The sequence below is a fragment of the Juglans regia genome, chromosome 10 (genome assembly GCF_001411555.2).
Source record: "Juglans regia cultivar Chandler chromosome 10, Walnut 2.0, whole genome shotgun sequence".
Taxonomy (NCBI): Eukaryota; Viridiplantae; Streptophyta; class Magnoliopsida; order Fagales; family Juglandaceae; genus Juglans; species Juglans regia.
In genome coordinates, this window is record NC_049910.1 from 22,461,737 (window position 1) to 22,533,825 (window position 72,089).

Genomic DNA, 72,089 nt, shown 5'->3' on the forward strand with positions numbered 1-72,089 from the left:
CATAACGCATTCTGACACTTCTAGCTATCTCAAATAAATAAAACTCATATTTCTAGCACCACAGTGAGTGATAACATTGACTATGTTGACAGACTAAAACCTGTGCGATTGGTGGATTCGTAAAAACTTATGGGGTTTTCACGAGATTCCTAAAGTTAATAGAAATTTTACAAATGAATTTCTAGCGGGCTGTTATACTAGCCTTTGGGGTCGTGGCAAAATTTATTTTCATGGCAATGATTTGAAAAAAATATATTTCATGACATATGCAAAGTAAGCTTTCATGTGAAAATGACATTTATGGATACAATATGCTAAAATGGTGAAAATATCACATGTCATATAAGTATGCACTCAATGAATCATATATAACATGATATTTTATGCTCAAAATGACAATTAAAACATGAATGTGACAATTATCAATAAGTCATAAATAACTTATGAAGGTGTAAGTTAGATACCAACTTACAAACTTTCTGAGTTTGAAAAGTCATGGTGTCTGAAATCAAATTCATACTAAGTTAGGATTTATACCACTACGGATGAGGTTCATAATCAAAGGCTTCAAAAATGATTATTTACAAAACTACCCCTAAACTTTTCAAAATTGACATTAGGGCCCTAAATTTTTACTATTTGCAAACAAACCTCAAATTTAACCAAACTTCATGAACCTTATATTTTTTATATTCTAAAACCATATGTATCATTATAATTGTAAAAATTAAAGTGGAACTAGCTCAAACAATCCCAACCTGTGGCATGCACTCTAGTTGATGCTTTAGTGTGTTTTTCAACTAGTGATACCTATGAATGCATGCTTATGCCATCTTCTTTAGTCACAAATAATCACTATAGTCCTTAATGATATGATAAGGGCCAATTCTTTGATAAGCAAGTTCATCCCAACACTAAATCAAGGCTAAAAACCTTAATCTTCATTAATCCTCCATTAATCAAGCTTGATGTTCCTAGTGTAAATCACAAAGTCATGCTTTCAAAATTCACCTAAACATGAATTTTCATTCTTATCCCAATCATAAGGTTTTCTAAATGCTTAATCATCATGCCTAGGTGGAATAATTACTTCATGCCTTAATCACAACTTAGTTAAAATACATGCATGTTTTGATGATCAAAATAAGATAGAATTTGAAACCTATCGTGACATGCTTCTAATAAAAAAAAACCTTCCATGATTATTCTAAGACATTAATAAATCATATCAAAATATGCTAAGACATGCCATAACTAAAATTTCCACTTGAAACAATTTAAACACTTAAAACATTCTTAATGAACCCAGTTTTGAATCAATCATGGAAACCTTTTTTAAATTCATCCAAAAATACTCCAGCACTTAAAATCACAACTTTAGATGGAAACTAAGATCTAGGGCAAGAAAACTTACAAATTTCGTAGCCCACTCAAGCTCCTAGCACAAGAACTCCAAGAACACTCAAGCTCACACACCTTTCGGTTTCTCTCAAAACTAAGGGGGAAGATGGCTCTCAATGCTCAAGACGAAGCTGGAGATGAGGTGTGGAGGAAATGAGGGGGTGGAGGGGCCTTTCATAGGTGGCCAAAGGGGTGGAGACGTTGGCCTAAGTCCATGGTGATTGGATGACATGGGCGGTAGTGTAAGGGGCTGATTTTTTAGCTTGCACTTCATCACCTTGTGTCACTTGTGCAAAGTAAATAGTCTCCTAAAACCACCATGATTTCATTACTACAGGTGCTACAATGAACCTAAAGGTGCTAGTCAAGTCATGGTGTAGAAGAAATAGAAGAAAAACTAACATAATCCAACCATGGGGCTGATGGGTTCAAAGTGGTTTCTTTGGGCAGATTTGATCATAGCCTTGACTCATCTTCTTGACTCATCTTCAAGGCTGCTTTGAGCAGGTCAATAGTCACTTCTTGAAGGTTTTTTCAAGTGTTATAAGGTGGAGCTTTGGCTATCATGTGATCATGAAGGTGCAGCGCAAAGAAGATGATGCAATGGAGGGTGGTTGCTCAAATGGAGTTGTGCACAAAAGCCATTCGCTTTTGGGTGCCTTCTTTGGGTGGAAAAATTGGTCAAAGCTCATGATGACCATGAAGGCCTCTTGTGGATTGGGTGGTGTTGGAGGTAGCGTGGGGTGGTGGCTCAGCCATGGGCAGAAGGGTGGTTGAAACTCAACCAATTCAATTCCCATCCAACTAGTCCTTTGGGTGCAATCTTGGTTTAGTTTTTGAAATCAAATTTTGTCCAAGGCTTTGTCTGGGTTTAAAGGGGTCTGAGATGTTTAAGGACCATAGTTCCCTTGAGAAAAAGGCACAAAAGGATTGGGCTTAAGGGCAAAATAGTCCATTGCACACAAAGGGCACACATGTGTGCCCTTTGGTGTAGTTTGGGGTTTGATATGTCATTTCTTCTAATGACATGTGTAGAGGTTTATCTTGGATGTTAATATGATCTAAGAATGATGTAATTGAATAATGAAACACACAAATTTCAGATAAAAAAGGCTAAAAATATTAAGAAAGAAAATTAAGCTCTAAAATATGGTTTAAAGATCACTAATCATAGGTAAGTTGATTAATGGTCTTAACCCAATTTCAAAACTTAATTTGGGTACTTAAGGTATGATATGGGCTTGAGAAAACTCATGGTATGGTGTATTGAGCTTTCAAATTGAAGAGTGAAATAGAGCAAAACAAGGCTTTGGGCCTTGTGGGCTTAAAAGGGCATGAGTGTGGGTTAATGGTCTAAGGACTTTTGGGTTTGAGTGAATGGGGGCATTGTTTTCAGATTTTGAAGGATTAAAAGAGACCTCAAGATCCATAAAGATGAGGCTTGAAAGGCTTACTTTGACATAGTTGGGTCATGGGTCAAACTTATACCATGCTTGACCCAAAATGCCTTATGCTTACTAAGTTGGGCCTAATACCTTGGGTCTAAATAATTAGGCCCATAGTCTTGTGTCCAATAAGTGAGGCCTAAGTTCTTCTGTCTTTCAAGTTGGGCCTAAGGCCTTCACTCTTACTATATTAGGCCTAATGGTCATATGTAACACCCCACTCATTCTCTCTGACGTAAGCAAATTTGACTGCGAGTCTTGTTATGCATGCCGAATCTCGATGGCGTGTTTTTAAAGATATTATGTGATTTCTAAAGTAAGCCCAGTTTTTTAAAGCCCTCGAATATTTTAAATGCCCTGAAAATATTTATATGGAGTATTTCCAGTGTTATTAAACCAAGCCTGGTTTTAAATAAGGCAATTATAATATTTTTGGAACTATATTTTTGAAGAGTTCCAAAAATATTATAAATGTAGGAAATCATTTTATTAAAATGATTTTAGTTATTTAAAATATTATGGGATTAAAATTATGTTGAAAACTCTAATTAATTAGATGGTTTTATTCTCTTAAAAATATTAAACACGACTTCATCATTTTATTAATGATGAAAGAATATTATTTTATAAACTAAAAGTTCAGTTTAAATAATGTTCTATCTTAATTCCTCTTAGTCTTTTTAAGTTAAATCGGTGTTTAATCTCTTACCATTAGATCTTTTTAAAGATCCCAAGATGAAAGGGCCTGGATTAAATACCCAAGCCCTCTCTCTCTCTCCCTCACTTTCCCTTTCCCCTCTCTCTCCTCACTCTCCCTTCAACTTAAGCTGCATGCTCCCTCTCCCTCAGTCGAATCTCCTTAATCCTAGCCCGGTGCCACTGTGCGGCACCTAGCCTCACCGCCACCACTGGCGACTCTCTCTCATGCCGATGAGCTCCCACCATCAAACCTTGCCTCCATCTCGTAGCCACCCTCTCCCATGCACGCCTGCATCTCCTCACGCACGGGTTCACCGTGCGTAGCTCCTAGTGCCGCCATACGTGGCCACCGAGCACCACCACGAGCACCCCTGACCTCCCCCTTCCTCCTCCCCTTGACTCGAAGCCTGTAACCCCTCCCTCACACACGGGTCCCTCCACCTCAACTGCAGTACATTGCCACCCACGACGTTTAGCCACTGTCTCAAGCCTCCTCTAGCCACAATGGGCCTACCCCAGCCACCCAAAGCCCCAATCTACCCCTCGCGCACGCCCTCTCTCTCACGGACTCTCCCTCACGCATGACTTAGATCTATCGTTGTAGAGCCATCGTACCACCTTATCGACTCCACCACCACCTCGCCAAGGTCCTCCCAAGCCCTTCCATGCTTAGCCCCATCTAGACCCGCACCTCTAGCCATCTCTAGTGGCCAAAATAGCCACTACACGAGGCTGACCGCCACCGTACACTGTGCTACCCGCTACCCTTGAACTCCCACCATGTCAGCCATCCTCGCATAGCCTCGGTCCACCCACTAGAATCATAGATCCAGTCCCTGAAATAGTCCTTTCGAAGGGTCATGGTAGTGACCACTACCACCCAAGCTAGTGGCTTCCGACGCCACTCGCCATGCCAGACAACGTGAAACGCACAGGTTATCGCATCGATGGTATAACTCTCTTTCCCTTACCTTCATTATTATGTTATATGTTGGTTGGTTACGTTGTGGACTGTGCTATTAGTAATTGTGGAGTTCGTTGTGTAGTGTGATGATGTGATGTGTATGTGAAGTGTTGGGCGTATCTGTGTAGTGTGCTTTGAAGTGTTGTGGATTGTGCTGTGAAGTGTGGGTGTGAAGTGTGTGCTGTAATAGTGATGTGGCGTAGTGTGTGAAAGGAGTACATGTGGTAGAGTAATGCACCATATGGCGTGTATGCCGTAGTGGTGATGTAGCATAGCGTGTGTGAAGGGAGTACACGTGGAGTGTACTCCATGAGGTGATGCGATACACCGTGTGGCGTATCGTGAAGATAAGGATGGTTGCGTAGAGCTGATGAGTAGTGTAGGGAACTGTGGAACAGTGTCCCAAAGTAGTTGCAATGTGGCCTGTAGTCTGAGGTGACATGTGTCACTGTGTAGTTGACTTATAGCTGGCACAACAGAAGCATGATGGGAGAATGTCACGAAGTGACATGGTTAAGCAAGAAGTCGTACTTGTGATGACTGAGGAGTTAGCGTAAGAGTGATGTAGAGGGATGTCAGGTGACGTGACAAGGTCACGATGTAGCTTAGGAGTAGTCTCGACTTATGACATGACGTAAGGTGTAGTTATGAATGGAGTCTTGTCGTGTCAAGTGGTGGGATGAACTATCAAGAGGGACGGGTAGCATGAAGAGTCATGCTAGCTGGGTTAAGAGAAGGTTGGTATCGGAGTGTGGCGCTTGTCCATACGAGCCTGTGATCAATGGGTTATATGTTGGTCTTAGGTGATAAAGGGGTAAGGTACGTGTGTAATCTGGTTAGACACATGTGCCGGACGGATTCGGCATATGTAATGGGCAATCTGTCCTAAGCATGGTTACACAATACAAGCCTCAAAGTTGGCTTAGAGCCGTGTGATATGTATGGACGAGAATGAGGATTTAGTGTGGGCTAAGATGCATGAAGGTAGTGACGGGTGTATTGTCTAGGATTGGGATGCGTGAGTTAGTCGGTCTAAGTCATGCGTCATAATGTGGTCAATAGGAAGAGTAAGATGAAGGTCTTAGTGTCTTAATCCTAAGGTGAATCATGGGTTCACTTTAGTGGATGAGCACTCGAGATAATACCTTGAGTTTGGAAGAAGTAGTGATCGTAAGTCAATCCTGAAGGTTTAGCATAGTAAAGGACATGTAAGAGCACGAGATATAAGGAGAGTGTTTCAAGTGAAGTGTAGTTCTATTTTAAGTTTAGTTGCTTATGCACTAGATAGAGAATGACGCTAAGGCTAAGTGTATGCATGTAGGTTGCCATCTGACAAGCACATGAATGGACTACAGGAAATGAGTATGGCATGGAGTACAGGTAAGTATTATGTTCATACTTTTCTAGAGTTTTCTAAATGATATGAAATGAGAATGAAATGTTTTTCCTTTACGATGCCTTACAAAACAAAATGAAATGATGTTTTATGAAAAGCATGCTCAGTGTTCAAAGGTATACGTATGTACGACCCTTCTTGGGAGCCCCTTTTTATGCAACCAAAGTATTAATTGTATGCATGTGAATGGATGAATATACGCAGTATCTATTGTATGTATTTTCTACGAAAAGAAATGTTGAGGCTTGAGCCTTGTGCTTTAAGCGATGCTTTAGATGATGCCATGAAAGGTGATTTTTAAGCCCATGCTTTTAAAATGACATTTTTCCATGAATGAACTGATAAATGAAAATGACTGAAAAGGAAAGGACTGAAAGGATTGAACTGAAAGAAAGAACTGGACGTTTAATGTATGAAAATACATAACGGCCATATGAATGAATGAAAAGGGTACCAAGGACTGGGCAGATTGCAATGTCGGTAAGTAGTCCTAGTAGTGCACCCAGTGCTGTCCCCTGACTGTAAAGGGATTCACAATCTGTGGCCACGGGCGGAGTCCAAGTCCAAAGGAAGATCGCTAACCCCAACACACGGGGAGTAACAGTGTGTACCGGCCAAAGAAAATGATAAGAAAGAATGTATGAATGCATGAACTCTTGAAGAAATGAAGGCACTAATGAGAGATTCGTTTTACGAAAAGAAAATGCTTTTTAAGGAAAAACCCCTCCTAGTGATGTTTTCAAAGGAATGCATGTATGCATGTACGTATAGTATGTATGGAATGATGAATGCATGAATGAAAACCTATGTTATTATATTTTAACGGTATGAAGTAATACTTACTGAGTATTCAACTCATTTTAGTTTTTAGGTGTGCCCCTTCCCCCACAGGAACTAAATGAGCAGTACACGTCAAGACGGACACGGCCCAAGGGAAAGAGCACGAAAGTCTAGGTATGAGAGTTTTAAATGTATGAGAGGCCTTTTCATTTTAAGATCAATGTTTTCAGGTATAAACCTCTTTTATTCTCAAAGCACATTTTATTTTATAGCGTAAAGTCTTGCACCCTAGGTATGTAAGTAACAAATTTTAAAACGAATAGTAATTCCCGTCGTCTTTTCTAAAATCATTTTATAAAAAGTCACACAAGGACGGGCGTTATACCTTATGTCCTTTTAAACATCATAACCTTAGACCATCACATCTTTAGTGCATTAGGGCCTTAAAGTCTTATCGCCTTAAAGATGTAAACCACTCTTTGGACCTTCTTCAATTCCATCAAATATTTAACCCAAATTGTTTAGCCCATTAATGTGGCAACCATCCAATATGTCATGTGTCATTTCCTTATGGGCCTCTTGGCTTCTTATCCCCAAAATTAATTAAGAACTAAAAACTCTCCAAAATAATATTACTAACCAATCAAACTCCAAAAATGTTCTTTTTCCTCAAAATCAATATTGCACTAGAATCTTCTAATAATTCTACTAAACCCAAAGTATACGATCCTCTTGCCAACTCAAAAATCTAAAATTGTTCTTATTCTCAAATAGCTCAACTCCTAATTAACTAGGATTAAGGTTATTAAAGTCAAGGCCTAAGGAGCTTTTAAGGCAGGGTGTTACACTAGGGCTAGGATTTCATCAATTGAATTCATTCAATGAGTTTAAACACGGTTGCTTGCATTAATTTTTTGCTAATTAAAATGACCAATTTTTTTTTTTTTTATGTACGTCCTCTTTCAAGATATAACACCTATACCTATATTAATCCTATGTCTACTATCGTGATCACATAAAATAATATAAATTATTTATGCTCTGTGGAATTCTTGAATGTAGGTCACAAGGGTGTGTATTTATTTCTAAACTAAACTGCCAAGGTTTGATTAATTCACGAACTAATATTGAACTTCAACTTTCGTTACTTCATTCAACATCTTAAGCTTGCAATTCATGGCCAGTAAATTGCAAGAATGAAAATCAAAATCATCCAATTGCTATTAACAAAAGATGTTCAATACAAACCATACTCAAATCATATCCAAAATTCAATGACTACATCCTAGCCCTATAATAAGAAAACTAACAAATCATAACTAATGAAAAAATCTAATTATTTCCCAAACATAAATTCAAATTCAACGCCCTTAATAACAATTCAGCAACTAAAAATTAGAGAAAGAAAAAAGAACTTTGTAATTACAGAAATCGTGAGTTTCGTTCTTCCTCTCCGAATTAGCTCCTCCTTCAATCCCTCTTTTTTTTCATTAATTTCTCTCGTTTTTAACGTCAACTTCAACTTTTTTTTCAATTTCAGCATCTTATCTTTGACCAGTAATAATTGCAGGCCATCCAATCAATTCAAAACCGATTCTCCTTTCAAGTTTTAAAAAACTTTCCCCTATATCTGCTGCTGAAATCTAGAATTCTTGGCTGATTTTATTACCCGCCGTTCAGCTGAATATAGAGTATCAAAACAACATTTTTGGAGTTGGGCCCTTCACAAAAGTTTTTGACATCGTTCTCAAATTTCCGACACACTTGGGCTTGCTTTATTCTGACTTCTAGATATAGGCTAAAAATTGAAACATGGTCTAGGCTGCAGTAAACTTCTGGACAGATTTGGAATTCTTCATTTCTACTAAGGTTTGAACTTCAAAATGGCAGAAATGGGTTTTGGACTCTTCATAAAAGTTTTAGATCTAAGTCTTAGCTTTCTAACAAGCAAAACAACACATGAAACTGTAGCTCCAATAGAACCCAAATATCAAACAGTGTTCTGTTTTGACTAGACTAGCCTAACTAGAATTTGCTCTCTAGGCCTAGCCAGTATTCTGCCTCTTCACATTGCCCAATTTCAACCTAATTCAATAATTAAACACCTGTAAAATACCTAGAATTCACAAAGAATTAAATAATTTAAAAGATAAATTCTAGACAAACGAGCTAAGAAACATACAAAACACTCTAAATCAAAACAAGTAGGATTAAAAAAATGTGTGAAATAAATTCCCACATTAGCTCCAAACTGCCACATGGAACCCATTCATAAGTGGGTGTAAGTAACTTTTAGGCTGCGTTTGGATCATAAAATACTCTCAACTCATCTTAACTCATCATTACAAATTTTTCAAATCCCAACACAAAATATAATAAACAATTCAACTTTTTCAAATCTCAAAATAATAATAATATTAAAAAATAATATTTTAACAATATTTTATCATCTCAACTCAACTCAACTCAACTCACTTCAACATCCAAACTCACCTTCTCAGGCTTGTAATTATGGGGAATTTCATAAATGGGTTTCTAGTGAAGGGAATCATGGAAAGAAACATGAAATGACAAGAGGAACTTGATATTGGTGAGATAGGTAGCTATTTGGCATCCATGCATCAGTTGTCCCTAGGATTTTTGGAATACAACAATGATGAGGAAGAGAGAAAGGAGCTTCAGACACTTAGCCTTCATGCACTAGGGTTTTGTTTTGACTCTTGGATTTTTGAAGCAACTCAAATGATGAGGAAGATGAGAGGGACTTGAGACACTTGGCAACCATGCACCACTACGGTTCGGTTGCCTTTGACATTTTGAAACAAGAAATCATGAGGAAAGAAAGAGAGATAACCAGTTGGGAGTATTTGTAGCCTTACATTAATGATTCTCAAGTACACAATCTAGAAAAGGGAAACCGAAAATTCATTTTCTGGTTTTCTCCCCTTCTCTTCATACCTCCTTTCATGCACACCTCCAGGAAAATTTCAGCCATTTTCCTTTACTTTAAACATCACCCACCCACAACCATACCCTTGCCACGAGTTGAAGGATTCAGGATATCTAAGGAGTTGAACTCAAGACGATTATAGCTCGGTGAGGAAGCACTAACCTACTCATTTCTTTTCTACTTTTGTGGCATGAAAATGCTAAGGTCTAGGTAGATCCAAAGATTCAGTTGTTATGTTAAAAGGTTTTTTTAGTGTGTTGTGTTATTGATCTAAGAATCAAGAAGGAAAAGTAAAGGAGTAATACCATGTGCTAAGTGAGTCTTGGCCTTGGGATTGTTAACATTGTTTGGATCGGGTTCATGTGTATGTTATTATTAATCATATGTTTTAAGGGTTTTTGAATAAGGGTTCTAGGAGGAAAATGATCAAGGAAACAATCTTGGTTGAGCATGTTGTTGTCGGCCCACTATTAGGATTTTCGTTTGTATGCACCTTGAGTAACCCGAGTGTATATTCTTTGTGACCTAGAAGCTTGTGTTGGAAGGTTGGTTGGTCATCATGGTTAAGTCTTTAAGAATTTAGGAAGTGTATTATAAAGACCCACTAAGTACACATATTAGTTATGTTAGTTTGAGGATTGTATGAAATGGTTCTAAAACTCAGAAATATTCTCCAGCTCCCTCGTTCACTCGGCATTCTAAACAGGAAGTTTGTAAGTTAACCTATAACTTACTCTTGGATAATGTACTCATGTTTTCTTATAATATTGCATATGTTCTAATGATTTTTATGTATGTGCGTTCTGGTTTTGTCATACTATGTCGAGCCATATGTTTTTGTTACTTAAATCATGCCTAAGTGATATGTTTTGATTGTTGCAAATCATGCTTATGTCGTATGTCCGTAATATTGCAAATCATGTTCATATCATATGTTCTAATTATTACAAGTTGTCCATATGTTTCCATGTACCATGTTGCATGTCGTTCACGTGTCATGCTATGATCACATGTTATTATCTCATGTTCATGCAAGGTGTTATGGGTTATATATTAAAGTAAAGATTTTTTACATGACCCATTGCTAAGATGGACGAATATCCTAGTGGAACTCTCATATCCACTCTAGAGTGACTAAAGATACAATGGTAGTCCCTAGGTTGATGAAGTACAATCAACGGGTTTCTAGTGGGACCAAAAGGTTTCCGGAGCGAAGTCGTAGCGCCTAACGCTAGTAGGTGTGAAATGTTGTAAGTATATTGAAGCCTTTGTGATCTGCCATATTGATTGTGAACGTTTGGTGAAGGTGACTTGCTCTGCCAAAAGTTAAAGGGAACTCATGGTGAAGGCACATCGATATGCTTGAGTGTCTCTGTTAGGCCCCCACGTAGAGTTGCCTCTAAGGAAGCCACACATGCCCTAGCCATGATGGGGGAAGACACCTTGGCTAGCCCTCAACCATGCCTTGGCTCGTGGGAGACCACCCATGGGGCGCCCAGCATGCAGGCTAGCGAGGCTATTGGGCGATTGCCCAAGCGCGCAGCACAGCCCGCACATGCAAGCCAGCCTGTGCGCACAGCCATGCACGCAGCACAACACGCATGCGCAAGTCAGCCCGCACGCGCAGGTCAGTCCGCGCGCCCGCCCATGCGCCCAGCACAGACCATGCGCCTAGCATGGGGCACAGCAGCGCGCCGCGCGCCCACGTACATCCCAGTGCCCAGGCCCGTGCGCACGCTAGTGGGCCGCAAGGCCCTGCGCGCGCCCAAGTGCTGCAAGGCCATGCGCACACCCTTGTGCGGCATGGCCAGCCCAGCCAGGCCAGCCAGCGTGCACGCGCACGCACAGCCCACCTACATGCCGCACACCAGCACTAGTCTAGACCCATCACCTAGCCGCACGCCAGTGAGGTTAGTGGCATGCCCCCAGGCATCCAGCACACGGCTCCAGCTCGTGCCTTGTAGAGCAAGCCAGTAGCATGCCCACCGGGCATGCCATCCAACGCATGGCTCCAGCCCATGCCTTGCAGCCAATGCCTAGGCCACCAGCCTAGGCCATGCCGTGCACCACCATGGCTGACTTTCAGCCAACCACGCCGCACCATCAGACCATGGACCAGCCCGAGACCACCATGCACCACCTTAGCCCATCATGGGCCATGCATGCCACGGCTAGACTTGGTCCATGACCATTATCATTTTGCTTATTTATTTATTTTATTTTATTTAGTTATTTTACGGAAGGGACCTATTGGGGGTTTTCAAATTATTTTTCTTATAAATAGAACCTTATGCAATTGCTTTAGGATCTTTTGGCAAAACTCTTAGAGAGAGAATACTTGTTTGAGAGATCAACTTTCGGTGCATATGCACTTGGGCAATTTGGGTGCAATCCGTGAATCCCAAATTGATTTATCAATCTATGATGTTTAATCATTTCTTGTGCAATTCGTGAATCAAGATTTGATTGTTTGTTTGTTCTTTGTTTGAGTCTTGTTTATTCAAGAGCAATAGTGTTCTACACTTTGTTCTTGAAAGTTCATCATTGTTCTTGAAGTTCTTCACCATTGTTGCTCTGCCAGTCCATTTAACCCTAAATTTCGACCAACAAAGGTGTTAGTCAACTTTCCATAAGTTGATTTAATCCCTCTTGTTGCCCTAGTGTTGGCTACCAACACTTGCCATATTGGGACTTGCCTAGCCGACCACATTACTTTCCATTTACACCCCAAGCAATTAGGAAACTTTCCTAATTGCATCCACTCTCCATTTCGGAATACCCTAGCCGCCACACTCATTTCCCATTTTGGGCCAACCCTAGCCGCCAACCACACTATCCCTTTCAGGAAACCCTAAACCCACATTATTGCCGTGCACCCATACCATCTTCCTAGCCTTACACTTCCATCATCCAATACCAACATCCCACACTCTTACTAGCCGAAACACTTAACCTCACATTTGCATATTGGTCATCTTGACCATCTTTGGACGTGGACCAAACAAGAGAAGAACAAAGACTCGGTCACTTCAAGGCTACCATTGGATTGGCGAACCAAGTGTTTAGGGACTAGACTAGGGTCCCTAATAGTCTCTCCTATGACGTACTCACAGCTGCTTGAAAAGACTATAATGTGGTGTGGTAACTAGTAGCTGCACACGATTCTTAGGGGAAACCGTGAGGTATCCATAAGTATTTATATTCAAAAAGATTAGATGACATGAATGAACAAGAAAGTGAAAGTTATATTGTTACAAGTTCATATGTTTTTTTAAAAGGAATATAGATGGGAGAACAATATGGTTTATGAAAATGCGCGCATTCATGCTCATGCATTCATGTTCATGTTTACCTTATACATGCTTATATTATCTCTCTGTATGTTTGCAGCATAACTTACTGAGATTTCTTAAAATCTCACTTTGGTAGTTCTACTACCATTCTCCTTGGAATGGTAGAAGTTGTAACAGGTTTAGAAGAAAGTGAGCATAATGGACATCTGGTCTGATATGATTGAAGATGAATATACTCTTCAAGCCCATTTTGATATGATTGAATTTTATATGGAAATCATAATGTGACTATTAGAGGACCTTCAAGAGAACCTAGAGGAAGAAGATGAAGGATAATGTTTTTAATTATGTAGCACAATAAAGTATTTTGAGGTTATGAAGGGTCAGTGTTTTGAGACGCATTATTTTGTATGAGTGTTTAGAACATGATATTTTGGGATATAATAGAAATATGATTTGGTACAGTGTTTATTGCTCAACCCCTTGTTTATTTTTCCATTGTGATTTATTCATACTGCTAGAAATATAGTAAATGCATTGCATGTTAACTGTCATGAACGAGGAGGGGTATGCAACCTAGCGTTGCATGTCTCGACGCTTTAATCACTGTCAAATTGAAAGTAGAGGTTGGGGGCATCACACCCTATGCACGTATTAGAGTACGAGCCCTTCCAAATTCACAAAGACCCACCTACGAGGAGTTTCTAGTAGTGATTCTCGTGCAAAAGGCTCAGGTACTTCGAAATAAAACATTCCTATGGTCAAGGTGTTATGGAGCAATCACATGGAGAATAAGGCCACCTGGAAGCGAGAGGAAGACATGAGGACCTAGTACCCATACTTGTTTGATTGAGGTATGTTTCATCGCGAGGACAACATTTCCTTTAAAGGGAGAGATTTGTAACATACGATTTTTAAAGTGCGCGCCTCCCCGTATCCAAACTAAAATCCTACTTTTGCTTGCCACTCAAGTAGTAGGAAGAGCAAAGTATTTTCCACCCATGTTAGAATGGCACCTCCATCAAGCTCTACAAGCCTCGCATCTCCATCCCTAGTTCGGCCCATAAACGTCGTAGTGTCCATACCTCCACTACCATGGGTCTGAAGACCCGCTCCTACCAGGTAAGCGTTTATGCCCTCCTATTTCAAGTTCTCGTCCATAAATTAAAATGAACATTGTCAATAATATGTCTACGTGTTGTCTACCCTTGATGGATTATTTACTAGAGAATGGGTTCGTGATTATTGCAGTCTTGATTAGATTGTCTGTGGGTGTTGGTGCTCTATTTTAGATATGTTGTGTTTAAAAGGGCATGTATGTATTTGTTATTTTTCATGTATGTGTGTTGTGGCTGCTGGCTCAAACCCGTGGTATAATTTGGTGTAGTTGTTGGCTCAAGCCCGTGGTGTAGTTGGTGTGGCTGTTAGCTCAAACTCGTGCTTTACATTGTCTTGTCTTCGGTATTGGTGTTCTTTGTCTGTTTATATATGTTTTTGGTTCATATATATATATATATATATATATACACACACATGGATAATGCTACAGGTCCCGTTTTACTTTCCCACTTGATGTGGATACCCACTTGGCATGCTAACTTGATTTCTTTTTCTCACTTTTTGAAAGCCTGAAACAAAGCCCTCCCCGTTTTACCGATTTACCCATTCCCACCCTCGACTTCACAGGCAAACATCTCCCCTCTAGTCCGCATTGCCTTGCACTACCCATCCCACATAGGTGTCCATCTCCCCTGCCCCAACAACATCCCCTCCAGTTCGCATTATACCTGCCCCGCATTACCCCTCCCTTGTAGTTCTCCATCTCTGACAATGTCCATCTCCGACCTTCTCGATCTCATCTCCGAAGTCATCTCCCACACCCTCCATCTCCGATCGGCCTCATTCCCTGAGTTCTCCGACCTCATCTCCCCTGCATCGGCCCTCATTCAGGTAAATCGATTTTTTTATATGGTTAAAGATTTATTATTAATTGATAACATATATTATATATGGTCAATACTAATAAATTAGATAAAAACTACATCTTTACAGTGAATTTTCGTTACATTTAAAGCTACTGATAGACGGAAGGGGGAGATTGGCAAGTTTTGAAAGTAAGCGGGTTCATTTTGATGCAACTATTAGTTTCAGAGGCACATTATGAATTGAGTGAAAGTTCGAGGGGGCAAAGTGTAATTAACCCTTTAATCTTTTTGATTTACCGTAGCCATGGTCATAGGGAGACTGAAATCAACTCAAGTGATGTGTTTTTCCAGTAATTAGTTAGCATATTTTGCTTCCTCTTATTAACTTACCTTACCTTATCTTGTAGCATTACAATTTACGATCATCCTCTCGTGTAGCCCATCGGCAGGTATTTTGCCCTTTCTGTATGCATTAAATTTTTATTTTCATTAATCTATTGTCATGGAATCTACTCGCTAATATCTTGATGTTCTAGCTATTAAAGCCTTTTGCTAGTTAAACCTTGTAATGCTTTTATATTTTCTAGTTATTGGGTTCAATATATGTGTTGTTATTGGTTTGAAAATGTTGCCTTGTCATATTGAGCAATAATTAGCACCCTATGAATGATGCGAAAACCATCCCTGATCGGGACCGATGGAATGATGGGATGGAGGATATCCTCATCGAGATGTTGTTGTATGGGGAAAGCTCGAACGGTACATCGAGAGGAGGAAAGATCACAAGCCGAGACCATGTTCGATTGCTCAATAGCCATTTGAACTTGGCCCTAGGGTTTTCTATGCAGATCAAGTGAAAGGAAAAATCCAACGTCTTAAGGCAAGGCAATCCCTATCTACGGATCTAATGAATCAAACCGATATGGGGTGGGATGAGGAGACCAAGACCCTAGTTGGCAATGAGGAACACTAAATGAATGCATTGAAGGTACCCATATGCTGCTTGTTCAACATATTTTGTTGAAGTTTGTAAGTTCTACTTGGGCATTACTTACTATAAATATTGGAAGCAGATAGATATTTTCTGAAGAGTGAGTGCTAGGTCATGCGTTAGTTTTTGGATTGCGGTCTCACGATTTGATATTGTAATACATGGTTACCTTAAACTGAATACAATATTTCTTTATGATTTCAATGTTAGGCGAAACCTACATTCAAATAATTCTAGAACTCGAGATGCCCAGAGTACGAGACGCTCTGCAAAATTTTTGGGTCGTCAGTTGCCATTGGAACACTGCATCATGTGTCGACTCAAGGTCCCCCAACAAGTGACAACGAGCGGCTGCTTTAGGAGGAGTTGTGAAACTAGGGCCGAACGTTGGGCAATCAACAAAGATTGCCCATTGATGTCGATGATATGAACGTGCCCATGCAAACAAGGACACCATTATCTATCGCGTACGCTCACTGTTTTGTCGACTACAGAGGGGAGGGCCTTCCATGCAGATGCTGCTAAAATTTAGCTAGTGCCTTCAAGAAATTTCTCATAGTGCTACTACCAGGGCGAAGGCGTATGAGGATGGGAGATATGGGACAATGTCCAAGAAGCACAACAAAGGGTTGACCAACATTGAGTCTTATGCCACCTTTGATCGTCAGACTCAATGTATGAAGTTGCTGGAAGCAATTAGGCCTCCATTGCCCCCGAACAATTTATTAAGGCTTTCAAGCGATTACTTAATCAATCAGTGCAGAAATTCTTCCTTGGAATTTCTGATGCTTGCAGGAGTGAGCGAGCTTGGAATTTGAACTGAAGTCATGGATGAGGGTATCGCGGCATGAGTGTTCAGCTTGGTATTTTATGCTTATTAGTTTTAGGGATAAGCGTTTACCATTTTCATTTATGTCTACCTTTGACCAATGTTTATTGTTGAACAATATTTGAATTTCATTTTTTTAATATGTTTGGATGACTTTGCAGTTACTTTATTGAGCATATACTGAGTATGGCCATTCTGTTATTATCTAGTTGATTTGGCTTTTCTCTGTACCTAAGGATTTATGCCCCTATATCCCAAACAAAGGTATCATTGGTCTGATCGTAATAGGTGGCGTTCATTTCGAAGAAATAAAGATTATTTCAATTATCGTCATTCATCCCTAAGAAATATTATTGAACACGCATTCGGTGTATTGAAAAACCGGTTATAAATATTGACCTCAAGGCCTCGATACGAAGAAGTTAGGCAAGTCTAATCGTTATTGCATGTCGTGCACTACATAACTTTATTAGAATGATGACGCCCAATAATGAGTTGTTCCAAAGATGGAGCAATCCATAATATTGTCGAACTAGGTGTGTGGTTGATGAGGCGAGCGAATTCTCTCGTGTGCTAGACATGTCCAACGAATCAGCCCAAACTATGATTGCAATAAGAGATGTAATTGCACTACCTATGTGGGTGCTGAACTAGTATTTGTTATTCATAATTGATAATTATTGAGAATTATTTTATGGTTGCTGCTGAATATTCGAAGTAAATAAATTTAGGAAAAAGGAAAGTTTGGGCATTTCCAACCTATAATCGAATATTACAATGTTGTGCTTTTTATTTAGAATTGATTATTTTATTTATTTATCAAAATAAATAAAGTGGGAAAATAATTAAATTTGTAATTTGTAATCGATAATTAGAAGGACGTAATTTATTTTTTATTGAAAAGTGATATGATTTTATACACAAATAGAATTAAAATGGTGTATTTTTATTAATCGGTCATGATTTTATACACAAATACACACCTTTTGAACGTTACAAAGAGTTTCTTTTCCTTTAGAACTCGTAGAATTATTTTAAGATGAGTCTGGAAGCTGACTTTAGAATATCCACTTCTTTAATTTTGAATTTATTATGGAATGTCCAAATTAGGTTAGAAAAATTTTATTTGGACACTTGCTAAGATCTTAGCTACACTTGGCGAATGGTATCGGAAACTTGGCACCAAAAACAACTATGAGATGGAAAAGAGTGAAGAAAATCAAGTTTTGTGATCATGCCATCTAAACAAAACCCTATTTCATCCACGACAAAAGGATTTGTTTTTATTAAACTTTATATCATTCTTCCTTTTCATCAACTCCAGCCTTGTGCTACCCATCCAAAAAGAAAACCTCTATATCCTTCTTACACTTCAGAGTCCAGTCCAATTTCATCCCATCAGATTATAAGGTCTTGTTTGGTTACGCGGATAAGATAAGATAAAAATTAAAAATTAAATAAAATATTTTTTTTGAATATTTTTTTTTTAAATTTAAAAAAATTAAATTATTTATTATATTTTATACGATAATTTGAAAAAATTATAATAATTAGATGATCTCATCTCATCCACCAAACCAAACCAAACCAGCCCTAATAGCTCAGTCAATTTATACCGCTTTCGTAAAATAAGAGATGCACAAGCTAATTCGCCAATAGATTATTTGGCACGGATGGGAGTTGAGGGATGTAACTACACATGGAATAATTACAATGATATTTCACTATTTTTAAAAGATTAGCTTAAATCGGATAAGATGAATATTCCTCATTTAAGAGTGTCTTAAGTCATAGGTTAGGTTGGTTTGGGTTCCACTTGCAATTGTTGATTTTATTTTATTGATAATGTCCTTGTCACTACGATTTTCCTCCGCTATAAGTTAGGGCTTTAATAAACGCTAAAGGTTCCGTCCTCCTCCCCCACCCACCCCCCCAAAAAGGCGATGCACAAGCTCAATATATACACACACACACACACATACATATTCTGTCTTGGGGAACAGAATGGAACACTTTCTGGATAATCTTTTTAAGTGCCAAAGATTTACATTACAATCAATCGAGAGCATAATAAAAAAACATAAAACAGCAGTAGAAAACAAAGGCGATATAGGAAGCATACAAAGAGAAACACACCAAACTCTTGAAGGCTGGCTCTTGACGCATCCCATATAATAAGGGCACTCCAATGCCTTGTCTCTCTCATCTTTCTGAAGAAACGTTAAAATGCCAAATAAAAAATGAAACATGTTTACAAGTAGCTAAATTTACAAAACGGTGTTTATATGAAGCGCTTTAAGCAAAGAAGTAGCCATTTGTTTCACCAAAACTTGGCCCCCAGAGCGTTGTCCATCTCTACGCTCCTCTATCAAATTCTGAAGCTTCTGTGGCAAATCATTCTCCACAATCAGCTGCTTGGGCCGTGGGTGGTGCTCGTAAACAGCCTGCAATATGAACAATTTAAGTGAAGCCCCTTCATTGTAACACAGGAAACCCTATATGTGCTACTGTGGCACCCTTAACAGAACACACACAAAACACCAGCTGTCATGACCTTGGCAACATCACTGCAACTCCAGACAGCTAGTAAAGCCATGAACTTCTCAAAATAGACATTTTTAGATTCAAGGAACATAAATTAATCACATTTACATCACCACACGCACCATGTAGTTTTAAGCATAGTTTGTTTACTCAATAGAAAGATGTTCAAAATTCGAAAATTCTAAATGATTTCAAATGAGCAAGAACAAACATATCAAACCATGATTTTCGCATATCTGACTTTTGGACTCCTTTTAGCTACTGTCATATGGTATTCGTATCATCAAAAAGAGAAACTTTGAACCATGTGCAAACCCAAAAACATGACGTACATAATTCTTTGAAAAGTTTGTCAAAATCTCATTAAAGTTTAAAAATGGTTTTAATGTTAACAACCCTAGTGAATCCTAGAGGTCCAGTTTTCATCATGAAAGCACTATAAGCTCATTAACTTCGTAATGCGTAAAAGCAGTACTTATATTGTAGACTATATCATGAATATGATTTACAAATGACATGTTATTTTATTATGTTGTACACTGTATGAGGTAGTTACTGAGAACTCGACTCATGCAATTGTGTTTGTGTTAAAATGTCCAGGTAATAAAGGTGTGAGAATGAACAACGCTGCAGGATAAGATGTGACTCCAGGGGATGGAAATGAGGCCTAAAATGATGAAGAAGATTTTATCCCTTTATTGTCTTTATGAAGTCTTTTATGGAAATAATTTTTAGAAGGCAAAAGACACTGAAATATTTTTTGATAGGTAAGTAAAAAAGAAATCAAAAGGAAATTTTAATATGCGCCTTTCGTTAGTGATCACTGAGACAAGCTAACGATTGGGACTAGCTTCAAGAATCACCGTTCCATAAAATATAGCCAAATAAGGACCTCCAGGTGATACCGAATGTTAAAAGCACTATACACAGCAGTTCAGAAATTTTAACCAAAAGACAAGTTTTGGAAGATGTGGTAACTGGAAGGAAAAAAGAGCATAATTGGTGGAATCTTCAGTTGTTCTTAAAAGAAAGTTTGACGTCAATGAACCTAACACACTTTCGTAGCTTCATTGGGAAATAGGTTAGACATGTGTATAAATTCAACTCTAGTACAAAGCTGCTCAGCCTATGGAAAGAGAAAGAAACTCTTTATGTAAAAAAAAAGAATAGGTTTACAATAAAAAGCAACACAAAAAAGTTCATTTATTCAAGAATCAACCAGAACTACGTCCCGGCAAAAAAAAAAAAAAAAACACTCCCAAATGCTCTAAGGCCATGATTGGTTGCCCTGTTTTTTCAAAGTTTCTCATAATTTTTCAAAATGTCATAATTTTCCATAAAAATTTATAAAATCAAACCAAACATTTTCAAATCTAAAAAAATACACCATTTAAACTTTCATCCAATCATTTACTCGAACACAAAAATCAAAACAGCTTTTACAAAAACTACTCTTAAAAAGTTGTGTTCTAACTTTTCAACTCTACCATCCACTTTCACAAACCCCAATAGAAAACAAATTTAAAAATATCCAAAATTCGCTCACCTTTCACAAAACCATAAAAAATATGTCTAAAAGCTGTAAATTTACTCAAAAATTTGCAAACTAAACATGGCTAGTTATCTGAGCCAAAATTGAATAAGTTCATATAAATCTTTCACTTGACACAGTATTTTCAGTTATTGCAGCGCCTCTAACTGCTTCTAAGCATGGCCAATGCATCATCATTGCTTAAAAGCATCAAATACCTAAAAACATGTGTCACGTATAGCTCATTCAACATCTACCCTAAATGTTGGAGTTGCCCAAGCATGTTCTTGGGAGGAGAGATCTGAATACAGTTTAACCTTCAGGATCTAATGAAAAACTACCTACTACTTCCGCACTGATCCTTGATTAATTAAGCTTCATCAAAATAGAATGAAAATTTCAGCCATAATATATTGAAGTCATTCATATTTTTATCCAACTGAAAGAAGACAATAAATTATGTCAAATTAACAGGGAATGCCCTCTCACCTTTATCAGTTTGAGCAGATTGAGGCGAGCTATAGCATCTTGATGGTCCAACCTTGCGATAAGCAATGGAGTCAAACCATTAACAGCTAATGTTGTATTGATTCGAGATGATTTCCTGCAACACAGAAATGCAAAGATTTTAAATTTAACAAAACCCCGGGGACAAAAGACTGAGAGTCGTCCAAGAGTTATTGACATAGACTTTCAATCGTCACACCAACAAGATGCATTAATTACTCACTTTCCATAAAATTCCCCAATATGGGACTTGGGTCACAACAAAGTTAACATTCAGAACATAAAGAGGAATCATACATCATTAAATAAAATATATAGGAGAGATTCAAGATCATGTACGTGATAATTTTCAAGAATGGCTCCAATATGTGTACGAAATGCTGTTCTGGGCAGCATTGGAAGAACTTCACCAATTTCTGAATTGCATCTTTTTTTAGCAATGCCTGCTCCACTTTCCGGTTATCATTGTCATGAGCTAAAGAGACAGCAATAGAATCCAATGCAGTAACAGACCAATCCCCATCCTCAAGAAGGCTCAAGTACACATCCAACCCACCATGAGCCCTTAATTGCTCCCTCGAGTTACGAGATGCATGGGCCATATCACACAGTAAAGGCAACGCATATTGTTTCAAGGGAGAATCTGACATGATAAACTGCATCAAGTGTGGAATGATTCCATTTTCAGCTGCTTGTTCCTGTCTCCTCTTATTTATTTTGCATAGATTGAAAAGAGCATTGAGAACCTTGAAGGAAGAAAATAGTTAAAATACAATTAGAAACTTGATAAGTGCTAAAAAAGCGCAACCAGAAGAGAGGAGCAGGGGGAGAAAAGAAAAAAGAAAATTGTAAAGAAGTCAACACTTCTAAAACAAGTAGTTGTACATTGAGCAACCTAATGAAGTGGTGATATATAAGATGTAATATTGAGGATCGAAACTATTTATGATGCCGTAAACATAAAATGATGACATTTAACAAGGAATAGATTGCGATATCTTAATACTAGAAGCTGATCCTTTATTGTGACGCATAATGCTGTATGGGAGAATAAATTTCACGTTGAGACATACACACGTGCATACACAGACGCACACACAGATGGTAAAGTAAGAAAGGAATAAAGAATTAAAAGAGGCCTGTAGAGCATGTTGATTCAGAAAAGCATAACAATAAAAGACACGGTGTACAAAAGGTTTCCCTTGCATATGGCATATCAAATATGAAGGCTTCGTTTTTATTTTAAGCGATAAATTCGATAGAAAAAGGAAACAGTAAAGAACATGACCAGTACGCAAAAGTATTTACCCCATAAATGTTTTTTGGTTGGCACAGGGTGCCCGAGAACAGTGTCCCGACTAATCCCGGGGGTGCACAAGCTCTCGGCAAGAAGTTTCCGGCAAGTGCACCTTGTGTAATTCAAGGGGAAAATCCCCCTGTCCGATGGCCCCTAGTAATTGTTTGCACGCAGTGGGATTCGAACCTTGGACCTAGAGGGAGCATACCTCTAAGCCCAAGGCCTTTACCACTTGAGCCAACCCCTAAGGGTTTACCCAATAAGTTAATCAGATAAAACATTACTATTTGAGCGATTATACAATTGAAAACTGAAAATAAGTTAACAGTAATATTCAATTTGAACTATAAATGCAGAATAATTGTAGCTTGTAGCCAGCCACGTTCAAAAATCTCTCAAGCATAGGTCAAGAAGGCCTACCTCGTGATATATTTGAGATACAAGAGACCCTTCTTTGAGTTCCAGATTTGGGATCAGATATTTAATGGCATCCGCTCGTTGAAGATTCTCTAAGCAGTTTGGATCAGTTGACAAATGATTGATACACTTCAATATCTATGGGATGACAATGTACAGCAATACAAAAGCATAGTAAGCTATGCAGCAGCAATTAAAGACATGATAGAAAATGGAGAAACTTCTTTTACCTTTAAAAGAATAGGAGGTTCTACCCTATTGAACATCTGGAAAAGACGACTTAGCAAGCTTTGGCTACACATGTAAGATTTTACAATTGTATCTGCTTGGGCAAACTCAAGCAGAAGATCAGCCACCTTTTCTAGGTACTCCCTGGCAACATCTGCATTCAATGTTGAAACCATGTGGGATAGCAACCCAGAGGATGTTGCACTTCCAGGTCTAGCATTTAGAACACCTGAACCAGACAGCACACCAGATGCTGACTGAGATACAATCCCAGATGTAGAAGCAGCTCCCTCATTAGATGCCATTGGTCCACCCTTCTTAACTGCTGTTTTATGTGAAACTCTAGCACTAGAGTCAAGATTTCCATTTTCTTTTCCCCGTTGAGAAACATCTGTGAATCCATGAAGAAATTATTCACCCTCTCTAGAAATATGGAAGATACCTGAATCAAAAACTGACTAATGCTATTACTGTTGCAATGAAAAGAGAAGAAAGTAAAGGTTAAAATTATCTCCCAGGACGTGTGTAAGAGCTTGGGGGGGGGGGACTTTTGTGACCAAAAGAAGTTACTCGGTCAGCTTGGAATACCATTTGTCTAAATATTTACCTTAAAATCTCCAAGTTCTACCACTCAAAAAAGTATTTTTTCTAAAAAATGAACAAAATATAAAACAAAAATAAGATGGAAAATTTAATTTCAATTAGAATGAAATAATTTTCGACCAGAAGTTAGTTATCATTAAGAAAAAGTAGCAGCAAAATTTAGAAGAAAAAAAAAACATGACAGGAGGTTAAGGTAAATTGTTTCAGGAAAGGGGGTCACTTCTTAGTTGACAAATCTCCCATAGCTGCGTTGCCACTTTCAAGTCTTTGAGGATACATGTAGCTAGTTTTATTTGGAGCTGGGCATCTCTAGGGACAAAACCAACAGCAGTTCACATCTGTGCTTATAGTCTCATCTGTAAGAGACTTCACAAAATGTGGGGCGCCTTAAATTGTCCTGCCAACAGGAAATGGGGAAGTATGCTATGTACCAATGAATGTTCACGATATGCTCCTTGGTAATTGGTATTGGATTGAAAATCTAATCTTAAAATGTGAGTATCACATTTACAAGCTCAAAAAGAACTAGTTTGAACATTCCATAGAATTGGGTGAAAAAATGCAACTGATTACCCGCAAATTCAGCCATTAGGAAATCTAGTTCACCATTTGTTTTCTTGTCATTAGCATGTAATAGAGGCATTACACTCTCATGCCTATCCAACCCTGAAAGGTGGCGCACATACTCGAGCTGACCAGAAAAATGTCGCGAAGGAGGTTCCTTCTCCAACAAGCTAAGAAGAGGCCGGACATGCTCTTGCAGAGAAGCCACTGTCGTACTTTCAATTGATTTCAAAGGCCGGTCTGTGGATGTCCTATTAGTAGAATTAGGAACACGCTGCTGTCTAAGTTCAGCATCTTTTCGAGAAGGATCAATCTTACTTTGCTCTGAGTTGTCTCGATCATTAGGCATACTTGCTGGAGGTTCCTTAATTGATAGATTTGCAACTTTATCTAATGATATTGGGTCAGCAAATTTAGAAGCAATTGAAGCTTTTAAGGCGGCATTACTGCATTGAGGCTTATCAGGATCTGTTTGGAGGTATCGGGGATCTGATTGATTGGCATCTGATCTCTGTGAATTTGAAGTTGAAGCACGTGAAGATTCTTGCATTCCAGTTGATATATGCTGATCAATTATTCCATGCCTAACCTTGGGGAGGTCATGCTGATCAGCTGTGGAAAGTGGTGTCTCATACTGACTGAAAATAGGATGGCTATAGTCCAGTTGACCAGAACGCGGTCGCTGAGTGGAACCATCAATAGGAAATCCTCCACCAACAGATATAGAAGCTAATCGAGTTGCCTCATTCAAGCTATACAGGGTGTTGATAAGTCTAAGAAGTATTCCATTCTTTGCAGCTATGCGACAGAAATCATTTCTAGGGGTTGACCGCTGAAGCTTAAAGACCTGCCACATGCAGTCAATAGCTAGATGAACCATTTCCCTGGATATAAAGACCTTTATCAGCAACTTTGTAATGAAATGTGGAAGAAAGAAAGAAAATTAGAGCAAGCATAAGTTTGACCTACAAATTCAAATTCGGCACAAAGCAATCAGATCCACCATGAAAAATCTTATAAAGTATGATCACCATAGCTGGAAACAAGCGCCATATCACAATCTACCTCTCTTATATATTAAACCCTCAGAAAAAAGCAAGCACAGAATGCAAAGCCAAGAGCACTGGAATCTGGTTATTTTCCTCAAGAAAAATGCACATTCCGACCCAAGAAATTATCAACAACGATAAAGATTGGTGGAAGCCATTGATACTTGAAAAAAATAAGTGATTGGATGTCATTGTGTCAAAATACAGTTACTGGTTTTTTATTTTTCCTTAATTTGATTGCTACCTAAGAAATCCTACATATTTATATAACTGCACCATTAGGGGAATCAAACTTGATTCCAAATTATCAAACTCTCAAGTTACTTCAGAACGAGCTTTCAATTTACATACTTGAATAGTTACAGTCATGTTTGATTCTAAGAAGCCAAAAAAATAAATAAATGCATAAAGAAAACAATTAATTTGATTCCAGGTCCTCAACCCAATATTGTCAAGTCAAGTCAGAATGTGTTTTCCGATTAGCACATTTGGGGTGGAGTTATATTGTACAATTGAATAAAGATTTAGACTCAATCCACTAATCATGTCAAGACAATGTGACTTGCAGCGGTAATACAAAATGATCAATCAAAGAATGTGACGATGGGACATGGCCCTACTATTTGAGACACTGCATATATCATTGCAGCAGTCAGTACATCCGCGAACAACTCCCACACTTTCTTCTTTAAAAAAGCCTCATCAATGAAATCAACTCGGCCAAGCAAGCTATGTCACAGGTGAGCAACATAATAGAAGAAGTCAAGTCTATGTTGAAGAGATTCAGAAGCTATCAGGTGCAACACGTGAGTAGATTGGGTAATGAGGCTGCCCATAGACTAGCCAAGGAATGTAGAAGATATTGTGATGTGGTGGGATTCTGTCCCAGATTTTCTGTCACAGATTGTAAGTTGGGACAGTGAATTGTAACCTCTTTTTGAATGAAATGAAACTTTTCTTATAAGGAAAAAAAAAAAAACATTCAATTAGTTAATAATTACTTAGTCTAGAAAACTCACTTCTGAACAAAAAGGACCGCCACTACCTAAAGTTCAAAATCATACGTTGTTCCATTCAAAGAAAAAAATACCACAAACCTGTACTTCGCATAATCAGCCTCTAGGAAGCCCACCAAAACAGGTATTCCATCACAAGCAATGAACATTTGTAATGTCAAGGAGCTGCAGATAAAGAAACATCCACGGTGATTCTAAATTACATTTGAGAAGAGAGACCAAATGCAAGGCAATAATAACACAAGGAGACAACTCTGCACCTTGACTGACAAAGCTGCTGCAAGAAAAAAGAAGCTTCCATGCGAACTTCCCGAGGACGATCAGGTACCGCAAAGCCCCTTACCAAAGGGATCTATAAGGTAACTAATCAATAACATAGCCATTTAAAGTAGCCCTATTCTATACCATAGACATGAAAATGGAGAAAAAGTAGCATTAGCCTCCCCAATTATTCAACCTTCCTCAAATTGAAGATAATAATAAAATGAAAAAAAGGCTTAATCAGTGTTAAAATTTAACAAACTACCCTATTATTCTAGAAGATTAAAATGTGGAAACTTATTAGAGATTTTTATTTTTATTTTTTTGTAGGTAGGAAACTTACTAGAGAAATACAAATACTAAATTAGAGGATGCAAGGAACCTCTTTGCTGGAACTCAAAATCTTAATAACTTTCCAACAAAAGAATATAAAAGCCAGAACATTCGTAATACTTACCAACCCAATGAGACAAGCATTTTCTTGGAAATCAGCGTTATCTTTAACTATCTGATTTATAATTTGAAGCACAGCACATATGACCTGCAATAGTCGGAAGTATTCACATATGCAAATTTAACTCTATAAAAATCAACAAGCTAGCACAAAAGCTAACATACACGAGTTTTAGGAACTTCTAGCAATTCCATTAGGGGGAGCAAACCATGTTGGGTAACAAAAACAATTTTCTGCTCGGGGCGTTGGTGAAAGATAGAAATAAGTTTCTGACAAGCAGACACGATCACATCTTCTGATTCGTCTGGTCTCAAGGACCCAACTAATCTGCTAAACTCCACAGCCTAGCAAAGAAAAAAATATGTTTTCAGTTATCTGTATCCAAAGGATATCAAGAGCTGTACATTAACAATGCATTGCAATTCAGCATTCATGCAGAGCTACAGAAATCAATTGGTAAAGCATGGTTGAGCAAGTGTAACAAATTATATATAGGACATCTAAGATGCACACGTCAACCCACACGCACTCAAATTTAAAAAAGAGATGGAATTAATTTAGACTAATCAGTGATGAAGGCACTTTAATCTCACTAGAGAATTAACACTTAAAACAGTATCCCATGACAAAATCCCTAATAGGGAATTGCAAAAACTTTGAAGGTTCAAAATGCTAAAAAGTAAACATTTTCAGAAACATAGTAACTAGCCAAAAGGAAAGAGAAATTCAAGATGCTACGCATGGAATTAGGTTGGTGGATGAAGAGTGTGTGGAGTTAATGTAATTGCAGAATACATTTAACATAAAAAAGTACCAATACAACTATTACAAGGTCAGCAATCTTTTTAGGTCTAAAATGTCAGACAATGTACCAACTGAAAGTATGATTAATTGAGATGAGGTAGTTCTTTAATTATAAGTTAATTAAGACAAGAATGTCATGGTGGTTGAGTGGCCTCAATTGAGTAAAAGAAACGGGAAAGTAAGTAGAGATCGAATGAACATGCACAAGGAGTACCATTGTATTGATCGATGCAAACAGTAATTTTTATTGTAAGAATATTATTTAAAAAGGCTATATTAGCATCCAGATGAATTGAACAATGAACAATTGACATACCTAAAAAGTTATGTGCAACATCGTGGCACAAAAATGGACTAGATAATGTTTCACTGCTGACCTATTTTGATTAAAATGTACCTAAAAAGAAACCTATTTTAAGCTGTCAAACAAATCAAATTAGGATGGAGAAATAATAATAAGCATGAGTAAGGATATGGATGGAGTCTCATGCTGTGACAAGTTATAGATATGTAGAAAAGCAGAATGGCCCTCAAATTTGTTATACAGTAAAGCACTAATGCACCCTTGGAAATTTCTAAGGCAAGAACAATGGAATTGAATTTGAGAAACAAGGCACCTGCTGCTTTATTAGTAAGCTTGTTTTATATCATTTTAATAAAGGCGAAAGGTAGGTTTTCTAACTGTATAGTGTAAGGCACCTAGCACTTAGGTTTTGAATAAGGACTTTTAAGCTTATCTAAAGAAAAAATAGAAATGGGATGTGTTGGGTTGAAATGTATATCTTCCTCCTGCTATCGGTGTAATTGTGTGTTTCTCACTGCCTGGTTAAAAGGGTAACAATCAATGGTTGCATCAAGTTTATCGTCATCTTAAAAACAAAAGAAATTGGTTGTATCAGACTGATGATGACCAAATATTTTTCTTATATCGTTTTATTTTCTTTATATAAACACAGTGAGGTCCATACAACGCAAACTCCGACTCGAAAGAGGAATCCCACTTTATGATCACTTTTAACGGACACTTTCTACCTTCTTTTTATAAGTAAGATGAAAATTATCTTGATACGAATAAAGTAGGCAAAGCCCGTGTACACAGGAAGTATACAAAAGAACACCTAAATACATTCTAGGAACCAGAAATTAAGAACAGAAAATCATGAACATAAGTTCTGCTAAGCGCAATGGTTGAAAACCAGAGCAATAAGGTGTGTACAAAAAAGTTCCGAAGTTCCTCCATTGTACGCTCCCTATCTTCAAAGCACCAAACATTCCTTTCCATCCAAATACACCACATAATGCACAAAGGAATCATCCTCCAAACTGCAGCCACTTGGGGACAGCCTTGAATCCACCACCCTCAAAGGCATAACCCAAGTCACACCAACTCTTCTAAAAATCTCATCCCACAACACTCGTCACCTCACAATGCAGAAATAAGTGATCCACTGATTCTCCATTCTTCTTGCACAAATAACACCAATCCATAGCAATGAGACCCCACTCCCTCAAAATGTCTGTGGCAAAATATTCCCAAGAAAGGCGGTCCATAAGAAAAAACTACTTCAGAAGGCACACAAGACCTCTAAATACTCTTCCACAGCAAAGAAACATTACCATGTGATGCCAACATCATGTAAGAAGATCTCACTATAAACCGTTTGCTCCCGTTGGGCCTCCACTGCATCCTATCCCCATGTACCGTTAAGCCTCCTGTAAAATATATCAGACTGAAAAATTCAGAAACAGTATCCATTTCCCAATCATGAATATCCCTATTAAATTGAACATCCCACTGGTGAGAACCATGGGAAAATGCCACCAGATCCGACACAGAAGCACCCCTATTAACAGCAATGCGATAGAGAGCTGGAAAAGCCCTATAGAGAGTGCGATCTTCACACTAAACGTCATGCAAAAATCTGATTCTAGAGCCCTCACCAGTGACGAAACAGAATGAGTGACAAAAACTCTTCCAACCCCTCCTAATAAATTTCCATAGGCCCACAAACATACACCCCCCTCACTTCATTAGAACATCAACCCTCTCACTTCATTAGAACACCAACCCCCCCCAAGCACTTTCGTGTCTATGATCAATAACCTCCTTCCAAAGCTAATCCCTCTCCAAGTAGTACCTCCATAACCATTTCCCCAATAGGGTTTTATTGAATGTCCTAAAGTTGCACACCGCAAGCCTCCATAAGAGATTGGAGAACAAACTTTATTCCAATTAACAAGATGGAACTTAGATTCCTCCCCCACTCCAGCCGACAAGAAAGTCCGAAATAACTTCTCAATCCTATTAGCCACCCCTATTGGAAAAGGGAATAGAGATAAATAAATAAATAAATAAGTGTGGAGGTTGGATAGTACTCTTAATTAAGGTGAGTCTACCCCCTTTCAATAAATACATCCGTTTCCACCCAACCAACCTTTTCTCAACTCTTTTAACAACCCCATCGCTCTAGCCTTAAATGTCACCCCTAAAGGAAGACTCAAATATTTCATAGGCAAGGAAGCCACTTTACAACAAGATACTTGCCAAGCTATTAAGACTAGGCACCACATCAACCGGAACCATCTTGGACTTAGCAAGGTTCACCTTGAGACCCGACACCGCTTCAAAGCATAAAAAAGTGCCCTTAAAGCTTGAATATGGACAGGATCTACCTCACAAAAAAAAAAGAGTATCATCTGCAAAAAAGATATGAGAAATTATGATAGAACCATTAATACCATTTCCCACCGAGAATCTGGATAAAAAACCTCCCCAATGGTAGCCTTCACCATCCGACCAAGTGCCTCCATAACAATAACGAAGATAAAGGGAGACAACGGATCCCTTCAAGCCACAGGAACTATTAAAAAATCCAACAGGGGTACCATTAACTAGTACCAAAAAACGAGCGGTAGTAACACAATGCCAAATCCATAAAATCCACCTATCACCAAAGCCACACCTCCCAAGCAAATAAAAAAGGAAATCCCAATTCATATGATCCTGTGCCTTTTCCATATCAAGCTTGCACAAAATGCCTGGAACTCCCTCCCTCAATATTCTATCCAAGCACTCATTGGCAATGAGAACCAAATCAAGAATTTGTCTCCCCCGAACAAAGACATTTTGAGGCTTAGAAATAATTTATTCCATGACCGTGCTTAAACGATTAGCAAGAACCTTCGAAATAATCTTGTAAACCCCACTCACAAGACTTATAGGACGAAAATCCTTAACTTCTGTAGCCCCATGTCTCTTCAGGATGAGAGTGATGAAAGTCGCATTGAGGCATTTCTCAAACTTCTTAAAAGAAAAAAACTCGAGAAAACCACGCATCACATCATCTTTCACATTATCCGAACAAGCTTGGAAAACAAACCATTGGGTCCCAACGCTTTATCTTTAGCCATACCACCAATCACTTATAAATCTCAACTTCTTCAACAGGTCTTTCCAACCAGCTCGCACTCTTTAGATCAATAGACTCAAAAATCAAGCCATCGAGATTCGGCCTCCAATTAGCCAGTTCCATGAGAAGGTTCTCATAATAGTGCACAATATGGTCCTCGATCTCAGAGGGGGAATATATGGAGGACGAAAGCTCTATAAAAGCAGCTTTGTTTTTGTTTTGGACAGCCTTGTTAGGCAGGATTCTTACTACAAATGATTTGTGAAAACGTTGTGTAATGGTATTGGACTGGTGTTACATGTGTAAGAAGAACGAGGAACCAATAGATCACTTGCTTTTACATTTTGAGGTGGGTAGGACCATGTGGGATGATTTTTTTGCAGGAATTGGATTATTAAGGGTCCTGCCTTGTAGGTTGGTGGATTTTCTAGCAAGCAGGAGAAGCCTCCAAGGAATCCACAAGTGGCAGCAATATGGAAGATGGCCCCTATATGTATGTGTTCATGCATTTGGCAGGAGATAAATGATAGAAGCTTCAAGGATCGCGAGAGGACAATGGACAAGCTTAAAGTTCTTTTTTTAAAACTTTGTTCTTATCGGCGGGGGTCATTGATTTTAATGGGCTAAATAACCATGATTTTCTACGTTCGGTTGTAAACCCTAGATAGGTACTTCTCATGTATACATTCTGTATACTTGGACTATGCCTTCTTTTCTTATGAATAAAACTTATTGTGTACTTGGGCTATGCCTTCGTTTATGGGGTCAACGTAAAGAGAGATTAGGTAGGAAAGTGGAATTAAGTTTTTTGAATGTCATAAACTAAAGGAATAAAACGTTCCTGTAATTCATTGCAAGGCAATGCAATCCTGGCATTACAACTCCAAAGGATCATGTAGTGGATGAGTTAGATTTGAAAGTCTTTCTACTTATCAAAAAATATATTTGAAAGTCTTTCTTCCTCCTGCTGTCATAGAACTGTGCATTCCTCTCTGCCCATTCTAATGGCACCAACCATGGTCTTAAATGAACACCAATCAGCATGACGTGATCCATACAACCTCTATCTAATGCACAAGTCAAAACTTCTGGTAATTGCAGTGGATGATTTTTGTTCTTGCTTGGTTACTATAGGAATAGCATGCTCTTCACAGAAAGGAGTTAATGAGCATGGAAAGAAACAACATTAGTGTCAATGAGAATAGGAAAGGACAAAAACACATTACAGTGATCCTCACACAGCTAAACAATGTCTGAAGAGAACGAAACTCGGTCAATCTAAAGAAGACGAATTCAATGAACTAAAAGACAAAACGAGAATGACTTTAATCAAACAGAATAGAGTAAAAGGATGAGGAAGAACATTTCATTTAGAGTCATAAAACAAAATGAGCCACCACAATTGTACTGTGTGCCTTCGGAATATGAGCCACCACAATTGTACTGTGTGCCTACTTCCGAAGGCAATCCTATGCTATGAGATGAAAGATAGGCACGTGCACACACATAAGGCTGCAAGAAAAACATAGAGAGGGAGCTCCACTGAAACAAGAAGAGGAAACCAAGCTTAAAAGGATAAATGAGGCTGAAAGAAGAGGAAATAAGCTCAAGTTTCAAGAAATGCTTCAATGAGTTCCGTGATAAAGGAAAATTTACAATGTTACAATACAAATTAACTGATTAAATTCATTCCTAACCATCAGCGTAAACATTCGAGACAATTGGTAATTTAACATGTCAGAAGAGCAGTAGGCATGAGTTCAAACTCTTTTAACTTTACACTTTTATACCCTACTTCAATTAAATATTCTGTCTCGAGCCTCCATATTAGAGTGTCTTGCCCATAGGTTAGGAAAAGAGGCAGGCTATAAGTAAAATAATTAAACTGAGTTTCCTCTGCTTGAACTTTTGGAAACTTTGTTGATTTAGCACGGAGAAAAAGAAATATTAAGGGAAAACAGAAAAAACAGAAAAAATATTTAATCAATTATCCTGAACATCCCACCAGCACAAGATTGCCAAAGCTCATCAATGGGTCATGAGGTAAAAAGAACAAGTCGCAAGTTTTGATGAAGTCTTACTTTGCTGTGTGGAGATCTATAGATCTAAATCGTGTAGCATACTTTCTTCTTTCAAAACCTCTCCTAAGATTGATTATTTCTTTTATGTCCAATGAAAAAGAATATCCACTATAAGCATTTGAGCTATTCTACAGCTATTCAATCATGCAGCTTTAACACGTTCAAAAACAAAATTGCACAGATGCTGTTGTATTAAAAAAAATGTTAAAAAATAATAGCATCTCATTAAAATTTATTACTCAAAACATATGAGAAATTTACAAAAAAGCTAATTAGAAGCAAGCAAAAGAAAGAGGGCACGAAGAATACAAATCAACATTACCCTGAAACCGTTCTGTATAAAAGCAATAACGGTTTTACAGAGTACCAACAAACAAGAAATTTCACCCATAATCTCCCGAGGAAGGAAGAAAAAATGCAAGTACCTGTAGAGGAAAAAGATTTTCTCCAGGCAATTTTTCATCAAAAACCTGACAAACAAAAGATAGGAAAAGCAAAAAGCATCAAGCGTAATGAATAATGATAATGGGAATGTATGAGTGACCTAAGGACTTAACATACCAGACCATCCATATCAATAACATCATCCTTAAGATAACCCATCACTATGCGAAGCAGATTACCACCAGTATTTGCTGGCTCCATTTCATTCTCCATTTTCTTTTGAGCAATTGTAGCCCTCAACTTTGTAGCCAAGTCATTTTTCCCAGCATCAGTTATGGATGTACTGCTATGGTTAAACTGTGAGGTTGACGCAGATGTTGAAGCTTCAGCCGCCCGATCCTCTGGTTGTTTATCCAAAGGTTGAAATAGATCATCCAAGGATGCATCTCCTGGAGGGTCACTAAACCTACTAAGCTCATTCTCCCCTGGTGTGACTGACATCTTCACAGCCTTCAAAAGTGACAGTTACAAAATCCATGAGAATACTTAAACCTTTTCATTTATCCATTTTCATATTCATATTAATAGTAACCAGGGAGGAGAAAAGAAGATAATGATAGTTTCCTGTTCCTCACGAAACTTGATCCTATGCTATATTTTCACCATAATGAAAATAGAACGTGAAAACTAAATTGAAGTCAAATATCCCCACCAATTCTGAAGATAACATACAATGAACCATGAAGAAAATCAAAGAAAAAAGGAAATGAAAGTATGCCCCCCCCCCCCAATATAGCAGATTTTCCAATCGCAGAATTATAGAAAATCTTTCTTAAGAAATCCAGACAAAGGATTGTCAGAAAGACCAAACATGATAAGATAACAACAGGAGTTTTTTTTTTTTTTTTTTTTTTTTTATGAGACAGATAACAGCAGCAGAGCTACTACCACAAATGAAAACATGATCATAAAATTATTGAAGAATGGTCGAACAAATCACCCTAAAACTCATTGCCTAACATCTCCATCATTGATCAAGCTGAGCTTAGAACGAAAAAGTAAAGGCAAAAGGTATGCAATGCAAAATATCAGAAAAAGAGAAACAAATGAATTCACTAGAAGTGAATCGAAAGCAAAACTGGATCTTTATGCATGCACTTTGCAGGTATACAAGAGTAGTTCATGTATCTTATTACAAGAACCAGTTGTTCATCTATACCAACAATCAAAGGCGTAGTGAGTACTTAAAAGGTATCCAGCAGGAAGAAGTGCAACTTTAGATTTAGAACCCATCTGTTGCCATTTCATGACAAGAACCACGTGTGTTAAACAATAAAAAATCAAACACGTGATAAGTAATTAAAGAAACTCAGCCGTAAGAAGGGAACTTCACCTTTTGCAAACTACTATCTTGACTTCTTTGACCAAAACCAGGTGATCTACTTGCAACACGGACGGAGTTACCTTTTCCTCCATGCTTTTCAGCTACATGTTTTTTTCTTGATTCAGGAGATCCCACATAACCATTCATTAGCACTTCATCATGCTCACTAGTATGCGGTACCTCATGAAGCACCGTGGGCTCAGAGCTACCAGTCTGTAGGTATGACTTTTCGTGGAAGGCAAAGGTGGGAACTTGATCTAAATCATCAGGATTGGCCACTCTTTCCTCAATAATATTGGTATGTAAAGCAGTATCTTTATCAGACTTGCTAATATTTGATCCCTCAGCAGAGAACTCCTCTTTTCTGGTGTCCTGGAATTCAAAAATCAAGGCCATTAACATAATGCAAATAGAATTCAATATAAATTCCCTTTTTTAACAACAGCCTGTAACTTGCTTCCCAGAAAAGGTCCACAACAAATTCCTCTTACAGCTCTAATTTCAGTATCAGCTACTTCCACGTTCCCTGCAGAAGGGTTTTCACCAGAATTCTGAGTATCTCCATGAGACATCTCTGCATCCACTGAAACATCTTCCTGTATATTTCTGGGAAAAGCAAAAATGATAGGAATAATGTAATGCCATCAACAATGCTTCAGATTAACATAATGCCATCAGCAATGCAATCTCCTTTCCAATTCCAATTTGCTTGAAACAAGTAAAGGCTATCAAGTTTAAACATCAGATGACTAAAACAGGCAATAAGGAAAACCACATCAAATACTTAGTTCTCACAAATAAAATGCGGTCCCCCCACCCCCCCAAAACATAAACATGAACAGCACAGGTTCGCTCGAGAATTACCTGTAGCATACACCACAATAACTAATCTTCCGTGAAACCAGATTGGCATCTAAAGTTGGTATAGATATAAGGGCACTGAGAAGACATAACAAAGAACAAACAAAGCCTACCAGTTCACACCTTGGCAAGTTTTATTGCCAGCTGTTTGCAAAAAATTTAGATATTAAATTTGGTGCAATATGCTTTCACCATAACCAATGAGTAACATGTTTATAAGTTTTAGCAATGATTGAAGAGGCACTATCCAATTATACAGGATTATACATTAGATACTCCTAATTAGAGAGTAACGACATCCAGAAAATCCTGAGAGCAAAAGCTAGGTAAACACAAGTGGACATCCATCAAAAACATCTTTGAAATTCCAATTGTTTCTTCTCACCATATACGCCACATTGAACAGATAGGAATCAATTTCACAATGGCCTGCTGTGATCACTCTCAAATCCTCCTCCTATACAGTATGCTAAGACATCTAAGCATCACTGAGTCTAGCCCAAAGTGATTGCCATCTCACAATGGCAAAAGAAATAATCCAGAATTTCCCAATCCCACTTAGACAAGCAGCACCACTCAATTACCATTACATGTCTCTTATGTAAGTTCTCCAAGCTAAGGATCGTTCTGAATGCTGCTGTCCTCAATTACCTTTCCATGTTCCTCCCCCTTCTCCATTTTGTTCCCTTCCTCTTAGTCATTTTCTCTCCCTCCAAACATCTTTGGGTGTGTTTGCTATGTTCATAACCTTGGCTCAAGCTTTGATAAGCTTGATCTACATGCTACCAAGTGTCTTTTTGTTGGTTATTCGGATATCACTGCTATATTGCTGTTCTTAGATGCTACTTCACTATTGCTGATGTCACCTTCTTTGAGTCCATACCCTATTTCTCAGACATATCTTCAATTGTTGAGTGTGATCCTCTACCATTAACTACTCTTACCCTCTCCTTCAAACGCACCCACCCTTACCCAAGAGTGCCTTCCCTTGTTCCATTACATGTTACTCTGCATCACTTGCAGCCCCCGACTCCCATGCCTCAACCAACCTTGTCTCCATCTTCAGATCCTAAGTTACCTAGTACTTTAAAATCTCCACTTATTGCTCTCCGAAAAGGTACTCGTTCTTGTGTTACTCAACATCCAATTAGCCCATTTGTCTCTTGTCATGCCTTATCTCTTTCATTCTCATGTTTTACTTCTCAACTTTCAAAACTTTATGTTCCTAACACAGTTCAAGATGTTTTATCTAATCCGGGATGGAGGACAGCTATGAAAAACGAACTAGATGCTCTTTACCATAATGGGACATGGGACACTGTTCCCCCACCACCTGGTAAACAACTTGTAGGTTGTAAATGGGTATACAATCAAATTCCATCTTGATGGTTTTATGGAACATCTGAAAGTCCGCTTGGTTGCTAAGGGTTACACTCAAACTTATGGCATTGATTAGGACGAGACTTTCTCCCCAGTTGCCAAAAGTTTTTCTGCTCGAATATTGATCTCTCTTGCTGCTAATTTGGATTGGCCCTTATTTCAGTTGGATGTTGAAAATACATTCCTACATGGTGACTTAAATGAGGAAGTTTATATGGAGCAACCACTTGGGTTTGTTGCTCAAGGGGAATATCGAGGTACTGCGTGCAAGTTTAAAAAGACATTATATGGTTTGAAACAATCTCCTCAAGCATGATTTGGCAGATTTTCTAATGATGTATTGACATTTGGCCTTCATAGATGCCAAACAACCCATTCGGTATTTCACCTACATAATGATGCAAATCATATTTTGTTAGTTGTAGACGTGGATGACATTGTAATTACTGGGAGTGACTCAACTGGAATTGCTAGCTTGAAACAATTTTTACATGATCATACCCACCCTTGTGTAGCCCAAGTGGGTGAGGACGAACTTGTGTGCATGAACCCCATGTGACAAGTTCAATTCCCCCTGAGATCAAACGACGATTTAAATGGGAGGCCATGGCAGTGGGTTGTGCTAGTCTCTCCAAAGGTTTCGATTCCTTGAGTGAGTCCTAAGGGCTCTGCCGTAGGGCGATTCCCCCATAAAATATATATATATATATATATATATATATATATATATATGATCAATATCAAGAAAAAAGACTTGGGCAAGTTTAGATATTTTCTCGGAATTGAAGTAAGTAGATCTAAAAGAAGTATTAACCTTTCTCAGAGAAAATATGTACTTGACCTTCTGAAAGAAACTGGCATGTTGGGTGCACAACTTATTGACGCTCCTATGGACCCAAATCGTAAACTCTTGAAAAAGGAAGGGGAGTTATTTGGAGATCCAGGTAGGTATCAAAGACTTGCTAGGAAATTAAATTATCTTACTATCACTAGACTTGACATCTCTTATGCAGTGAATGTAGTGAGTCAATTTCTACAAACACCAGGGTTTCACATTGGGATGTTGTAATCCATATTCCTCATTATCTTAAGCGAGCTCCTGGCCTTGGATTGTTGTATAGACCAAATGGAAATCTTAGAGTTGAAGCCTTTTCAGATGCTGATTGGGCAGGATCTCCTTCAGATAGAAAATCTACTATTGGATATTATACATTTGTAAGAGGTAACTTGGTTACATGAAAGTGTAAGAAACAAACAGTAGTAACTCGGTCTAGTGCAGAAGTTGAATATAGGGCAATGGCTCACACTACTAGTGAGCTGACATGGTTGCAACATTTCCTTCCAGAGATTGGGTTTCCAACTCTTGACCATCTTCAGTTATTCTGTGATAATCAAGTTGTAATGCATATTGCCTCTAATCCTGTGTTCTATGAGAGGACTAAACATATAGAGATTGATTGTCACTTCATTCAAGATAAGATACTAAGTGGTGACATTTCTACACCATTTGTGAAGTCTGTTGATCAACTTGCAGATATGTTTACTAAGTCATTGTGTTATAGTCAATTAAAGCTTATTTGTTCCAAGTTCGGTTTATATGATATGATATATATATATGCCCCAGCTTGAGGAGGATTGTTAAGAGGACATGGTTGTAATTAGCGTAACTTGTGACGATATAATTGTCAATTGTATGTAGTATATATAGTTTTTAACATCAATGAATAATAGTAAGTATTCTCTCTATGTCTGACTACAAACTTCAAAAGATCCTTTCTTAGATACAGCCCAACCAGGCTTTTCTTCCTCATATTGTCTCAAACGAGCAAAATACGACTGAGCCTAAAAGACTTAAAGATGTCCATTTTCTCGGTTTTGCATAGCTCTAAAGTCCACTTCCCATTAAGGATAACCATTTAAAAGCAGTAAATTATCTACCACTGAACATCCTTAACCCAAGCAAAGCGGAATAGATCTGGAAAAGCCTCTTTAAGAGGTTAATCTCCAATGCATGCATCATACCGGAAATCATCTTCGATCCATCTCCAGCCTCATATTCCTTGAGATTTCTCCACAGCCAAACCCCATAGTTTCCATTCATCTTGTTTCAGCTAGATACACTCCATGCACTACCATATTTCTTATCGATCTCTGCTCTCCATAGGCTATCCCTTTCATTTGCAGACTGCCACACCATTTCCCTAAGAGGTATTTGTTAAATGTAATCAACTTCCTGACACCCAAATTGACCTCAACTACATTCCAAAATTGACTTAGACTTTAAAATGCCCATCCAATGGGAGATCAAGATACATCATTAGCAAGGAAACATCCTTTTATAAGAAGTCAATTGCAATCCTAACTGTTCTTGTTTCCAATTGGATACAACTTTCCCATAGATGACCCAAGCCAGGCCCAAGAGGCATTAGAGGCTAACCTGTTAGGGCCATAACATCCCACTCCTCTCTCCATCTTCTTTAGCAAGCCAGCCACATCCTTGTACAAAGATTCCAGCTATGTCTTTAAGAGTGCTTTTCATATATTCTTTCTTTCCTCCCCACTCCCAATGGCAAATATAAAGGTTACTGCCACGAAATTGGAAGCTGGGCAACTAACAAACTTTATCTTCTTCACACATCTTTCTTTTAGAGTTTTAAATTTCCTTCCCCAGCTGTTTCTCAAAACACCCTTGTTAATGTTATAGATGATATTCATGGAAAAACATATATTGTCTTGGAAAAGTCCTTGAAACCGCAGCCACCCTAGCCGGCTAGTGACCTCTCACCTACGTCACAGACAAAGCCGACGGGCCCCGGCAACTTCGCAGAGGACCGTCCGACATCAGTCCTACGGAGAGAGAAACCACCACGAAGCGTGAAACCCATTTGAAACCAGATCTGCCGCCACCCACCCTTGCCGGCCAGAGACACCGCACCGTCATCATAGATAAAGCCAACGAACCTTGGCAACTTCACTGAGGGTCGTCCGGCGTCGGTCCAACCTCCGGCGACCTAGATCTCGCTGTATTCTCTCTCAGAGTACTCCGGCGATCCTCCTGAAGGCTCTATTGGTCGTGTTGTTGACCAGTGAGCACAACCTGGAGTCCAAGACAAGCCCAACGGATTCTAATCCGGTTTCTCTGAGATGACGAATGGTTGTTGAAGAAGGGGAGTGGGTCAGTATGGGTTCTTCTATGGAGTTGGTCATAGAATCTAAATCCTTCACAATGGTGAAGGAGGGGAGAATGTTGGTCATTATTGAAAGGAGTCGAAGGGTGATATCTAAGTTGGTTCTGGATTCAACAATAGTACAGTGGCTGGCCAAGGCCATGGAAGAGTGCACTAAGGATGTGAAACATGATTTTTTCTCCAATGTCCAGGAAGGTAGGCGCAATTTCACAGCGCATCACTGCTCGAATGCTCGAGGACGTTATATGGCGATGGAGGAGTATGGTGGTGCCTGGTGGTGGGAGGAGGAATTTTATTTTCGTTCCTAAAGAGGGGGGCAGTGGCTGGAAAAGGATGGGGGACGTGCTGCATGATTTTTCCTTCGGCAAGAGGGGGAGTGACGGCTTGGCAGGACAAGGTGGTGCAAAGAGGGCGAACTTGGAGGTGCATAAAAACCCAAGTACATCCTCAATGGCGAGGCGATCCTATGCGGCAGCTCTAAAGACGGGTCATGCTTAAGGGATTTAGAGTGTGGAGGGTCCTCAGGACCAGCTTGTCAAGTGCACAATTCCTTAAAAGAGATGGAAACCCAACTTGTCGAGTTGAAGGCAGCGATAGCTTTCTTGTCTACGGAAGTAGACTGGCTTTAGCTAGAGGCAACAAGGTGGTAAGAAACAAGATAGGCCCGAATCCTTTAAACTCAGAAAAAGAAAAATGGAAGATCGGATTCAGCTCTGTCCCTATAACCAGATCCAAGAGAGTATGGCGGGTCAAAAGGAATTCTGGGTTATTTGAAGCACGGTGTACATCGGGTATTGGTGTAGAGACATCAGTAATAGAATGTCATTTGCCTCATGTAACAGGATAGTCCGATAGTCGGTATTACACCCTTGGTCCCGAAGAAACTATGGCTCCCTCGTCAGAGTTGAAGGAAAATGGTGTAGTACCTCTAAAGGAGATGTAGGATCCGCTATCACCCTAGAGGTGAAGGGACTTGCTGTCAGCCCAGAGACCCTGATACCATTGGAGAGAACCAATGGAGTTACTGGAGAACCAATGGGTTTGGTGCTGGTGCCATGTGTAGAGAAATGTCTAGAGTCAGGAGTGCAGTTGGATATTGTGTCTGGGGATATTGTGGCTTCTCTGGTCTCTCTTCCTCCAATAGCGGATTGGATTCTGCCGAAAGTTAACTAGATTCAGTAGTTCGTAGGAATTTCACATGGAGGATGTGAAGACCAAATTAAAGAACTAATTACTACGATTGAGGCAGGCCACGCGCTTGAAACCAAATCAAGTTTCAAGAAAAGCAGGGAGTTACAAGGTCTTTTTTCAACAATCAACTACGACGCTAAGAGTGGTAGCTCAACTAGAGGGAAGTCTAAAGGGAGGGCATTGTGAAGACAGGGAAATCAAGATGTTGGAGTTGGTGTTCGAGTAGAGTTTTAGTTCTACGCGAAACAAGGGGTTGGGGTCGGGTCTGGTGTATTTTGGGTTTTTTTCTTTTTTTTTTTTAATGGGATTTTTTGGGTCATTAAGGGCTTTCTGGGTCATTTTGGGCAAGGTGTTTTCTTGTATACATTCAGTGTACTTGGTTTCTCATTTTGATATATACAATATTTTTACTTATAAAAAAAAATGTTATGGATGATGGTCGATGGAGCTCCTACCAAACATGTAACTACCTCTGAAAATAACTTGATAGTGCCATTTCCTAGTTCTGTAACAATCGATTTCCCCAATGGACCATGCAAAGCATACATGGACTTCTTCAAGTTGACATTCAGGGTCCATTTCCAAATATGGTGTTGAGATAAACAAAAGCACTGCATAGCTCCTCAAAGAGGCTTTAACAACCTTTCCCCTCAAATCTTTTTGTTAAAAAATATGAAGCCACATCGACGGCCTCCGCTGTATTTTTCCAGCATCAAGGAAGATTGTGACACGCAAAGCATTAAAAAAATCCGACCTTCCCACTACTTAACACACTCTACCATAGCCACCAGCCAGCCCGCACTGATTCTACCCAAGGATATTTCTCCAAAAAAACCACCTACTCCTCTCAATGATACATAATACAAAAATCTTATCCTCCAGACTTATCAAAAACAAATCATTTCCTCCATTACTAGCCGGAATACCTTCAATTCAACCAGCATATGTAATCAGTGGCTGCAAAACACAGTAAAAGTGTTGACTAAAACCAATTATAGTGAATAAAGAAGCTAGAGTTGTATTACCTGGAGAAAATAAGAACAAAAGAAGGGGCATAGGCATATATGAGCAAGCAGCAAACTAATACAATATAGTGCACCTTAAAAGAGCCTCGACAGCAGTAGATGCTACACAGTCAACAAACTTAAATAGTTTTTTTTTTATCAGTAAATAGGAATTTTATTAAAATTAGGCGAAGCTAAGTACATGAGACATATACAAGAACCACACCTAAGCATGACTGTTTATAGATATAAGAAAATCATGTACGTTCATGCCATTGAAGTCTATTACAATTGACCAATAGAATAATGTATGAAGAAAAAAAGTTCTAATCTCGTCCATTGTCCGTTCACAATCCTCAAAACTCCGACCATTCCTCTCCTTCCATATGCACCACCATAGGCAAATCGGTATCATCTTCCACATTGCTGCGATTTGAAAATTACCTCGAATGCCTTGCCAGCTGGCCAAAAAGCGTCTTGGGATTACCCAAACGAGTCCCACTCTAGCAAAGATATCATTCCATAAGCTCAAGGCTACATCACAATGCAATAATAGGTGATCCACAAACTCCCCACATTTCTTACACATATATAGCACCAATCCAATACAATCAACTGGAATTTTCTTAGATTATCTAAGGTAAGAATCTTCCCTAGTGAAGTTGTCCATACAGAAAAAGAAGCTTTTAGAGGGGCCTTAGTCTTCCTATGTTCTTCCATGGAAATGTTTTTGTAGAGTGTGTCACAAGGTACTTGTAGTATGACCTACAGTAAAATCCCCCTTCTTGGATTGTGACCACATAGGACCCATTTGGATACAAAAATTCACCTCATCTCATCTCATCTAATTTCAACTAATAATCTCACTACTATTTACAAACCATCTCATCTCATCTCACTATCCAAACGAGCCCATAATCATATCCATTCCTCTAGTCACTCTACAAGTATACACAAGATTGAAGAAATCTGTAAATGTGTCAATTTTCCAATCTTGAGCAGCTCTTAAGGAAAGTGATATCCCACTAAGAAGAGCCACTAGAGAGATCCATGAGCTCTGCTACGGAAGCCTCCTTTCTTCGGGTGATGCCGTATAGTGTTGGGTAAACTTAAATAGTCATCAATTGAAAAAATATCTGATCCTCAATTTACTTCAGACCCAAGCTTAGCTGAACTAATAGATCAGAATTACATGGCGTGCAACCTAAAACAAATTAATATGTCCCACACAGAAGACCAAAACTAAAAATCATTGGCCCCACTTTAATCACTTACATTTGTTGAATGTGAATCACTAAAAAAAGTTAAGATACATATCGGAACAACAAATGAACTGCATTCCCACTCAAATAAATGCATGCCGTGAATAAAAAAGAAATACCCTAGCAATCAACATTTAAGACGTTGCTAGTATCTCCGCACAGCACTACCTGTCACAAAAAACACCTCATTCTAACTATTGGGATTGAACAGTTAAAAACTTTGGTACACCATATAGAACTAGGACACCAGCCTCCGCAATGTCCATCTTTTCCTTCACTAGAAAATGCATCCATATTTAGTAAGTTAAAATTTTGCAATCCTTTTGTAATTTATCGAGAAAATTTAATTCTAAATGGCTAATTCATGGCCTGCATTTCATTTTGCGCGAGCGAGAGAACAAAGTGCTAGAATTATATCGATGCCATCTAAAAGAAAACCTATTCCATATGGTAACAAATCATTACTCCTATTCATTAAAAAACATAGAATTAAAGCAATTCAAATCACTTTAACCATAAAATAAGCTGCAGGCAACCCAAAATATAGTGCATCACACTTCAATTGAGATATTAAGAAGATATGACTAAAATCAATTATCACAGCAACACCAAACTGAAAGCCTCATAAATTGAAAAGTCAGTGCACATGTGCACGTGTTATCAGCATGAAAATGTCAAATGAAGAAAATCAAACAAGAATTATTTATTAGCTGTTTATTTTTACTTATCAAAAAAAAAAATTATTTATTAGCTGTTTCTATTAACCATCTCATTTCCTTCAATACAACCAAATTTGAAATCATAAGTGGTAAAATTAATTATCTGGATTGGAAATGTATGATCTGCTCCATCAAACAAAGCAAATAAACTGCACTTCACAGTACCTACCTTAAAGTTCCAGTATGACGAAGAGGAGATTGCAAAGCACGCCTACAGTTTTGTATCCAAGGGTGAGAAAGTAGCGTTTTTGCATCAGGCCTTTGCCTAGCATCCTGAAATATGTAAGTAAATGTCGGACAAAGAATTATAAGTTACCAACAAATCAAACATCAGATGGTGATTTGGACCTAATTGATTAATTTGATTTTAGTTTGGAAAGAAAGTTTGAACAAGCACCACTTTTTGAACTTGAAAAAATTCCACAAAAAAATTTGAAAAAAAAAAAAAAAAAAAAAAAAGCTTGAAGTAGTCAGAATAGGAGAACATACAAAAAAACCTTATATAGGCAGAAAAAGCGAATAACTTTTTTTTATAATGGGAAAAGTAGTAATATATAAAAATGAATGTAGTTCCCCAAAGTCCTAATGTAACATGAAGGAAGCACTGGGTAGCAAGGAGAACAAGTTTCTGGCATTCATTTGAGAGAAAGTGAATAACTTCAAGTAGCTAATTAATTGAAAGGAAGCTTGTGACCTCAGGAAAGACACAGTTTTTTATTTTAGAATCCTGGGTCATTGAGTAGTTAAAGATAGCCCCATTGAGTTGATGGATAATAACTTAGAAAATGGGGTGAACAGTTTCAGATCAAAAAATAAGGACAGTAACCTGAGATAGAAGCAATAGATGGGATGCATGTGAGGTTACCCATATAATGATGTACACAATAAGAGGCTCAAGAAGATAAAATGGGCAATTTCTATTCTAATGACAGTATGATGAGAGAGTGCTGAATTATAATGTTTAGAGAACGCCTGAAAATAAAATAAAAAGTAAACTACTTCGGAACAAACGAGCAAAATACAAGTAGATACATAAAAGTCAGGGGTAAGCATAGAGATCAAGAAAATCCTTTTTTTCCCTGATGAGTACAGGTCAAAGAAATCTAAAAACATCTGTTACAGATTATAAGTTGGATCTATGAAGGACACTCGATCATACAGTAAAGTTATGGCTAAACCTCATGCTTAAACCTAGGAAACTTCCATTTTCTTTTCAGTCATTTTCAAGCTTTCAAGAAGTGAGCCATGGATTTGGTCCATGGAAACAAGTCTTTGTGTGGCCTTCATTTGTTTAGACCTTGCTCTACTTGATATAAAATATATATCCTGTAGTTCATAATTGGATTCCAATCTCAATATTATAAAGTGCCGCACGGCTTGTTTATGACAAAGTGTAGAGTTGTGTTCTCGCTGATGAAACCTGGGTTGAGTGGCTAAACTTGTTCTTTTCTCTTTTGCTTTTTCTTTTTTCTTACTTTCTCTAGAACTATGAATGGAGCTCTCTTCTGAGTCTAACCAGCCTGAAACCTCACTACATCAGACCAAAGCTCAAGATATCATACCTATAATGCTCTAGTCTAAAACATACTCCTTTCTGGCATTTTAAAATCCAAATGCTCTAGTCTATAATGACCATAATATTATTTGAAATTGAAAAAATTATAAAAGAGTCCAAAGTAGCATGATTTGGTGTTGGTAGATTGGCTCTGACACCATTTGTTCATGCTACCCTAAGAAGATAAATGATTTGTCCAAGCCCCAAATAGACAAGCCACATACAAGCCCTTGTAAAAAAGTGGACCCTACTTAAAAAAGTGTAAAAAATCCTACTTTATTAGTGGGACCCACTTTTTTACAAAGGGCTTGTATGGGGCTTGTCTATTTAAGGCTTGTACCTAAAATTACTCCCCTAAGAAAATCTTGAAAATCATTCTTCACTCACCCAAGGTATTTCCATCTTTAGTAAAGCGCACTGAAAACTGCAATATCAATATCATGTGAAAATCATTGGTCCCATTTGAAGAGCTCTCCTTTCCGGATTAAAGTAGTGCACAATCATGGACCATAGGAAAACCTCATAAAAAATAATTAGTACTAAAAAACTTTAAACGAGAAATTTGTACTTCCTGAGTAAATCTCACATGATAATTGTATCACCTACACCCTATCCAAATACACATGGATGGAAGGGCTTAAAAAGTATGATTGTGAGAGGACTGAACAGCTAGGGAAGTCCTGGGACACTACTTCTAGACTTCCCTAAACCTCTTGAAAAAGCGGAACGAACTATCAACACAGTTCATGAATAAAGGGGAAAATACAATAGTACTTAGTTGCTTTTTTGTAAAAGGGAATTTAACAAGCCCACAAGGAATTTCTTTTGACCCCACATACATCTTCACAAGAACTTCTTAGATTAGCTATTGTAATCTAAAACAATATAGGAGAGAAACAACAAATAAAAACTTCGGAACAGTTGGACAGAGTAAGAGATTAAACAGCAATTAGACAATGGCATTCGTGTAATAACCTTATACATAAAACATTTTATTACTAAATAAGTAAACTTTCACCTCACCTTCTTAAAGCATTGACGCAGAAAATCAGTTATGTCGGGAGATAGACTATCAGGAATAGGAGGGTGATCGTCCTAAAAGAAAGAAAAGAAAAACAAATGTCAATGTTGCTAATCAAAGTGCGAGCAAAAACAAAATTACAGCACATTTCACGAACACAAGACAAACTATAGGAGAAATTGCAAAACAACAATCATGCAAATTTTGAGGGAAAGCTATATGGATACAAGATGACCAAGACGGAAAAGTGCCACCAGAAAACAAAGCAACTTTGAGCACATTGAGTGATAGAAATAAGTAGAGCATGATGACAACCATGCCTACTCCCAGCAAATATTAAAAATAAAATAACTGTGAATAACCAATGATGAATGCAAAAGAAATATAATAACTGTGAAGAAAGACAGATGGGCACACCTGAACAATACGAAAGAGCGCTGGCATTGGCTGCAAATCATAATAAGGAGGTACACATGTAAGCAGTTCAATCACGGTGCAGCCAACGCTCCAAATGTCAGAAGCAGCACAAACCCCTGACATTTCAATCACCTGAAAGATTCAAATGTCTGATCAAGATAAGGCCTCTCTTTTACACTTACATAGCTGTATAAAAATAAGGCAATTTCCACTTTTTATGCACACTATTAGGATTTTTTCCGTTCTTAAAAATGCACATTCTGCACATAAGCTGAAAGAAAAATTCTTTATCATCACATGTACACCTTGAAATGCAAGGGTCCCCTGCTATTTGAAATTCACAACCAAGGCTCATTGGAAAATCAACCCTAATCATAAGAACCAAATATATATTGGTCCAATGCATGGTTAAACAAACTGTACAAAACAAGTATGTTTTGAATGAAATATATCATATCTAGGGCTTTAAATAAACAATCAGCAAGTCGTTGGGAATTGATTAGGCCAAACTCAACTTCAGCTCAACTCATTAATTAAACAAGTCTTCATAAAACAAAACTATAATCAGTTATTATACAATAATACTTACATAAAGTTGGCTCGACTCATATAAGCTCATATAAACTCGAATAACTTTGTATATATTATTTTTACAGTCTTATACTTAACTTTCTTTCTTCTTTTTTTTTTTTTTTTTTTTTGGTGATACGTCAAAGATTTTATTGATATAAGAGGCACTGCCCATGTACACTAGTAGCATACAATGAACATGCCTAATTACATCAAAGAACTAGTGAGAGTTACAAGCAAATCATGAAGGTCCGGGAGGCGGGGTTGAAACTGCACCCCGCCCCCAGCTCAACCCAATGTCTAAAATTTTTTTTTTTGTCTAAAATTTTTTTTAGACCCAAATTATAATATAATTTAAGTTATAAATTGAAATTTATACATTTAAAAAAAATATAAACCTATTAGAGTTGTATTTTGGATTGTCTTGGCCTCCTAGGCCAACCATTATATAGGAGGTCATGTGAGACTTGCTAGGGGTGCGGAGAGGAGGGAGGGGTGCGGAGCGAGGGGCGGGGGCGGGTTCAACCTGCCCTCCACCCCCCGCGTTACGGCTCCTCTGCCATTCTCCTAAGCCCTTACCTCCCAACTCTTCAAGTATGAAGATGAAGCTTCATCGGCCACCACCACCGTACTCCACCAAGGCCATGTAACAGCGTCAAGCATTTAACACCTTTGCGCAATGAAGCTTCTAGAACCCTCCCTTGTTGTTCTGTAAAATTCCTTCTTTTCACCCTTTAGGCAATCCTCCAATGTGTTTGCAAACAATTGCACCGTGGGGATTCCTAAACTCAACTCCTTTATCACCCTCCTACTCCTCTCAGTAATGAACAGAGACTTCCCTTCCTTCAACAAGGCAAACGCCTTGGATTCTATCACTAAATGTTTCAGAAACCCCATAATCCCCCACAAACACTTAAAATTACTCAACTTTCTTTTTACTCAACAGATATTTTACTCAACTCATCATAACTAATCCGTGTTACCTACTTTTGTCCATCATAGTGGTCAAATCAAAATGACAAAGTGAATTGCAACTTGTGTTTTAAAGTTTTGAAGTAATATAATTAAATCTTAGCTTTATTTATAAGTAGTATTATTTTTAACTTTATAATGAGAATACCTTAAATACTTAAAAGATAATAGCAAATCATGTTCCTAACACCATAGGGTCGAATCCTTGTGAATATAATGGTTGATATATGCAATATATACACTACACAAAGATAAGTTATTTACCAAAGTTTGTAAATAAAATTATTAGATATAATATAAATAATCTATTATGTCGTAAGAAATTATATAAATTGATCTTCTCGAGCACTTAAGTATGTTGGGATGAAATGTTGATACTTCATCAGTGCAGAACATCAAGTTGGGAGAAGGCAATAACAATCCGCTGATGGAGAAAGGGAGATATTAGCGATTAGTTAAAAGATTTATCTAATCACACACTTGACCAGACATTGCACATGGAATGAGTGTGGTACCTAATTTTGTGCACTCGTCAAATGAGACACATAGAAGTTATTCATAGAATTCTATGCTATTTGAAATCCTCACCAGGTAATGGTTTATTATCTGCTCAACATGATCACTTAAAGATAGAAGCTCATACTAATGTTGATTGGCCAGGTTCAATTACATACCAACTTTCCACCTAGAGATATTGTCTATTTGTGGGAGGTAATTTGGGTACTTGCCTTTAGTAAGAAACAATCAATAGCAGCTAGATCCAGTGCAAAGTCCGAGTTTAGAGCAATTGCCAATTGGGATATAGAAGAAATTATCGAAGGAGCTGGAGTATGACAATAAGGATTCCATCATATTATTCTATGACGATAAGGCTGCCATTAAATTTGCTCATAACTAGGTTAAACATGACAAAATAAAGCATATTGAATTTAATAGACAATTTGTTAAGGAGAAACTAAGGTCTTGTTTGAAAATAGATCTCATCCCAAAATTATCATTTCATCTCATCTCATCTCATCTTATATCATCTCCTTTCCAAACATAATTCAAATACAAAATTTTCAAACTAATCATTACAACTTTCTCAAACTCTCAAACAAAAAATAAAAACAATTCAACTTTTTCAAATCCCCAAACAAAAATAATATTATAAAACTATATTCTAACAATATTTTAACTTTATAATATTTTTATTCAACTTTTTTTCTCTCTCCTTTCCCAAAACCCAAAAAATACTCAACTCAAACTATCTCACTACTATTCACAAACTATTTTACTACTATTCACAAAATTATCATCTCATCTCATCTCACTCCCCAAATGAGCCCTAAGTGAAGGCCTAATTTGAACTACTATGTGAAGATTGGAGATGGACTTGCAAACATCTTGCCAAAGGGTGTATCAACCAGTCCCTTCCATACAATTCAGAAGAAGCTGGGCATATGAGATATCTACATCCAGATATTGAGCATGATTGGTGACGGATTGGGCTCACAAATCATAGGCTGGGAGATCTTTTCCATGTTTGTTTAAAAGTCTATATCAATTTTCTCATTATAGCTACATTCTCCTTCTTTAGTATAAATAACTGAGCATTTTCTTTCTCTCTTAACTTCTCTCACTACCATCAAGGATGGTTGTCCATTTATGTTTTTCTAGCTTTAGTTTTCAGCATTTTCTAGTCTCTTTTCTCTTTCTAATTAGCTTCACCTTCCCTTAGCATATTTCTTCTATTCCTTTTTTCTCTTAATTTCTCTTACTTATGTCATGAATGGTTGTCCATTTATGTTTCCCTAGGTTTAGTTTTCAGGACTTTATCTCCATTCTTTCAATTAAAAGCATTCTGATGTATACTCTGAGTCCCTTGTACTTTAATAGTCCATGTTTGATCACTAATAAAAATCATCTTGTTAAAGTGTAACTGTGGGTGCTTTTATTAATATTGAAATCAAATTTTTTTAGTTCATCCAAAAGGAAAGCAGACAGAAAATATCTCACCACAAGCATAACCATGAACACAACTATATGGCTGATCCTTGAATTTCTTTACTTCTGGATATGCAGAGAAGCCTCAAAAGAGGGTTTTGCAGAATCTTCACTTTAGGACAAAAGGACCACAACACCAAATACCAAACATATCTTAAATAAGACAAGGAACTACAATGCAAGCACCCTCAATGCCAACTACTTGGGATGGCTGCATTTATATAAATATACTAGTACAATATTTGCTTTATACAAGTAACATGAATATGATATACATCTATCAGCTCATAAGGAACTATTAACTGGCCCAGCCTCTCTAACTAATGTATTCACTTAACAATTGTTATTCAACCACGCTTATCTATGAAAGAACCAGCACAAAAACAAAAAGGAAAGAAAAAGAAAACAATCCCAACATCAGTGCTTTCTAATATCAAATAATGTATACTACAATCAACTAAAACAGACATCATAAAGAACAAAAACTCAACTCAACTCAACTCAACTCCACCAAGCCCCAGTCCCAATTATATAGTTAGCTAATAATCAAGTAATCTGGGTCAAACACACGCATTGTTTACTAGTTAACAATTTGTATTGATCAGTTGGTCCAGGCAGGACTTGAAATGCATCATAGAGAACAAAGGCTAATCAAATTACTATAAAAATACTATAAAAGTACCTCGGGGGCCATCCAATAAGGTGTTCCAACAACTGAATGTGTATTTACATCAGCCTCTGTCAGTTTCGTTGCAACACCAAAATCAGCAAGTTTCACAAGACCCTGAAAGCATAGATTAAATCAAACATGTAATTAACCAAAATTACAGAACTTCACAGACAATGCTAACCAACTGATACAGAACGATAAACCCAGAGACGAGAAAACAAAGTTGTAAAAGCAGATGAAGCTTTTAGGTCAGGATGACACTGCAAAAATAACTATAGCCATGCAAACACATGCAGGGCATGAGAATGAAGCACCACAGCAAATTTGAAGTGTTATGAGATCAATTCGATGATTAAAAACAATAAATTAAGCTGACTGATCATGAGAATTTGTTATTGAAGTGGTAAGATGGTCAAAGACAAAACACCTAGTCCAGACGGTTTCTCTATGGGATTCTCTTCCAATCAAAACAATGGTGAGACTGTGGATCGTCTACTGCACTGTGAGGTCGCTGGATCACTATGGGAAGATGTCTTTTAGCTATGCCTGCTACAGTGATTGAGCTCTTGGGCCATTGGAAGAATTTGGACGGAGTTCCACATATCACAACTATGTGGAAAATAGTTCCTATATGTATTCTTTGGTGCCTATCTTAGGAACCATATGATCGGCCTTTTGAAGATAAGGAGCAAACATTGGAGGAGATTAGATTGTTCTTTGTTAAAACTTTGTTCCTATGGGCAAGTGTTGTAGATTGTATTGATTTTCTTGTTTCTATCTCTTCCTCTCAACTAGGTGTAAACTCTTGCATACCCCATGTACTTGGGCTATGACTATTCTTATTAATATAATCTTTTACTTATCAAAATAATTTGTTAATTTCTTTCTTATAGTCATGAAATAATGTTCATGTTTTCATATAATCAAGCAAAATTTTTATTATCCATCACATCTGCCAAAACTCGATTCGCTTAATTCTACCATCATTGATCACTTCATTAACAAGCCCAGAGCAGAATAATCTCCACAAATTTCGCATTTGGTAGCATGACACAGAAGAACCAATAAGATTTTTGCTCTGAAAAAGCTATCATTGGTGGACAAACACTAGCTGTACTCAATCTTTCCCGACGAGTTACATTTAAATCTCCACCAATATAACAAGGCAAAATCCACCAGCTCATTAATCCAATCAGTTCATCCCATAAAAAACTTCTAGCACCATCTAAGTTAAGATTATTGACCCACACAAAAAGCCACTCAAAATGATCACCAACATTTCCGAAGGTACATGCAAAAGTATACTCCACGCAAATATCAATCTTCTTCACCACCCTTCTATCCACATAAGAAAAATCCCCTTAGAAGCTCCCCTTGAATCTAGAAAGCACCAATCTACCATATGACAGCCCCACAAACTTATCACCCTATCATGAGAATCAGTGCTCCAATTTGGCTTCCAAAAGAAAATTTGTATCACCCTTCCATTCTTTAAAAACTCATTATTCTTGGTCATCTCATCTCATTCAGCCCCCGAACGTTCCACGAAAGTAACTTAGGCTTCGCATAGAACTAATAGCATCCCCCTGCTTAACTCAATCCCTACTAGAACTTCTCCCTTGGGGTCATAAATAGCAGACATGATAAGCTCCTTAACTCACTATTGCCGTTTCCAACTTTATTGGAACTAATTCCCCTATTATGCCAATAACGATCAGCTTCAACAGCGGTAAATAATGGCATAAGTTCCTCCTCAAAACCATCACCAAAACCCCCCACAAAGTGTTGAAGACTTTTCACTTTTTGCAATACCCAATCTGACATCCCTTTCTCTACATTGACCTCCAATTTGTGGTGGTCCACCAACTCTTCAGATTGTTCTAAAGTCTAATGTACAAATCACTCTTCTAGACCATCCCAAAAGATTTTTTTCCAAAGGTAAGCTTTTTCTTTATCAGTATTGTTTTTTCTAAAGGTAAGTTACGCAGGTCCCTTGAGTCTCAGGGAAAAAATATTACCTCCACCCTGTTGTGAGGAGAGGAAGTGGAGTTTCAGACATAGTTCATTAGCACTGTCTCCAAAATATAAGGCAGTCCAAGCTAGACAACAATAGGAAAAACCCACCCGATAATTTGTCTAGAGTACATAAGGCAAGATGCATTTTAATAATGAATAGACTTTACTTATCAAAAAAAAAATAATGAATAGACAAATAAATGTGTTTTATAAATTATACAAAAATAATTTTTCTGCACCCTTAGGAGATCTTTTCAGGTTGAACAGAACTAAGCTTTGATCCCAACTCCTGAGATAGACTAAATCATCCCCTTTTCTGCACTAGAACTTTTCAAGACAAAAATAGTTTAAACGTCGGGCAGAAAATGAATTACTAAAAAAAAAAAAAAAAAATTCTGCCTCACTTTGTCAAATTATAAAAGCATGCACTGGATCGTTAAGAAGAGGCAACAACATTCTTAATTATGTTTAAAATAAATATTTAAAAAATAAAATAAATGTGTAATATCAACAACAGCAGGATTTACCTCCTTAGTTGTCAATATGTTGGCACCCTTAATATCCCGATGTATCACACCCTGTTCATGTAGATAAACCAAGCCTTCCAAAACCTGTGTTACATTGAATTAGCAAAAAAACCTCAGGAAACCTTATAACCCAAACGACCAGAAATCAAATATTAGCAAACCTGAGCAATGTAAACGGCAACCAGCGATTCTGGAAAAGGTCCAAACTTATTTGGCTTGATAATGTTCGCAAGTGAGCCATTCTCCACATACCTATGAGAACCACCAAAAAACAGAAACCATGAAGCTTTCTGAACGGAGGCTGACTCAAATTCTTCCAACAAATACAAAACTTTTGCTTACTCAAGGATTATATGAAGGTGAGTCTTTGTCTTTAAAGACCCAAGATATTTCACAATGTTTTTGTGATTCAAGTTCTGCAAAAGAAGAATCATATTCCATACAGCATTAATAACACATTGAATGTCATTTCTTTTAAAAGGTATTGGTCATAAACTTTCAATTAAGGGAACTCAAAATATTTATCGGTATTAGCATTAATCATATGCTGAAGCTTGAAAGGCTGTCCACAAACAGCATATCAGCAAACATGCAGAGCACCACACATGACATGCGTGACAAAGAAATAAAGTAAAATTAAGGGCATGTTTGGTACATCAAACATCGGAGATATTTTCTCATCTCACCCCATCCCATTCCCAAACCTACAAACATAAATTCATCTTACTCAAATTTTTAAAAACACCAACAACTCAAAAGTCATTTTTCAAATCATAATTACAAAAAAAAAAATTAAAAACGAAAAAATCTCAACCCCATGGGCTGGTGGCCACCAACCCGTGGTGCTCCTCCGGCCACCATTGGCGGCAAGATCCCCCCCATCATGGTGGTCAGGGTTTTCTGGCCACCTCAGGCAGCCCCATCTGAACAGCCCCATGGTGGCCAGACACTCTGGCCACGAAGGACAGCCCATCTGGGCCACCTGGGGTGGCAGAGCCAATGCAGCCACCATTTGCTGTGATTACTTTTTTTTTTTCCTTTCATAAATTTGTTATTTATATTATTTATTATATTAAACATGAAATATTTTTTTACTATTTATCAAGCCTATCAAAACCTCATCTTAAAAAGATTTTACAACCATTCACAAATATTTCTCTACTATTCATGATCTTATCTTACAGCCAAACATACCCTAAGACTCAGGACCACCCCTTATGATAAGAATCAGGCTTCTCCTTTTACAGGTAGGTTAGATATGCACCCAATGGTCTTGAACAAATGACACACCCACAACAGCAATGTTACACGTGGAAGAAGCGCCTTTTTATGCAAGGTCTTTGGCAATTGAATGATAGAATGTAATGTATCAATTAAGAATCTCATGGGGTTCTCATTTAACCCAAAGCCTTCAAGCACAACAAAGGACAGCATGCATTAGTGTATTATACCTAAGAGTGATTTGAACTTTAAACTATTAAAAGGAATATAGAATTAAAACCATAAAATAATATATTACAACTGAGAAAAAAACAAAAGAAAGAGAGAATGTACCTTCAGTAAATCAATCTCTTGCTAACATGTTTAAGCGTCCCACCAATGAAAGGATAATAAAAATAAAAAGGCACCCAGTGAGCCAAATTAACATAGTGGAGATATGGAACAATATATTATGAGAAGATGGTATAGCAGAGTACCAATAACACAAAAAATTTATTCTTATAATACTCAAATAAGCAATCCAAAAGGCACAAGAAGTGATATATGTACAGGGAGATGAGATAACTCCATGGTTACCATGCATGCGTATATATGATGAAGGAAATAATCGCACCACCTTAAAAGCCCATAACAGGCATGAAAATGGAAATTCCTCATGTAGATCCTAATTGGAGCTTTGATAATCATGGTAAAAAGGGAAAAAAATATATATATATCCTCATGGACGTAGTAAGAGCTTATTTATAAATTACATTTTCCATCTTGCACCCAATAAAGGTTCATAAAATTATTACAATAATTTATAAGTATCCAAAAAATCCATTAAATTGATAATGCTATATCTGGATTATGTTTTCTGCAGACTTGCAATATCTGGATTATTAAGGTAATTAAATAGATTGTGACATACACAATAATCAAAGTGCTACAATATGCTGCTGGAAAAACCATGAATAATATGAGAAGGAGCATTTTCAGGAAAAGAAAAAAAAAATAAACATACAGAAAGGAAAGCCATTAAAACTTATAATAAAAAAAAGAAGGGAATACCACTTCCTTAGAGTCCATCTACCATAATAGACCAAAGAAAACCTTTGTGGTTAAGCATATCCAACTTGCATTAATTTTTAAAATCATAATAACAATAATAATATGTGAGAACCACAAGTCCCATAACCAACAAGATGGCAACAACCAGCACAATTGCTGTGAATGTCATCCCATAACAAATAGATTAAAAAACTTGGCACCCAAACCAAAACTCATTATCCATAAGTCTTGATAGAACGATGTAATGGCCCTATAAAAGTTCAAGCCATAGCTAGGCTTATACTCCAAAAGTACTAATCAATGTTACACTTGGGGCCCTTTGAAATCATTATTAAGGGCAGTAACTACTCCCTCCCGAGAAATGTGGATCCCATTCACCTCATCAAGTTCTCAATCTAGGATATTACAATCTCCCTCCCAAATCTCTAACCTTCTTGTCAAGTCATTTTGTTACAGATGACAAAGCTCAAAATCCCACATTTCTAGCCAAGATTTCTCTTATACCATTTGTAATGATCCAACAAAAATAGGTTTAGTGGCAGATTGAGGGTTCGCAATTTGAAGGTCTTCAACAAGGCTCTTTTTAGGGAAATGGCTGTGGAGATATAATTATAAGAGGGAAGCACTAAGGGAGGTGGTGATTGATACTAAGTATGGGAGTATAAGGGGGGTTGGTGCTCTTATGATAATACCTATAAGCATATCGAATTTGATTATAATTATTCATATAAGCTTAAGCTCCCAAACCATTTTGACCTAAAGCCATCCCACATAAGCTTTTTGATAAATTGTTTCTGATGAAGGATCTAATCATGTAGGATATAATTCTATAAATGGTTTGATAGAAGGAAGAAATTCCAAACAAAAGAATTGGAACTCGCATATAGGAAAACAAAGAAAACCAAAGTGATACCTCGACAAGCTACCCTCATGTTTTAGTGATTAGGCTGGCTGCAAAAGGATTAATTGGGAAGTTTTTTAAATCTTCAAGTTTTGTTCAACCATGACAAGACACAGTAAAAGGTTCAGTGTGTATCTTTTTAATTGTAGAAAAAGATTCCGAGTGTTTTCCCCCCTTCACCCCATATCGAAAGAAAAAAATCCTCAAAACATTAAAACAGAAAAATTCATTTAAGGGGGAGAAACAGAACATGGGAAATCTCAAAAATATACAAGAATTGTTTTAGCGGAAACTTAGGCCTACAAATTTTAGAGAGCAATCAGATAAGGCTGCATTCCAATTTATTTCTTCAGCAAGCACCATAACGGCAACAAAATACAGAAAAAAAAAAAAAAAGGAAAGGATGTACAATAATATAAAAAGAGATTTGTTCAAACCATGATAATATTGAGATCCTCCTGAGCAATATTCTCCAAAGAAAATTGTTTAATTGCAACAAAGTCTCCATTATCCAAATCCAGACCCTTGTAAACTCGACCATAAGCTCCTTTCCCAATCTCATCTCCAAGTATCTACATTAAATTTTCACATGGAAAGCAAAACTCCAATCTTAATATTTAAAATCATAATATGAAATGAAATTTCAACCTTCAATCAACTGTTGACAAATATTCTTATCCTAATTTGAACAGGGACAAAGAAAGAAACATCCATCATATGAACCCAAATTATATCTCCCACCACAAAGTCTTCTCCTGAGGCATAACTGAATTCTTTTGAATAAAAATAATAATAAAATGTGAGAATGAAAAGATAGTAATTGGCTTATTCAACTAACCCACCACAATGATTAGCTTAGTCTATGCAGGGTGACCAAAGCAACTGTGACCCATATATCCCAAGTTTCAAACTTATTTTTCTTTCTCCCACAGGAAAAAAAAAAAAAAATTGAAAGATAACGAAGCATTATCAGAACTCAAAGTAACAAAAATGCAATTTAAATCACTCGCAAAAACGAAGCCCTAACCCACCATTTATGAGCTAATAAAGATATAAATTATTAATAAGACTACAAGGAGCGAATGTCTGATGTCTCTCTAAATTCAAACCGGATTTTCACTAGGTTTATATTTTCTCGAGTACAAAAAAATAAAAAAACACGAAATTCCACATTTCTGAGTTACACAGTATTAGTCTTAAAACTTGTTTCTTTCTACGACTAAAATTTATCAGCAACCGATCATGCACTATTAACAGAATTAACGTTAATAACCAAGAAAATGACAACCAAAGAGATCGAAAAACAACATATAGAAGCCCAATTAAGATATATGCATTTATTTCCTCACTCACGTATTTTTCACCGAGAGTCTTGGATTTGTGGAAGGCGGACGATGTCATTTGACGAGACATCGCTCCCAAATTGCGCTACTCGCTTTTAAGAAGCCTAGAAGTGTCCATTGCAATTTGCAAAGTTGCTGGAGAAAAAGAAAGCCGGGGTCATGACCGGAGACAGTGAGTGATTCCGATGAAGGGGCCCAACGCTTTACACACACACAGAGAGGGCCAAAAAGTCGGACTCTCCGACAGGCGAGTAATATTTGCGGCTTGGGTTGTTACTTTCTTGATTCTTTGATCCGCTGTTTGGCTATTCAGAAAGCTGTGGGCAAGTAATACATATAGGATAAAAGAGTTGAATTGGGTTTTGCCTAGCGGAGGTCTTTTTTTGCTTTCTTGGGTCCCCAATCAATAAAATATCGAAGGTTTGGAAAAGTCGACAATTTTCCTACTCTGTCTCTGCAACCATATGTTTCTGATTCAATATTACTGATTCTGGAGCCACAATTCTCGAAGCCAGTTTTCCGACAATGAACCTAGGAATTTCAAGCAATTCCCGAATCTCTGGATCCGCAGCAAATTCACCCACCCTCCAAAAATCACTTTCTTTTTCATAAAAAATAAAAAAAAAACAAACAAAACAAAAAATATGGGAAAGAAAAAGACTTACCTTTTAGTAACTGGTGATGAGCTCAGAGAATAGATCAGATGTGTCTGGGAATTATGAGTGGTGGAATCGGGAGAAAGAGAGGCGAGGAAGAGATAAAAGACAAGAAGAGATGGGTTTGTGTCAGTAAAATACCTGGCAGTGCGGAAGTGGCTGGCAGCGACGTCGGTGTCGACGCCGTCGACGGGAACTGGCGGCGAAGCTGGCGTGAGCACGGGTCTGGGGAGTTGGGAAAGAGGCGGAGGGGGACTTGGGACTCGGTGGAATGCAGGGGTAAAAATGAAAAACAGAAAATAAAAGAAAATAAAAAAGAGTTATTTTAACGATAAATGATATTCCAGAAATGATCAGCACAAATTTTAATAGACAAAATTTATGTAAATTTTTGCAAAAAAATAGATCATATATTAAAAAAATATAAAAATAATTATTTTTTATTAGTAGAATCTATTTTTTTACAAAGAACTTCTATAAAATTTATCTATTTAGAACTTATACTTAGCATTACTCTTTTTTATTTTCTTGTAGATCCGTTTGGTTTTAAGACGGTCTCAGACCTCGTTTAATTATGCAGCTCAAATAAGGTAAAATGATATATTTTGAATAGTAATCAGAATTTTTAGTTAAGATAAATTGAAATAATTTGTAAAAAAATATATACTTAGATAGTGAGATCAAATGAGATAATTTTTATTTTTTGAAATCTAATAAAAGGGTTGGTCCCACCAATAATTAAAAATTATTTAATAATTATTAGATAATAGTTATGAATATATTAATAAAAAGTATTATTTATTATTTATTAAAAAATCTATAAACAAATTCAAATCCCAAATTATATTTTTTTGGGGCCAAAATTATTCTATATTTCCAAAAATTAAAATTTCTTTGTTAAAAGATAGTATTCTAAATTAATAAAAAGTATTATTTATTATTTATTAAAATATCTATAAACAAATTTAAATCCCAAATTATCTTTTTTTTTTGGGCCAAAAGTATTCTATATTTCCAAAAATTAAAATTTCTTTATTAAAAGATATTGTTCTTGTGACGCTCTCAGATTCCGCTTGGGATCGGACAGACATCTGAAGTATCGGGATATGAAACACAAGGTTACCTGCCCTGCTCATGATAATTAAAGATACAATGTTCTTAAAATACATCTAAAATTATGCAATTGTAACACCCAGACCAAACCAAACCCGCTTTACAAAATTTTTGAGTTTATAGGCAAAAAAAAGCTCACTTCGGATTAACGAGTATTTTCTTTTATGGACTACGAGCCCGAATTTCTTTTTTAACTTTAGCCGAATATGTTTTTTTTCCAATAAATTTGATAATTAGATTTTAAATCTTTTAATAGACCAAGTGGATTTTTATCCGGAAGATTTTTGGGACAAGTGTAATTTTTTAGGTTGAGTTGAGACCCAAAATTTAATGAAAAAGCCCATGCATTAATCCTATACAAGATCCAATACATGGGCCAAATATTTTTTAGGCTTGAGAGCCAGGCCCGTGAAAACGATTCTAGACTCTGTCTTGCAAGGTTTCACGTCCGTTTCCCTTTTCATGTACGTCTCTCCTTCCTGTTTTCGCTAAGTTTTATCTGTTTCCTATATATATATATCTCATACATGTTTTAAGCATCTTCAACCTTAGAATAAGTGTCGCTGCCCTCTTTTCACGATCTTAGCCATCCAAACTCCTCTTAGCATCCATCCTCCATTGTGAACCACGGCTACCACCACAACCGAAAGCCCAAAGTGCCAGAAACCACCCAAGCTCCTCCACGAAACCATCCCCAACCACTGGGCACCACAGTTAAGCCCAACCCGAGATGCATCTTATGGTTGTTCCGTGCATTGCTTTTTTATAAACCAACCCCCGTGCAACCTCTCCATCATGGAAGCAGCCTATGTTTGTCCAACCACCTCCACGTCGTTACCAGCGACACAGAAAACTTCAATGAGCACTCCATGCAGCTCCAAGTTCGCCGTGTCCCTCTCGGTGAGCCACAAGCAACATCTTTGTTTTGCGCTCTCTCAGCTTACTCTATCTCTTTCACATGTTTCTCTCATCTCTATCACTCTCTCTCCCTTTCGTGCTCAGCCGCTTAGCTTGACGGCATCTTCGCCACACCACACCCAGCTCCGTCTCAACTCCTCTCTTGGTGTGTATCTCGCATTCCCTCCCTTGCCATATGTACATAGCCTCATTGAAACTGGATTTTTCTTTTAGCCTTTGATTTTTTAACCATTATTTTCATAATTACTAAAATGCCCTTAAATCCTTTTTAAGTTGTGTAGCCTTCTGAGAAACCTTTTTTTTTTTTAATACTTTGTTAAAAGATATTATTCTTTTAAGGGCCCATGTTGCCTTGGCAAAATTTCTAAAATACCATTGGTTTTACTTGAACTATCTTTCCAATATATAAGAGAATAAATGAAGTTTTAATTGTATTTTCAACTATGTAAAATTTTAGTGTGATTCGTTTGAATGAAATTTTGACGACCAATATTTTAAATGTATTACTCAAAAAGGTTAAGTGTAACAACCACGCCCTGAAAATGATGGAATCGCTACGCACATACCTATTCTTTACTTTTTTTCCTTTTCATTTTTCTAGTAATATGTGATCAGCATGAGCATAACACACGTGTATTCTAAATTTCTAATTAAATAAAGGAGAATACCTGATAGACATCATATTCAAACATTCATCCATAAAACACTCTTAGAGTCCATCATACGTTTATAAAAACATAACTGTTTTAGTTAGGAAGAGACTCCATCCCACTATAAAAACAACATCCATGAGCATAACTCATCATCCATGTAAGGTTGAACCAACAGGGAAGACACTAAGCGTTTGTCTCTCCCTCTGCAGTAATATATTGCTCTTCAGCCTCTTCGTCATTACTTGAACATTTAAAACATAAACACAAAGTGATTCGAATACTCAGTAAGTAGTACACCATACAGTGAACATACTAGACATCTATTTTTTTTTCTTTTGAAAACATGCGTACATAAACATTTTGAGAATTTGACAATGTTTTCATGCATAAACACTTTAAGGAATAACAATATTTTCATGCATAAATAGCAGTCTTCCTTTGGACCTGGATTCTGCCCGTAGCAATAGGTTGGGAATCCCTTTCAGTCAGGGGCAGCACTGGGTGCACTACCAGTACTACTTACTCGGTATTGTAATCTGTCTATTCCTTTGATACCCTTTCATTTAGTCATGGCCTTCACGTATTTTCATATATTAAAATATTCATTCATTCAGTCATTTCTTTCTTTCATTCATTTCAATCATTTCAATCATTTTCATTTAACAGTCCATTCGTGGAAAAACGTCATTTAAAAGCATGAGTTTAAACATCATCTTTCATGGCATCCATAAAGTATCAGTTCATATGGACATTTTAAAACACTTTCTCCGCATCATTTAAAACATGAGTTCATAAGGACTTTTTAAAACTTATTTAAAGCATCACTTAAAATATAAGGTATGAGACGTTCATTTCCTTTCAAAACATTTTCATCATCTTTCTTAATCCAATGCACGTGCATTTTTATGAAAAATATACATTTTCATGCTATACTACATACAGGAATAATCAATAAGTTTCTTGAGAGAGCATGTATGAAAATCTCGTGATTTAGAACCTACGTGCATGCATGATCTTATACACATACACACAATTATAATCGATAGGGTACTTAACAGGGGCTATCAAGAAAGAGGTTGTACATACTATATTTATTTACTCTTTTCTTTAGAAGAATATTTGCAATAAGAGAGAGATACATTCTTTCATAAAGAGAACTTGGTGTAAGAAGTATGGTCATAGCTACTTACCTCTACGCTCCTCAATACTTCCAACGTCAGTATAGGCCCTATTCCAATAAATGGTGTAAGCGTGTTAATACTCATATAATATTCTTTAGCTTTCCCTTTAAAAGAGAAAGTCTCGATACTACAATTTCACGTCCCTTTTATGCTTAGCATTAACTCTAATGACTACTCCTCTTCTCAACTTACAAGAGCAATAAATTAAGTATTAAGACATGCTAGCTGTCCATAGAAATACTATTTTAAAAGATTACATAAAAAGTAATTAAGAATTCATAAGGTTCAAGCAAGGTCTCTTTGGTTCAAGCTCACTTTGGATTATGGATATTAGGAGATAAAATCTAGAAATTCTCAACAATGGGCTTTAAAATATATTTAGGCATCTCAAGTAGGCTAAACAAGGTTAGGAAACATGCCCTTTAAATCAACTTGTGGTCCCTCATTATAAAATGTTAGCTTATCAATATTTTGAACTCTTGGGTTAGGTAGAATTTAACCAAACGAGAGACAACATAAATGGACTATTTCTATATCAAGACAAGGCGTGGCATGACATGGGCTTAGGGGTACTTGGATAGTTTTACATATCATAATATATCATGCATAATTACACAAGCAATATTTCAATAATTTAGATAACATATCCCATTAAAATTAGAGTAGCATAAAATATAGCAAGGTTACCCATTAAGCAACTTTAAAACCTTTAAACACTCAAGTTTATGTTTTACTCACTTAATACCTTTCAAAAACAAGATATAAAATTACAAGACCCAAGCAAAACCTCTAAACCGAACCTCTAGCATCCTAAAAACAGATTACCAACCAACCTCAACACAAGACACATGGTACCAACATATATAAACCAAAATCCGTTTAATCATCACCTATGATTAAATCAAGTTTAATAGCAACATAGCATTTTCGAAATATAGGAAAATACATAGCAAAACAACCATAATACCATTCGGTTTAGGCAAAAAACATGGCATATATATTTATTTGCAACATAGGAATTTAACTACACCAAAACATAAGCTAAAACAACTTAATTGGCTTCCAAAATCAAACAAAAACCAAATGGGTGAAGCTAGGGTTTTTACCTTTGGTGAATCCTTCCCAGAACACGAAAATGGAGAAAAGGAGAGGTGGGTTCGGCTTAGGGAACTAGAGTGCACATGAACCCTTGGTTGAAAGTCCAAAACCAAAACATCAACAACAACAAAAAGAAATCCACTTAATTAAACCTTGGGGATTGAAATACACAAAGGAGAAAGGTTAATGGTACTCTTACCTTGTTATTTTCCTCTTGAGAAGAAGAAATAATGGGTGCTTGGCTTAGGATTGGAAGGAGAATGGAAATGGGAGAGAACGGGTGGTAGGTTGCAAAGTTGAGGGCTTCAGAAATTTTCTTCCTTTCTTGCCTTAGAAGCTGACGAGTTCAAGGGGGTAAGGACTTAAATGGTTTTTGCGTTTCTAAGCAAACTCAAGTGCGATCATGAGGAACTGAAAGTAGTGATTTTTAAAAATTAGAACTTAATTACTAATAATTAGTAATATGAAAATGTAACACCCCGTATTTTAGTGTATTTTTTTTTAATATTGAAAGATTATTTGTTATTAATTTAAAATTTATTCTCTTGTTTTAAAATTGTTGGATTTATAGTTGTGTTATTTTTATGATTTTAATTTTGTGAAAATTATTTTTGAAGTGCTTTCTCTAAATTAATTATTTTTATGCGTTTAAATTTCTTCTCAAATTAAATTAACTTGTTGTGGGGTTTAATTATTTATTTTCATTTTAATCATTACGTTTGAATTATTTTATTTTATTTGCTGTTTTAAAATCGTTTCCGTTGGACCTTATTTCTTTCCCTACATTTTTTTCCCTTTCCTCTTTTCTTTTTCTTCTTTTTTTTTTTTCTTTCTTTCTTTTTCTTTTTCTCCCCCTTGCTGCCCGCGCGGACGTTTCTCTCTCTCTCTCTCACGCCGTGCAACCGTTCCTCACCCAGCCCACTGCCGTCGCGCCGCCGTGCGCGACACCGCCCACCCCATCGTGCTCCCCACCGGCCGGCGACCTCCCTCTCCGATTTCCAGCCCCAGCCGCGCCGCCGTTAGCCTCCACGCACCACACGAAGCCGCGGCATTCCTTGCGCCGCTGCGCCGCCGTCGCGCCACCTCCGGCCACCATCTCTTCACCACATCATCCTCGACCTCCTAGCAACCCTTTGGACCCAACCCCACCTCCGATCTGTCACCGGTGAAGCCCCACCATCAACATTTCCGTTTTGGGTATTTTTGCACTTCTACCGCCGTCTGCGCCGCCACCCACGGCCAACCACCATCACCACTAGCCTCACCGACATCTCTAAGCCCTACCCTATCAATCTCGGGTCTTCGTTAGCACCCGTTCAAAAGTGGGTTTTTGAGACCCACGGCCACAGTGCATTTGGCACTGTTTTGTTACTGCGTTGCCGCTTCTAGCACATTCGTGAGCTTTCAAAAATTATATTATAGCATTGTAAGTATTTTTCCCAAAGAATTTTTGAGATTTAAATGTATTTCTGCGCTAATTCTTATTTACTGTGATTTTGTTGGTTGTGCCGGACTGAGTCCGAGGAGTAAGGGCGGGTCGTTTGGATTGGTGGTTGAGAAATTATTTTAGAAGGGAATTTAATTGTCTTTGTCCAGTATAATTTAATTTTTTGGAGGTATTAGTTTATATTTTCTGTTATGGAGTTGTGAATGGGAAGAAGTGTGCTTTGTGTAGTATTGTTGGTTAAACTGTTAGTAATTGTTTGGGACTGCGAACTGTTGGAATAAGTGTGAGTTATTGGAATTTGAATTGGCATTGGTCCTGATGCTTGTATTGGACAATACTGAGATTGGTATAGAATATTTTGGGTCGAAGTGTGGGCTGTCTAGATTGTTATTTGGTTGTTTGAGTTGGATTAAACTTGCTGAATTATGGTCTAGAAATTGGGTCTTAAGTTGTCTACGACCAATTTTGTGTTGTTGGACTTTAATTTTTAGTTTATATTATTTTTATGAATAGGTGACGAGACGGATAGAGACCGTATTCAAGTCATAGTTAGTGCGCTGCGGTAAGCGGGGTTCCTATGCTGGGCTTTATACAAGTTAATAAGACTGAGGTTGATTTTATGAAAACTTGCATAATTTGTGTTGTGTTGGGAATTTGTAAAAACAAAGATCAACCTCGGTCTCTTATCTGAATTATTCATGAAATCTATGTGAAAAAGGAAAATATATTCTGACATGCATTGTGTAGACATGAGCTAAAATCTGTCATGTGGTTTCTGAAATCTGAAAAATGAGCGATATTGAGAATATGAAAAGTTGTGCATTTATTTGAAAAGATATTCTGGCTTTCGTGTTCAGTGTGTGTAAACTGTCTGATTATGTTTTGATACTCTGTATTATTTTGATATAACATCTGAAAACCTTTGGCATGGTGTACTGGTTTTCGTATCTGACTCTGTCTCTGCTTTGCTCTGCTCTGCTCTGTTATGCTCTGCTCTGTTTGGGTTGGTACCAACTTCTCTGTCTCTGAGTGCACCCACTTTGAAAACAAAGTGGTTTTATTGTGGTCTTTCCTGTGTGCACACTCGGGGCTCCGAGAAGAATAAAGGAAAGATTTCACCTCTGTCTCTGCTTGGTTTGGCCACCGGGGTTAGCACAACCCTACCACGGGGGTGAAACATGGTCTCTGCTCTGTTTGATGCTCTGTTTTGATCTGATGATGATACTCAGTTTATGTTATGCCAAAGTGTTATGGGTTGTACGTGTCTTAAAACCATCGCTCTGTTACTTTTGAAAATATGTTCTGTTCTGCATGATAAGTCTGAAAAATATTTTGTTCTGCATGCTATACTTTGTAAATGCTCATGTTTGCACACTAGCATATGATTTCTGCTTACTGAGTTGTTGATAACTCACCCCCTATCATAATAATATTTTTCAGATGATGAGGAGAGTCCAAGTGAGGATCTGGATTAGATTGCTGAATGTGTTTAAGCTGAGGAGATGTTGTTAGAAGAAGGACTTCTGATATTCTTAGTTTTAATGTCTTTGAGTTTTATTTATATCTTGGGTTTCAGTGAGATTTATGAATTATTGGTTGGGTTGTTATGACTTCCGGGAGATTTCGGACTTCTTAATTTTTTTTTTTTTTAGCTTCAATAATGACTTTGTGGAGTTTTAAATGTGTTGTTTAGCACTCTTGATATTGAGATTTGCTATTAAAGTTTTGGGTTTTCTTTTTAGTTGTGTTGGAAAATAAGTTCTTAAGAGACAGGTAGTAATTCTTCAGGCCAACCGGGTTTCGGGCGTTACAAATGGTATCAGAGCCAGGTTAGAGATTCTGCATACTATAAACCTTGGAGGTTTAGATATCTGTGGGTTTAAGAAGAAACTTCAGATTTGAGGTGTAGAATTTTAAAGAATAAGAGATGATTATGTGGATATTTAAGATTTAGATTTTTCAGACTTTATGATTGAGTTTTGAGATTTGGAGATTTTAGATCCGACAAGCTTACTTGGTGGACTATAGGAGATAATCTTTATAAGATTAATTTATGGTTTAGATTTTTGAGGTTAGATTTCTAAAGACGAAAGAGAGTTTAGAGCGATGTCAGATTTACAATTATAGATGGTAGGAATGACTGTATGTGCTGGTTAAAGATATGGCTAAGAATGGGTAAAATCATGTGTGCAGTACCAGAAAAGTTTAAAGGTTTAATTGGAAATTATTGTTTTTATTTAAATTGAATTTATTTGGTTTTGTTTGATTTTATTTTATTTGAATTGAAATTATGTTTTTTTTATTTATTAAGTTTATTTTGTTTTGTTCATTTCGTTCGAAGCTGAAAAGCGAGTTAAGGATTAAGTTATGGCAGGATGATGGTACGATTGAGAACGCTATTGTTATAGTTAGCAGAGTATACTTGAACTTTTATCAACTTGGTGTGCATTTATAATATCAAGGTTTGAAAGGAACGGCATAGTCTGGGTGATCTATTTGGGGAGTAAGATATTTGAGATTTTCGATTTCATGGATGTATGACACGAGGCTTTAGAATAGAAGATTGTAAGTTCAACAAACTTTAAAGATAGACTTACGGAAATTTCACCAAAAGTTTAAGGTTTTGTAGATTTTAGGAAATGATTGTTATCATTTAATGTTTTAGATTTTGAAAGCTTTGGGAGTCGATTGTTTTATTATTGGATATAAGTTCATCGATCTTACAGATTTCAGAAATTGATTCTTATATAATTTAAGATTTTAGAATTGCAATTTGAAGGACTGATTTATAATGAGATTGAAATTTTTTTAATTCTGCAAGCTTGGTGTGTTAGCTTGATTTATTTTGGAGACTGATTAATCTGTGACCATTATTGGGGTTGATCAAAGTTGAGTTATTGATATAGAAATTTTAAGGGGATTATTTTTTTGAGGATTGAAGGTATTGGTCCAGTTTGGATAATAATTGTTATTAATTCAAGGTTTTAGTGGTAGGTTTTGGGATTAGATCCATATCAGATTTAAGGATAATAGTTGGTGCAGATCCAGGAATTAATTCTTGGTGAGTTTGAGGAAAGTGTGTAATAGTTCATGGTTTTGGATATAAAGAATTTTCTACCAAGTGTGGTGAGAGTTTTATGGCTAGTAGGCGTTGAGCTACCTCGTACTCAATGGTATTATGTTGTGTTATATTTAAGGATTCAAACTTTATGCTGATCTTAAGGAATTAGAGATTAAACTTTTGGTGGTGTGGAATTAGGATATAATTCTTGTTGATTTTGAGATAATAGGTCTGGATGATGGAAATGTTTATTGATGGTTAACTTTGGAAGTGGCTAATAGGTTACCAACTTGTAGAATTCAATGAAGGTTTGTGAGTTTTAACATAGGAGTCGATTGAGGTTAGCGCAGATCGTGTTACGAAAATAGTAATAATCATTGGGATTCCTTGGATGTTGTGTAAAGGCTCTTGTGGAAAGATGAGATTTTGGATAGCATTGCCACCCTATGAATATTGGACGTGTTGTGCCACTGGGGGACTAATACGAGTATGATGGAATTGCCTATGAAAATAGACTTGAGAGAACATTACTCATGCTTGTTGGGAGTTGTTGATGGTATGGTCTTTTCGAGCGTGTTTTGAGTTGTATCTGATATCCTGCTTTAGCGTGATGTTTGACCTTACAAATTTCGAGGACGAAATTTTTTTTAAGGGGGGAAGGATGTAACACCCCGTATTTTAGTGTATTTTTTTTTTTAATATTGAAAGATTATTTGTTATTAATTTAAAATTTATTCTCTTGTTTTAAAATTGTTGGATTTATAGTTGTGTTATTTTTATGATTTTAATTTTGTGAAAATTATTTTTGAAGTGCTTTCTCTAAATTAATTATTTTTATGCGTTTAAATTTCTTCTCAAATTAAATTAACTTGTTGTGGGGTTTAATTATTTATTTTCATTTTAATCATTACGTTTGAATTATTTTATTTTATTTGCTGTTTTAAAATCGTTTCCGTTGGAGCTTATTTCTTTCCCTACATTTTTTTCTCTTTCCTCTTTTCTTTTTCTTCTTTTTTTTTTCTTTCTTTCTTTTTCTTTTTCTCCCCCTTGCTGCCCGCGCGGACGTTTCTCTCTCTCTCTCTCACGCCGTGCAACCGTTCCTCACCCAGCCCACTGTCGTCGCGCCGCCGTGCGCGACACCGCCCACCCCATCGTGCTCCCCACCGGCCGGCGACCTCCCTCTCCGATTTCCAGCCCCAGCCGCGCCGCCGTTAGCCTCCACGCACCACACGAAGCCGCGGCATTCCTTGCGCCGCTGCGTCGCCGTCGCGCCACCTCCAGCCACCATCTCTTCACCACATCATCCTCGACCTCCTAGCAACCCTTTGGACCCAACCCCACCTCCGATCTGTCACCGGTGAAGCCCCACCATCAACATTTCCGTTTTGGGTATTTTTGCACTTCTACCGCCTTCTGCGCCGCCACCCACGGCCAACCACCATCACCACTAGCCTCACCGACATCTCTAAGCCCTACCCTATCAATCTCGGGTCTTCGTTTGCACCTGTTCAAAAGTGGGTTTTTGAGACCCACGGCCACAGTGCATTTGACACTGTTTTGTTACTGCGTTGCCGCTTCTAGCACCTTCGTGAGCTTTCAAAAATTATATTATAGCATTGTAAGTATTTTTCCCAAAGAACTTTTGAGATTTAAATGTATTTCTGCGCTAATTCTTATTTACTGTGATTTTGTTGGTTGTGCCGGACTGAGTCCGAGGAGTAAGGGCGGGTCGTTTGGATTGGTGGTTGAGAAATTATTTTAGAAGGGAATTTAATTTTCTTTGTCCAGTACAATTTAATTTTTTGGAGGTATTAGTTTATATTTTCTGTTATGGAGTTGTGAATGGGAAGAAGTGTGCTTTGTGTAGTATTGTTGGTTAAACTGTTAGTAATTGTTTGGGACTGCGAACTGTTGGAATAAGTGTGAGTTATTGGAATTTGAATTGGCATTGGTCCTGATGCTTATATTGGACAATACTGAGATTGGTATAGAATATTTTGGGTCGAAGTGTGGGCTGTCCAGATTGTTATTTGGTTGTTTGAGTTGGATTAAACTTGCTGAATTATGGTCTAGAAATTGGGTCTTAAGTTGTCTACGACCAATTTTGTGTTGTTGGAATTTAATATTTAGTTTATATTACTTTTATGAATAGGTGACGAGACAGATAGAGACCGTATTCAAGTCATAGTTAGTGCGCTGCAGGAGTCAGGTAAGCGGGGTTCCTATGCTGGGTTTTATACAAGTTAATAAGACTGAGGTTGATTTTATGAAAACTTGCATAATTTGTGTTGTGTTGGGAATTTGTAAAAACAAATATCAACCTCGGTCTCTTATCTGAATTATTCATGAAATCTATGTGAAAAAAGAAAATATATTCTGACATGCATTGTGTAGACATGAGCTAAATTCTGTCATGTGGTTTCTGAAATCTGAAAAATGAGCGATATTGAGAATATGAAAAGTTGTGCATTTATTTGAAAAGATATTCTGGCTTTCGTGTTCAGTGTGTGTAAACTGTCTGATTATGTTTTGATACTCTGTATTATTTTGATATAACATCTGAAAACCTTTGGCATGGTGTACTGGTTTTTCCTATCTGACTCTGTCTCTGCTTTGCTCTGCTCTGCTCTGTTATGCTCTGCTCTGTTTGGGTTGGTACCAACTTCTCTGTCTCTGAGTGCACCCACTTTGGAAACAAAGTGGTTTTATTGTGGTCTTTCCTGTGTGCACACTCGGGGCTCCGAGAAGAATAAAGGAAAGATTTCACCTCTGTCTCTGCCTGGTTTGGCCACCGGGGTTAGCACAACCCTACCACGGGGGTGAAACATGGTCTCTGCTCTGTTTGATGCTCTGTTTTGATCTGATGATGATACTCAGTTTATGTTATGCCAAAGTACCATG

At 37.4% G+C, this 72,089-nt stretch overlaps 1 protein-coding gene across 4 annotated transcripts; it reads right to left on the reverse strand.

Moving 5' to 3' along the window:
• Positions 1 to 18,665: 18,665 nt before the first annotated feature.
• On the reverse strand, positions 18,666 to 59,998 carry LOC108999066 (MAP3K epsilon protein kinase 1-like). 4 transcript variants are annotated; one of them, XM_035694443.1, is made up of 26 exons: positions 59,859 to 59,998; positions 59,727 to 59,736; positions 59,072 to 59,620; positions 58,156 to 58,290; positions 56,101 to 56,121; positions 54,889 to 54,962; positions 54,708 to 54,798; positions 54,547 to 54,630; positions 52,016 to 52,117; positions 47,806 to 47,937; positions 47,391 to 47,462; positions 44,982 to 45,085; positions 35,699 to 35,813; positions 35,217 to 35,579; positions 34,001 to 34,333; positions 33,865 to 33,909; positions 27,309 to 27,488; positions 27,148 to 27,231; positions 26,690 to 26,781; positions 26,511 to 26,594; positions 24,374 to 25,248; positions 23,200 to 23,588; positions 22,973 to 23,107; positions 21,595 to 22,001; positions 21,238 to 21,352; positions 18,666 to 19,117 (listed from the first exon to the last, which is right to left on the reverse strand). In XM_035694443.1, the coding sequence occupies exons 3-26, from the start codon at positions 59,129 to 59,131 to the stop codon at positions 18,941 to 18,943; spliced, it is 4,269 nt and encodes a 1,422-aa protein (XP_035550336.1). In that variant the 5' UTR covers positions 59,132 to 59,620; positions 59,727 to 59,736; positions 59,859 to 59,998; the 3' UTR covers positions 18,666 to 18,940. The 4 variants fall into 4 exon arrangements, with proteins under 4 accessions (XP_035550336.1, XP_018831409.1, XP_018831407.1 ...); XM_018975864.2 differs by lacking the exon at positions 59,727 to 59,736 and having other exon boundaries at positions 59,072 to 59,196; XM_018975862.2 differs by lacking the exon at positions 59,727 to 59,736.
• Between the last annotated feature and the right edge of the window lie 12,091 nt (positions 59,999 to 72,089).

Bases quoted from the DNA above. Each gene is read 5' to 3' on its own strand.
- LOC108999066 (XM_018975864.2), bottom strand. From the start codon at position 59,131: ATGTCTCGTCAAATGACATCGTCCGCCTTCCACAAATCCAAGACTCTC. The intron at 56,122-58,155 runs GTTTGAACAAAT...TAAACATGTTAG, and splicing joins AGGATCTCAATATTATCATG to CAAGAGATTGATTTACTGAA. The intron at 26,782-27,147 runs GTAAGTATTACG...GTTACCTTATAG, and splicing joins ATGCTTGTCTCATTGGGTTG to ATCCCTTTGGTAAGGGGCTT.